At 38.0% G+C, this 72089-nt stretch overlaps 2 protein-coding genes across 4 annotated transcripts; one reads left to right on the forward strand and one right to left on the reverse strand.

The window, feature by feature from the left end:
- Positions 1 to 327: 327 nt before the first annotated feature.
- LOC126720383 (metal tolerance protein 9-like) lies at positions 328 to 18301 on the reverse strand. Of its 3 annotated transcripts, XM_050422801.1 has the most exons (6): positions 17821 to 18299; positions 15039 to 15151; positions 2551 to 2787; positions 1723 to 1791; positions 1151 to 1381; positions 328 to 839 (listed from the first exon to the last, which is right to left on the reverse strand). In XM_050422801.1, exons 1-6 carry the CDS (start codon positions 18140 to 18142, stop codon positions 492 to 494), a joined length of 1320 nt encoding a protein of 439 aa, XP_050278758.1. In that variant the 5' UTR covers positions 18143 to 18299; the 3' UTR covers positions 328 to 491. The 3 variants fall into 3 exon arrangements, with proteins under 3 accessions (XP_050278758.1, XP_050278759.1, XP_050278761.1); XM_050422802.1 differs by lacking the exon at positions 1723 to 1791 and having other exon boundaries at positions 17821 to 18301; XM_050422804.1 differs by lacking the exon at positions 2551 to 2787.
- A 46348-nt stretch (positions 18302 to 64649) lies between these two features.
- Positions 64650 to 66172, forward strand: LOC126720253 (uncharacterized). Its single transcript, XM_050422569.1, has 2 exons — positions 64650 to 65548; positions 65627 to 66172. Exons 1-2 carry the CDS (start codon positions 65147 to 65149, stop codon positions 66170 to 66172), a joined length of 948 nt encoding a protein of 315 aa, XP_050278526.1. The 5' UTR covers positions 64650 to 65146.
- Positions 66173 to 72089: the final 5917 nt, after the last annotated feature.

Raw genomic sequence — 72089 nt, forward strand, 5'->3', positions numbered from 1 at the left:
GGCCCTTGTGCTCTGGCAAGGCTCAGATCTGACATTACAATTGCCATCATCATCATCGTCAAAGGCTGAGCTCTGATCAGTACAATTGTCATCGTCATCGAACTGTGGTCTTGTGTTCAGGCCTAGTAAATAAATAAGAGGGATAGTTCATGATTAGTGGAGTTAAGCCATCAGCAACCCATTTGAATTTTGAAGGCCCTTGTGCTCTGGCAAGGCTGAGCTCCAATCATTACAATTGTCATCATTGTCATCATCATCATCGAAGGCTAAGCTCTGATCAGTACAATTGTCATCTTCATCAAACCGTGGTCTTGTGTTCAGGCCAACTAAATAGATAAGAGGGATACTTCATGATTAGTGGAGTTAAGCCATCAGATGGTAAATTGTATACTTGTCATTACAATAAAATATTGCACCACATATTAATTAAATCAGCAACTCATTTGAAGTTATGCTCTAGCAAGGCTAAGCTCTGATCATTACAATTGTCATCAAACCGTGGTCATGTGTTCAGGCTTGTGAGTATACTCATAATCCGTATGCACAAAAGCTCTCTCAACTTCAGGCAGTTGCTCCAGCTTCACTTGCAATGTCTCACCAATATCATGCGCTTTGCTTAGAACCATGTATTGTGGCAAAACTATGTCAACCTCCACAAAATATTGATCAGAACCAAATGTGTATGCTCTTACTGTGTCAATGTGCTTGATATCTTTATGGTGGTTCCATATCAGATATGTTAGCTTTGCCAAAAATTCAGGTGGTGCTGTCCTTCCAATTAGTGCAGATAAATTCTCAAAGAACGTCTTCTTCCATGTATTCATTGTATATAATAATATCTGCATCACAGGTTCAAGAAATCATTGTAATAAGATAACAGTAAGGTTCAATTCCAAGGAGCCAAGAAAAATTCCATCCTCATGCCACTTATAGATCCATGTCAAGGCACAGCGTAGAAGTGGAATATCACTTGAGAGAGAGTGGAAATACCATTTTTTTTTAATACAAAACACAGTAAGTGGTAATTGTGATGGTTTTGAGAAAGAAAAGATATTGGAAACCAGTAGAGTGGCTGAACCCAATTATCTACAGTACAGTAAAAAGGGGAGAAATATAAAAAGAAAAGAAAGTCAGTTGCATTTGAACTCACTATAATAGCTCCAGTAGGATCAATCCACCAATAATATCGAATAGCCAGGACAGCTGCTGCCAAACTAATTAAATTAGTTTTAACGCTGGAAGAATGATGTTCTGCATAGGCTCTAACAATTTTATTTTCAAATCTTCGACAATAGAATGCGAGCATAAACTGCACCATAATTACAAAGGTCATTACTCCAATCATCCATTTCTCCTTCTGAGGATCCTTTTCAGGCTCGGACTGTAATCAACACATGAAATGAAGATTATATTAATCACTGATATTGTAAACGACTACAATATAGAACTTTAGAACAATCATGCTCAAGTGTATCCACTAACTCAGACTGTGATCTAACTAGGACCTCATACATTTGGGTAGTAACTCTAAACCTATGCCAACCTTTTTGTAAAGTACCAATGACTAAGGAAACATCGGAGCTCTGAGTTCTGACAAGACATCAAGAAGGGTGCTTTAAAACCTTCTCAAATCAACTTAGGTTATGATGTATCCTAGTCCTTTGCTCACCACCATCTATATCCTTAACTTAGGTTGAAGCTAATATGATCCAAGTTGCATACCTTTGTAATGAATTGTTTAGCTGCCAGAAGCAGTAATTGTAATCCAAAAGAACCAAAAACAATCATTCCCTGCGAGTTCAATATAAATTAGTAAAATACTTGATGCATTCTAGCAAGTGTTGTAAAAAAAGTGTTCAAACAGAGTCTGGGCATATATGATGCGATTATTAGCTTGCCTTGGGTCCACATCCCCATAAGTATTTTATTCCAAAGTGTCTAAGCCCAAAACCAATGCGACATATTCCCAAGTGTAGATTGTTTGACCACTTTTCCATTTAATCACAAAAACAAAACAACAATTTTATTCCAAAATGTCAATTCCTAGGTTGATATGCAGAAGCAAAAAGCCAATGGTCCCCTGCATTTTCTCAATTAACAAGATCCGCCAAAAACCATTATTTAATTTTTATTTTTGCAAACTCAAAAGACTCTAAGCTCAATATTTCGATACAAATGAGAGACTAAAGCATAACCTGATGAATTAGGCATGCATTTATATTAATTTCAACCTTCTTGTAATAGAATAAAAGTAAAACTGTACCCTAACACCATTAAGTGTTTCTTTATTGCTTTTCCTCTAGCATTTGTGGAATAAGATACAGTTGAGGCAACAGTAATGGTGGAAATATTTATTTCACTCATTGATCGCATTAAGGATTGCCGAAATGACAAAAAGGAAAGCATGCAGCCTACAGAAAAGAGAACACTACTTTCTACTATGGCAGTAAAACTTATTAAACTGATTGAAGGAAGGGAGAGTCTTAAATTCAAATATACATTAAGGTATTTCCAAATGCACCCTCACAATTGTTGGATTGAATGACTTACCACTGGCTGCATCCGTTTCTTTCCAATGGGATACTTATGCGGGCTTGGGTTTTGCATAGCATGAGACGTAAGCCACAATATAAATCCCCACAAGAGATCGAAGAATGGATCCAAGATTGAGGCAATAATTGACAATGATTTGCTCTCAATAGAAGCAAAAACCTTTAATGCAAAGAGCACGATGTCAGCTATGTTTGTTACAAGGATAGCCATCCTCTCACGCTGCTTCATCTCATCCTGATAAAGTTTAAATAGATTAACAAAAAAAAAAAAAAAATTCAGTTTCTGTTTTCCGGGAAACGAGACAGATTTTACTTGAAAATAGATTTTTTTTTTCTCTTTTTTAGCCTGAAGAGGGAAAAATTGGAGGTGACGGATCCATTTAGATGGACTTGATAGTGCAAGACAAATGGGCTAAAGTAAATGGATCCGATATGAATGCACCTAGGGTGGACAGATCAAAAGGTCACGTGGCACTCAATTGGTCATTATGTGGTCTCCAAGAAACTCTAAATGGAAACGACTTGCGTCTCAAGATTAGCCCTAGTCCATAGAGTCCCAATATGAATAGAATTCTAACATGAAGAGGATTTTGGACTCCATAAGGAAAAGACTTGTGACGCAAGGAAAGAAGTTTGATTCTACACTACTACACTACTATAAAAACTCGAAGACCCTCAGAAAAAATGTACGCATAATTCACCCCAGCTTTGGCACTCTAGAGTTGTGAAAAGTTCTAACTTGACCTTTGGAGGATATTTGGCCAGTACCACACCAGTGCTCTCTATTAGGTCTTCTCTTTTTGTTGTGCAGGTATTGTTTTGAGCGTGCAAAGGCTGTGTGACTCACTTGTGATTTTTCGGCATCATTAGTTGGCATCGTCTGTGGGAACGTTTGCGATTTTGTAAGCCATATTATCGCCTCCCAGACAAAGAGTTGCATGGTACTTACTCACTCGATGGCGACCACCACCAACAATCAAGGCGACGAACCACGACCCACTGCCTTAGAGAGGCAAGTCCAAACCCTTACAGCAATGGTGGAGTGCCTTACCAAATAGAATCATGATCGGGAGGAACAGTTGCACCAGAAAAATGCAGTGATGGACACCCAAACGGAAGACCAAGAAGGCACCAGTGCTGAGAGAAGGAACCAAGAAGGCTCGGAAGGGAGTAATACGTTGAGCAGGCCAGAGCGACTAGACACAAGCCGGCCATCTGTCACCGATATGGTTCCGCCTCACATTGTCACTGAGATGTAGATGATGAAGGAGTAGATGGACTTTATGATGAATGCCCTCAAGAGACGGGTGTCTAGCGACCTCAATGACTTAGTCCATCGAACAGATTCGCCATTCACTGCCTCTATCACCTCATACCCCCTTCCACCAAAGTTTTGTATGTTGCAGGTGGGAAATTACGACGGATCCAAGGATCCCTTGGATCACCTGAAGTCTTTTAAGACCCTAATGCACCTACAAGGGGTACTAGATGAGATCATGTACAGAGCCTTCTCCACCATGCTGAAGGGATCCGCAAGGATCTGGTTCAGCAGGCTAACGCCAAACCCCATTTGTACCTTCAAGGAGTTAAGCGCCCAGTTCGCCTCACACTTCATCGGGGGACACAGGTACAAGAAGTCTATTGCATGCCTGATGAACATTAAGCAGCAGAAAAATGAGACGCTGAGGTACTACATCACCCGCTTTAACAAAGAGGCTCTCTCAATCGATGAAGTTAATGATAAGATACTCGTGGCCACGTTCATGAATGGACTACGAAAGGGTAAGTTCCTATTTTCATTATACAAGAACGACTCAAAAACAATGTTGGATGTGCTGTACAGGGCAACCAAGTACATGAACACAGAAGATGCATTGTTGGCTCGAGAAGAGAAGCCTAAGAAGAGAGAAAGACATGAAGACATATAGTAGGACAGGAGACCAAAGATGACAAGGACAGGAGAACGACGGGAGGACAGGTGCCCAAAACCCCCCCACAGGGAAATTCACGAGTTTCACCCCACTAACTACCCCGATGACCAAGTTTTGATGCAAATTAAGGACAAAGGAGCCCTGACCTTTCCAGGCAAGATGAAGGGAGACCCTAATAAGAGGTCTAGAGACAAGTATTGTTGATTCCACCGTGACCACAGCCATGACACGGTCGACTGTTACGACCTGAAACAACAGATAGAAGCCCTTATTCGACAAGGAAAGCTGCAGAGGTTCTTCAGCAAGGACAGGACGGACCCACCCTAAGAGCAGGCTCCCCGACGGGAGAATGAGCGTCCCAGGCCACTTATAGGGGATATAAGAATGATTGTATGGGACATAACGGCTATTGGGTCGTCCAAAAAGGCTAGGAAAACTTACCTCAGGATGGTTTAGAACGTCCAGCTAACAGGTTCCGTACCAAAGATAGCACAGATAGACAACCCCATCATTGGATTCTCGGAAGAAGATACTCAACGTCTTCACCACCCACATGATGATGCACTCGTCGTCAGCATACGAGTGGAAGATTACAATATGCACCGGGTTCTATTCGACAATGGCAGCTCGGCTGACATCCTTTACTATCCAACATTCCAATAGATGAGGATTGATAGAGAGCGATTGATTCTGACAAATGCTCCGCTTGTTGGATTCGGAGGAATACGGGTGTTCCCTTTTGGGTCAGTCACATTATCAGTGACGGTGGGCAACTATCTCCAGCAGATCACCAAGGACGTAACCTTCCTTGTGGTCGACTGCTCATTTGCTTACAACGCCATCATAGGACGACCTACACTCAATTCATGGAAGGCTATAACATCAACCTACCACTTAATGATCAAGTTCCCTATAGATTATGGAGTAGGGGAACTGCGCGGAAGTCAAGTAGCTGCGTGTGAATGCTATTTAGCTATGATAGAGATGGACGACCACCTCTAGGCCATGAACATAGAAGAGCAACGAACAATAGCAGAATCGGCGCAAGAACTAGAAGAAGTGACCCTTGATGACTCGAGGCTTGAGTGGACGACTAGAATGGGTACGTTGGCTAGTCAACCAGTACATCAAGCGCTCACGACATTTCTAAGAAAAAATCAGGACGTATTCGCTTGGAATCATGAGGACATGCCAGGGATTGACCCCTCAATCACAGTTCACAGGTTGAATATGTCGCCCTTATTCTTTCCCATTCGACAGAAAAAGTGAGTGTTCACTCAAGAACGAGACAAAGCCATAGCTGAGGAGGTTTGGCAGTTACTAGAAGTAGATTTCATTCGAGAAGTGTACTACCCTGACTGGTTGGCAAACGTGGTTATAGTCAAAAAATCCAATGGAAAGTGGAGGATGTACGTAGATTTCATGGACCTCAATAGAGCCTGCCCTAAGGATAGTTATCCGCTACCACAGATAGACATCTTGGTAGACTCAACCGCGAGACACCATCTTCTCAGCTTTATGGATACGTTTTCAGGCTACAACCAAATCAAAATGGAGGAGGCTAATCAAGAGAATACTTCTTTTGTTACCAGCTAGGAACTCTTCTGCTATAAAGTGATACCATTCAGACTAAAAAACACAGGGGCAATGTACCAAAGATTAATGCTGGTGAAAAGCTTACAAGAAGGCGATCACTTGAGCAATCTCCAAGAGACCTTTGACACCCTCCAGGCATACAACATGAAATTAAATTCGAATAAGTGTGTGTTCGGGGTTACAGCGGGAAAGTTCCTAGGATTCATGATATCCCAAAGGGGTATCGAGGTCAATCCAGAGAAAATACGGGCTATAGTGGAGCTAGCCCCACCGAAGACAGCGAAGGAGGTGCAAAGCCTAAATGGCAAAATAGCAGTATTAAACAGGTTCGTCTCAAGGGCGACAGATAAATGCCTACCGTTGTTCTACAAATTGAAGAGATCGTTTGAGTGGATGGACGAGTGCCAGCAAGCATTTGAAAATCTAAAGTTGTATCTTTTGTCTCCTCCATTACTCAGCCCATCCAAGCCAGGAGAAAAGCTCTATCTGTACTTGGCCATCTTGCAGGCAGTTGTTAGTGGAGCTTTGGTAAGAGAAGAGGATGGGTTACAGAGACTCATTTACTTTACAAGCTGAGTGTTTCGAGGAGCAGAAGAAAGGTATCCCCAGATGGAAAAGTTGGCTTTCGCATTGGTGACCATGGCACGAAAACTTAAGCCATATTTTCAAGCACATACTATTGTTGTCTTGACGGATAAGCCTCTGAAAAGAGCTATGAGTAGCCCCGAGGCTGCAGGATGGATGGTGTTATGGGTAGTTGAGTTGAGTGAGTTTGATATACAGTACCGTCCATACACAGCTATAAAGGGACAGGTGGTGGCTGACTTCATTGCTGAGTTCACCCTCATGGAAAGCCAGGGGGCAGAAGAGATCCCACAATGGAGCATCCACACAGACGAATCCTCCAATAAGCAAGCAGGAGGTGCCGGCGTAGTACTCCACACTCAGGAGGGAGATAGGATTAACTGCATGATCCACCTGGACTTTCCAACGACTAATAATGAAGCAAAATACAAAACTTTGATTGCAGGATTGGACCTCGCGAAAGCAGCAGGGGTTGAAAATATGATCATACACTACGATTCCCAAGTTGTAACCGGTCAAGTTAATGGTAGCTATGAGTGCAAGAATAAAAGAATGAAGAAGAGTACCTTGAGGAGGTGAATGGTCGAATTGGTAGCCTCCAAGTTAGATTTGTCCAAATCCTAAGGGAGGAGAACGAATGTGCCGATCAACTAGCTAAGGTTGCCTCAGCCGAATATATGCTCATCCCCAATTAGGTATTATCTTTCATCCAAGTCTCATCACTTATAGATGATGGTGCGACTATGTAGGAGGTAGGTTCTGAAAGCAATTGGACCACACCATTAGTCTCTTACCTAAGGAATGGCATGCTGTCGAACGAGAAAGACGCTGCAAGGAAACTAAAGGTCCAAGCATCTCGATTTGTTCTAATAAAAGACATCTTGTACAAAAGAGGCTTCTCTTGCTTGTACCTAAGGTATTTAGGCATCGAGGAAGCAGAGTACGTCATGAGAGAAGTTCACGAGGGGATCTACGGAAACCACTCAGAAGCACGATCATTAGTCCACAAGCTGATTCGAGCGGGATACTACTGGCCCACCATGTAGAAGGATGCATAAGCTTATATCAAAGCCTGCGATAAGTGTCAAAGGTTCAGTAACGCCATCAGACAGCCATCCGAGGAACTCACCCTTATTACGGCCCCATGGCCATTCGTTCAATGGGGATTAGATATCATGGGTCCCTTCCTAACAGCGATCAGGCAGTTGAAGTTCCTGGTAGTTGGCATCGATTACTTCATGAAATAGGTAGAAGTAGAAGCAATAGCCACCATCATAGAAAAGAATATACGGAGCTTCGTATGGAAGAACATAGTTTGTAGATATGGTATACCTAGAGTGCTTGTTTTAGACAACGGAAAGCAGTTTGATAACGATGCGTTCAAAGACTTCTGCTCACAACATGCATTCAGGAACCACTACTCGTCACCCACCCACCTGTAGGCCAACGGACAGGTTGAAGTCACAAACCAATCATTGCTTAAAATTATCAAGACTCGGCTTGAAAGGGGCAAAGGGTATATGGCCTGAGGAGCTGCCGAGTGTACTATGGACTTATAGAATGACAGTTAGAACACCTACAGGAGAGACGATGTTCTGGCTAGCATATGGAAGCAAGGCGGTCATCCTAGCCGAAGTTAGACTCACAAGCTACAAGGTGGACAATCACGATGAAGGGAGGAATGATGAGGCTATGCTAACAACTAGATTTAGTGGACGAGGTAAAAACAACAGCTAAACAAAGTCTCGCGTGTTATCAGGACCTTATGGCCAAACATTACAACTCCAGGGTCAGACATAGAGACTCCCAGGTTGGAGACCTTGTCTTGAGAAAGGTAATAGACGCCACCCGAGACCTTGCCCAAGGGAAGCTTGGCCCCAACTATGTAGGACCTTACAGAATTATGTTATGGAAAAGGAAAGACACCTACCACCTTAAGACGTTAGTCAGACAGAAGTTGCACCACCTATGGAACACAGAGCATCTAAAGAAGTACTACCAGTAGTAGGTCACTAGCAGCAAACGAGCAACGACACTTCTCATTTCTAGTTTATTTCTTTATAGTTTAGTTTCTATTATCTTTCCTTATTAGCCCAAGGGAAAATTTTCAAGTTTTTTATTTTTCAAGAACAATTTCTACGCATGAATTACCATTATAATGAGAGGAGTAACCCGGAATCGCCCACATGTTATATTCCTACACACTTAATCCACAAAGTGGATGAATTTAAATTATAAAATCCACAAAGTGAACAACGAATTCAAACTTTGAAATCAATAAAGTGGATGGATTCCATTTAGAAATTCAAAATATAAGTCCATATAGTAGACGGATCCAACTTAAGGTTAGATCAATATTGCCAGTCCATAAGTGGACGAGCTCATCCTAAAGGATGATAACTACATAAGTACATATAGTGGATGGAAACAACTTAAGGTTGGATTAATATTGCTAGTCCACAAGTGAACGGATTCACACTAATATTGCTAGTCCATATAGTAGACGGATTCAACTTAAGGTTGGATTAAAGTTGCCAGTCCACAAGTGGACGAACTCATCTTAAAGGGTGATAACTATAGTCCATATAATGGATGGATACAACTTAAGGTTGGATTAATGTTACTAGTCCATGAATGGACGGACTCATCCTAAAGGATGAAAACTAGAAGGTCCATTTAGTGGACAGACCCAACATAAAATTGATTTAACTCACTAATCCACAAGTGAACGGGCTCCTTGAAGAGGATAACTATAAGATCCCTATAGTGGACGGGTTCAACGTAAAGTTGACACTACTTATTCATCAGAGGACGGATCCATCTAAACGATGGTTTTATTTAATCACCAACTACATGTTTAAAGCCATAAAAGTAGAGGGATAAGTAAATATTACTTAAAGCCCTGAAAGGGAAATGTTCAATGACGGTTAAAATAAAACATAAGCTATTATCCAATATCTTTACAAACCTAAAAAAAATAAAAAATAAAAATAAAAAAACTACGCGATCTGGGCAAGAGTTTCATTCTTCTCTTCAATCATTAAATCCTCAGGGTGATGAGCCTGATTAGGATCTGGGTTTGCTTGGCCATCAACAACATCTCCTCTGTCACCATGAGGATCGTTGGCCAGGGTATTATCAGCAAAAAGTTCATCTGTACTCTCGAAGTGGATGGGTTGAACTAAGGTTTGGTCTTGGGTGTTGATATAGACATGAGACACGTCTAAGTCAGGATAAGAAGTCTTGGCTTGACGGAGGGCGTTGTCAAAACCCTTAGTAAATGAGCCTCCAAGCTCTGCCAGAAGGGCGTCGGAGTCACGGTACTCTAGTACAGCTTCTTCCTTCACCTGACGGAGTCGGTCCTTGGCATCACAAGTTTCCTTTTCCTTGTCTTGTAGGACTTGCTTTAGTTGCTCCGTCATCTTCTTAAACTCATCCTTAGCTTGCTTTGCCAAGGCAAGCTTCTTTTCCTGGATTACCTTTCGAGCCTTCAGCTTATTCAACTCATCCTCCATCAACCTCACCTTCTCCCGTATACGGTCCAACGTCATCTCATGGTTGAGGCAACGGCCCATCAACCCCTTCATCATAAGCATTGTCTGAAGACAGATGAGTTAGTAACAGGAAAGTTGATGAAAAGGAAAAAGTTAAAAATAGACGGTTGCGAAATTACTTGAGCAATGCAAAAAAGACCCGTCTCCCTTATAGCCTCGGTTGCGTGGTTGCTCAAGTCCTCATAATCGTGAACTGTTATGATGGACGAGAGTTGCTCTAATGCATACTTTGAGTCCTTTTTAGCAGAAGGATTAGGACCCGTCATTAGTCCTTTACCCTTTCTAGGGCTGGGTTTAGTGACCGTCATCTTACCCTCAGCCTCCAACCCCACGACGGGTTCAGGGACAATTTTAGGCTTCTTAAGGGGGTGACGATCACTCTTCTCTGGTTGTTTCCTCTTGGAGGACGGGTTGGCTGAACCCGGCCCCTTAGAGGTCTTACGCCTTTACTGTTTTTGCATAGCAGCTTGCTACTTGATGTTCTAAAACAAAGCAGACAGACAACTATTTAGTATAAAATTTAAAAAAAAAACAAAAAAAAAAACCAAGGTTTGGATGACAAACTTATGTTGACGGACTTGTGCGTCATATCGACGGGCGGCTATGGTTGGCCCTGGACCGTCATAGTACCAGTGGAAAGTGTCTAGCGTGACCAACTTTGCCCACGTCCTCTCCTCAAGCTTGGTTTTGCTAAAAATCCTTTCTAAAAAACTCCACTCCTCTAGAGAAACTTGTGGACGGTCCTGAATTGTAAAGGAAGACAGTTAGTGGCATATTAGTTAAAAACTATAGACTGAATATGAACGGATTCATACCAGACGGGGCTAGTATGCCCCATGTTTTGTCGACGGGCATGTGATCAGTGTCACCAAGACGACACATCCATTTGTCACCTTCCATGAAAAAATACCGACTCTTCTAGTTCCTGTTGGAGTCGGGGGTCTCACACACAAGCCTCAACAACGGGCTCCTAGGCATAAAGCTATACATACCTTTTGACTGAGCAATCTTATCTAGACGGTAACAATGAAAGAATTCTTTCACCGTCAGCCTCCGTGCTCCATCAGACAGGACCCCGTACAAGACCTCCACACCGAGGCCAAACCTAGATACTGAAGGAGTTGACGGTGAAGTGAACTTAGGGGGAATCTGAGCCCTACCTTCAGCATTTGTTCATAGACCCCAACGCCCTCAACGCCCTTGTAGTAACACTTTTCTGACATGTAGGGTAGATAGAGAGGTATGTTAACAGGGATTTGGTACTTCTCCTTAAGTGTTTTAAAATGAGATTCTTTAATTGTAGAGGTGAAGTCATTGACCATTCATATGGGTAACATGATGAACACCCTAAGTCCATCAGGACCCATGATAGATTGAACCAGGGGCTCAGCATAATCCAGGCCTTCACTATAGTCATCCTCTGGCCTTTCCGTCTCCAAACCCCCATCCCTTAAGGAAGGAAAACTAGTTGACGGACTCCTTAATTTCTTCACTCGGACTGTTAGGGTCTTTGTGACCTGATGGGTACACTTCATCGTAACCCACTCTATCGCACACAAACGACTGGTTACTCAACGCATTTCCATGACCTATACGTGATGGTAAATCCTAAGACTTTGACGGGTCTATAATGGATGACGGTAGTACAAAGTCTAGAGAAATAAAAAGTGCATGACTTTTTTGAGGGAAAAGAGTGCTTACCAGATTGGACAGTAAAGAAGTGTTAATAACGGATGAAACAACTGAATAGTATGTTTGTTTGACAATAATGACAGGTGCGCTCTGATCGAAGATTTCAGTAGAAAGTAAAGGAAAGAGAGGAAGGGAGTTTGGTTTATATGGAGGGAACGGCACGGAAGACGAAGGGGGGCTTCGATCTAAGTGAGCAACCATTCAATAAATGTCATGTGTCCTTTGTCATTAATGATCTTAGGCCAGCCTGTCAAGGCTAGGGGTGTTCCTCAAGGGGTTGGATTGAACCGTCACCCCACGGGTCCTTGCACTTAAAGATCACAAACCGATGGGGTGAGAAGGCAACTGAAGAGGGAGAAAATTGGAGGTGACAGATCCATTTAGATGGACTTAACAGTGCAAGACAAATGAGATAAAGTAAATGGATCTGATGTGAACGCACCTAGAGTGGACAGATCAAAAGGCCACGTGGCACTCAATTGGTCATTATATGGTCTCCAAGAAACCCTAAATGGAAACGACTTGCGTCTCAAGATTAGCCGTAGTCCATAGAGTCCCAATATGAATAGAATTCTAACATGAAGAGGATTCTGGAAGATACGCGCATTGATGGAGATCTTCTCCATAAGGAAAAGACTTGTGACGCAAGTAAAGGAGTTTAATTTTACATTACTATAAAAACCCGAAGACCCTTAGAAAAAAGGTACGCATAATTCACCCCAACTCTAGCAATCTAGAGCTATGAAAAGTTCTAACTTAACTTTCGGAGGGTATTTGACCAGCACCACACCGATACTCTCTATTAGGTCTTCTCTTTTTGTTGTGTAGGTATTGTTTCGAGCGTGCAAAGGCTATGTGGCTCACTGGTGATTTTTCGGCATCATCATCGCCACACTCCAAAAAATTATTAAGAGGGAAAGACATAGAAAGATTAACAGAGAAGGAAATGAACAAAGCAACAATTTGGTTTATTCATATAGAGTCTTATTGTGATCATGTATTTAGAGGAGACTAACTCTGATCTAATTGGCCCATGTGGCTCAAGATGATTGGCTAACTATTTTAGCATGTGTTCTAAGAACTAGTCATGTGTTAGGTGTGCTTAATTCTTAACTAACTAACTAAATAATGGAAAAGATGAAATTACAACAATTATTAGAAGATTACAAGAATCATATCAGTATGCCTATAACATAATTTGGGGTTTCTAACATTTCTCTCCCTTTCAAAACACCTTGCCCACAATGTGGTGTTATTGAGTGGCATCTTCATGAGGGGTGGTCGGCAACCTATGAAACACAAACATGAATATGGGCACAAGTATGGGTACGTATATGACACGTTGACACGACATTTTTTGAAAAATTAAAACATGGGTATGATAGGGATACGTATATTAATTAATTAATTAATATATTATTATCTTTATTTTTAGATATTGTTAAGCATTTATTTTTTCATATAATGTTAAATATATCAATTCAAGAACAGTAAAGGATGATAAAGTGAATTCATGACTAATATATAATGTTTAGAAATTAGAATACAAACCAAAGAATAAGATCTAAAAGAGTAAATAAAAGATAACTAGATAAATGTTCAAGATCAAAACTAAAAAGAAGTAAAACATAAGTTTCACTCTCGCGTCCTGCCATGTCTAGAAAATTTTCCCAAAAAAAAAGAAAAAAAGGACAAAGCCAAGACACGGGTGCAAAAGTGTCCAAGGTGTGTCCCATGTCCAACACGAGTACGACACGGGTACAGCACCTGAAATGAAGTGTTCATGCTTTCTAGCCGGCCACTAAACTAATATTCCATTGACATCTTGACTTGTAGCCTTTTTTTTTTTTTAATAAAATTTTTTGGGTGCTCATATGTTTCTTTTCTCATCAATTTTGGTTGGTTTTTTTTTTTTTTTAAAAATAAAAAATTGGGTTAATTTCTTGTGCTCTTTATTTTATTTATTTATTTAATGAAGTGTCCATCTATACACAATTTTTTTTAAAAGTATAATGTTTTACTTTTTATTTTATTTAATGGGGACATGATGGTAAATTTATACAAACTCCATTTTTAATCTTCTCATTCTTTTTCTCAACCAGACAAAATTTTTTTACATCCCTCCACTTTTCCACCTTCCTAACTAAACTCAAATAAGAGAAACTAAAATATTTCTATTCTCCTACTTTTCTATCCTCCCAACAAAATGAACCCTCAGATTAGGCGGTTATACTTTGTTGTATGTATAAATAGTAGTGTCAATGTATTTATCATGTATGCTCTCATTTTTTGTTAATTAATAAGATCGAGCAATTCTATTTTGTTCTTCTTGAGAGAGTGAGAGAGAGAGAGAGAGAGAGAAATTTGTTAGAAACCAATCTTGTAGGCTACATTAAACTCCATCCAATTTGTGCAGAACCCCGATACCTCTGCTTCTTGAATCCATTTCTACGCCTCTCCTTCCATGTGATAAAAGGACGGCTTGAAATGTGGTAAAGTGTTGTCAAGAGTAAAGAATTCATAGACTTTGAGAAGACATGTAAAAGGATCTAAACCTTTGATTTTGGTAAATCCATGGAACTTTGATGCAATGCAACAAATTTGGTCATCCCAAGATCAATGAATTTGATATCACTTGTTGATCAATGAATTTGATATCACTTGTTAGGAAATCAGTGGTTCTTAATAGGGATGAATGGAAATTGTTAGGAAATCAGTGGTTCTTAATAAGGGGAGCTGGAAACTTTGATCAAATAGGTTCACGAGGAGACAAATGTGTCATAGAGGAAGAAATATGATCACAAATAGTAGTCAGTCAATTTATTTTATACAATCAAACTCAAAAATTTCCTTCTTGTTTTATTCCAAAATTTTCCATTTGACACCACTATAATGAACATGCATTTAAAATCATCAAGCTAGGGGGGAATACAACTAAAACAAAAGAAAGGAGTTGGGCATGATGCCATGACCCCCACCTTGGATGAAACTCTATGAATATGTCCTCTAAACGCAATAATATTTGAATTTAGAAACCAGCATTAAAAGAATTTTCAATTCCTACAAAATATAAAATATCACAAGAAATATATGAAAGTTTTGGGGGCTAGGGGTGCAGAATAACCAACCTCTGCTGGATTTCCAGAAGCACAACCTGTTTCAATCATGGTCTCCACCTCAGTATACCCTTCAAGTAGCCTTTTTTGTTTCTTGTAGTAATCATTGACCTTGCGTCGTTTCCCTACAGCCAAAGAGTACAACTTTCACATTACATTCATCACTATAATAATGGAGAAGGAGGTGAATGAAAGCATCCAAAGTCATCAACTATTCATGTTTCATTTTCCAAAAGAACTAAACATCAGGTATATTAAAGAATAAGAAAACATTGATACATTATGATTATAACTCCGTAACAACTGATAACAAGAGTAAATATGTGAAGTGCGGCAAGTGCATTGCCAAAACTCCAACAGGAACTTCAAAGCTGTCGCGTTATCTAAAGTTATTCCCTAAAGCCTTCTGACTCCATCATTCAGAAATTTTAAGTGCAAGATGTATGGAATGCCCTCGCTGTTAAATGGAATATCCCAATAGACATCTCATAATCTCATATTTGCAGATGTAATTCATGATCACTTTCCAATAAACTATTATCAATTTCTGCAGTGTTGATTTTTCAAAATTTGACATATTGATTTTATGGATTTATCCTAGTATCCTACATAACAATTCAATCAACCTCTTCTCTTGAATTGTAAAGTTATGATACTTTATCTTTTATATATATATATATATAAATTAATATTTCAATTGTCCTTCTGTTATTTATTTCTCTAATTTAAGATGTTTCAAATTTCCATATTCTATAGTCTATTCTGCCAAAAGTTATTTAAAAGAAACAGTGATCATTTACTTTTAATTTTATTGTGTTAAGAAAATTTATCTCCAAAAACAATCTTCCATGTGGTTCATTATTCATTATTCAATAAATCTAAGGAATTATATTAAGTTGTGTCTTAAAGTGCAAAAATCAGATAACATCCATCAAAAAAATCAGTAATTGGGCTTAGTGTGGTGAATGTGGGCCTTGAATTTTGCCCAGAAAGAAGCCGGAAAAAGAATAAATAACACAACTTTCAATCCTGACTATTCTAAAACACTACTGCGTAATTCAATGTATATGCACATATACAATAAAAATACAATTACAATTATATATATTTTTTTAAGAAAAGATTCAAATTATACATAATATTAACTTATTTTATTATTATTTTTTTTTAAGTTATACATTTCTAAAATATGTAATGGTTTCTCATTATATATGTGTGTGTGTAAGATTTAGAATTCAATCGGATTTAGACTCTTTAGTTTTTTCACCAAATAATTCATCCACCGCCACAAAATTTTAAAAAATAAATAGATACATGGCGGAAAATTAGACTTTAATTGAAATATAACTTAGAATTTAATTGCATTTGAACTTTTCAATTTTTATACTTAATAAATCACTTGGCATAAAATTAAAAATTAAATTGAACATGTGACAAAAAGCTGAGAATTCAATAAAAATTTAATTGGAATTTTTTTTTTTTAGAGTTTTGGATTTGGACTTCAATTGAAATCTAATTTAAAATTTAATTGAATTTAGAATCTTCGATTTTTACATTCAATAATTTATTGACACAAAATTAAAAATTAAATGGGACACGTGACACAAAATTGAGAATTCAATTAAAATTTAATTGAATTTTTTTTTGAGCTTTGACTCTATATATATATATATATATATATATATATTCAATTTCTAACTTTGCTTCAAACTCACATCAAAGTGCTTGGAAATTAAGAAGAGAGAAAGTTTGAACTGCGAGTTTAGCAATACGTTATAATTATCTATTAAAAAAAAAAAAAGGCTATATATATATTCGGTGCCTAACTTTGCTCAAAAGTTAAAACTCACAACAAAACAAAAAGGGCAAATACCTCTTTGCACGTTATATCAATATATATTACACATATATATACATGCTTTTTATTATTATTATTTTTTGGACAAAATTTAGGTATGGTACCTTAAGTACTATTTTTCAGATTCTTATCTTAAGATTTAGTCATGTGATTACTTAACTAAAAAGTAATTTTTCATGAAAAAAAATTCACATGACAAAATCTTAAAAGGAACCTAAAAAATGGCATCTATGTACTGTAACTAAATTTTGCTCTAATTTTTTTTTTTTTAATGAAACATAAATACAGACATAAATAAGCTCTTGTTGCCTAACTCAAAAAATGTTGAACCAAGTAGTTTTTCTATTTCACTTGTTGGTAGGAAAGGTAATCAAGTGGTTCAATTGTTAGCAAAACATGCTTATGGGTGTTGAGAAATTTGTTACTTGAATTAAGGAGAGGCCTTATTTCTTATAATATGCTCTCTCAACTGATTTAATTACTTTTTGTTTATGTGAATGGATTTTCAGTTTCCTATAACCAAAAAAAAAAAAAAAAAAAAAAAAGAAACAAAGAAGAAGAAGAAGAAGAAGAAGAAAAAAAAGGAAAATGTTGAACAAATACATCTTTGAAAAAAATTACTTGTGGGTCTTGAATATTGGTAAGAGAGAAGCCCAAACACAAGAGAGTATAAAAATATTTTTAACACAGCTTTCATTCTATATTTCTGCTTTGCGATTCTCAAATGGAAACTCATCACAGGCCGTGTCGCGCCCGTATCAGCGCTGTATCCGATTTAAATAAAATAAAAAAAAAAAGTTTTTGTTCAGGGCGTATCTGACACAATTGTACCCGTATCCGACATGTACACATGACGTGTCGGACACGGTTACGTTGCCAATTTTGTTGCATCCGTGCATCATATTACATATGTAAGGATTTGTGAAGAGGGCTTACTTGGGGTAGGAAGAAGCCGTCGCAGAGTGAAGGAGCCATGTTCAGCATCCCTTCTTTCAGGCAATGGAGGGAACTTTTCCAGATTTATCCCCCATGACTTGGACGGCATGTCGTTTCTCACCACTTCTGGTGGCAATAGAGGCTTAAATTCCAAATTCCGCAAATTCTCCAATTCTGGTCGCAATAGATGATGCTCCAATTCTGGTGGCATGTAGTTTTCCCTCAAATCTAGTAGCCTTAAAGGCTCCAAATTCTCCAATTCTCGTGGCGATAGAAGAAGCTCCAATTCCGAATTCATCTGCTCAGAGGCCGCCATCTCCATGTTCTTTGAGGTGGAAGAAGGGAGGAGTTACGGTTGCTTGTGACTTTGTTAAATGAGAATGTTGGTCTTGCAGCAGTGATACTGGTGTGAAGTATGAACAAATATTGTTGCAAAAGAAAACTTAAGACGAACAGAGGCCAATAATAAGAGAGAGGAAAGTGCAGCGTTACTTCTTTTTTTTTTTGTGTCAACGTCAATGCTTCAAAATTTGATAAAGGTGGCCCTTTTCTTGTTGAAAAATTCTGGTGTCACACGATTCATTCCCGGTTACACAATTCTGTGCACAACTCGCTTACATGACGTGTTATAATTGATTATGTAATTAAGTGTGGCATCAGAATTTCTCTATCTTATTTGCTTTTTTTTCCTTCCGGTCATAAGGTAGACCCTTTTCTTGTTTGCTTTTTTCTTTTCGGTTAACATCAATATTTCAAAATTTCACACAGGTAGGCCCTTTTCTTGTTTGCTTCTTTAAAAATGATGCCCAAATGAAATTCAAAAGCCTATTAAATTCATTTGAAAGGCATAACAATTGTAAAAACTTTATTAGAATTTATTATAAAAATATTGTAAAATTTTTATGAATGTAGTACTTCTCCTATTTATGTAAGTTTTTATTTTTATTTTTTTTTAAATTAAAACATAAAGAGAAAATATTGAAGCTGTAATTTATCCCACTTTTAAATTTTTATCATTCTTTTCTCTAGGTGTTCAATCACACTTGTTTTCATATCTACAACTCAACTATTATCATATCACATTATTTTAAACAAAACTTATCATCTTCTCTAAACGCATTTAATACTTTACACATTCTTTGTACCTACTATCACAGATTTTTTTTTTTTTTTTTGGGGGTGGGGGGGGGGGGGGGGGGGGGTTGTTTAAAAGGGGAAATTGCATTAAAATTAACTATCCATAAAAGGCGAAGTAGTGGTTGAGAGCCTTAAGAACTACATGCCAGAAGCATCAGAGTTTAAAATAATACATAGATCATCAGTAGGAGGAGAATCTAAAACAACAAAATTCCCTAACAGGGTGCTGCCTTCTTTAGCAAGGTGATCAGTGCACCTATTCGCCTCCCAAAACACATGACTAATCTTGATTCGTTGGAATTGGCATAGGAAGTACCTGCAATCATTAAGCAACGAGGAGTATGAATTGTTAGAGGGTTTTGTAGATAGAACTAGGTCAACAATAACTTTTGCATCCAACTCCACAAGGAGTCGGGTTATACCAAGCTAGGAAGCTAACATCAAACCATCCCTTAAAGCCCAAAATTTTGCAATGATACTGTCTGCTACACCAATGTGTCTCTTATAGCCCTTGATCCACTTCCCTTGATGATCACAGATTAGGCCTCCCTCACCTGCTTTCCCTGAACTCCCAACTATCACGGGGTTTGATGTGTTCCCATTCGTGCTGGTCAACTTTTTATATTTTATTTATAATAAGATTTAACCTTTCCATTGCTTTTTTTAAGGTATGTTATTTAATTTGTATATTTTTGAGTAACTAATACTTCTTACTAGGAATGGCAACGGTCGAGTTCGGGTTAGGTTTCTTTATGCCCGAACTCGACCTGTAGGTTTGCTCTGGAAGCTCGAACCCGCCCCGTTTAATAAACGGGTTTTTTTTTTTTTTTTTTTTTTTTTCTGTGCCCCAGACCTATGAGCCCCGCCCAGCCCATGCCACTTCAGGGCCCAATTCATGGCCCAATTAAGGAAAAAAAAATGGTTGCCTGAAGCCCTAAACCTCCACAAACCTAGATTAGAAATCCCCCAAAAAAAAAAACCCAAGATCATGTTCATCAATCTAGATCAAAAACCCAAAAAAAAAAAAAAAAAAACCCCAGGATCATATTCTTCGATCGAACCAGAGTAGCAACTAAACACCCAAACACAAACACAAAAATTTTAGATTTTTTATTTTCCCTTTCAAAATCACAAACACAAACACAAACAAAGAAATCACAAACCCAAACCAGATTCTCCAAAAAAAAAAAAGAAAAAAAAGAGAAGAACATATTGTGATATTGAAGGCACAGGGAGGAGGTAGAGTGTGAGCAATTGAGGGGGGCGACGGTGAGGCTGTGAGGCCGTGAGTGTGGCTATGCGGGTTGGTGAGAGTGACAACTTAAGGAGTTGAAGGCGGCGGCGGTGAGGCTGTGGCCGTGGTTGTGAGAGTGATTGGAGATTTGAGAGCGGGTGGGTGGCGGCTCAAAGATGAGAATGGGAGAATGAGATGAAAAATGAAATGAATTAGGGTTGTTTATAAGGGTAGTTAGGTCATTTTATATGTAACCGAGTTGGGTTTGGGCCAGGTTTTGATGAAACCCGGGCCCGACTTGGACTCGCTTCGGGTTTTTTGTTTTAAACCCATATCTAACCTTATTTTTAATCGCGTTGGGTTGGGCCGGGTACTTGCGCGTTGGGCTTGGATTGCCATCCCTACTTCTTACATCTGCATAAATAAGTTTTTTTTTTTTTTTTAAATAATAATAAAAATCATATTTAAGATAAACTATATTTAAAGAAAGATTAAGTGAGTTAGTTATATTATTAATTAAAAAAAGAAATATTTATGAAAAAACTATGTAGTAGGTTGTTATTTTTTGTTACTAGTAGGCAAGAAAATAATTTCAGTGATAAATTCAAATTAGAAACCAATAACAACCTGCCAATTTTGTTATAAAAATATAGTGAAAATGTTATGAATGTAACACTTCTTCTACTTAAAAGGCCTCACTATATCTCATTGTACCCAGAAGGGCCAAAACGCATAAGTATTTTATTTATTTATTAAAACATGAAGTGAAAAGATTGAAGCTGCAATTTATCCCACTTTTTATCTTTCTTTTCTCTAAGAGTCTTCAATAACACTCGTTTTCACATCTATATCTATTATCATATCACATTTTTTTAAACAAAACTTATCAACTTTTCTACACACGTTTACTACTTCACTTTTTCTTTGTACCTACTGTGACGGGGATTGATGTTTCCCATTTGTGTTGGTTAATTTTTATATATTGATTATAATATGATGGAACCTTTCCTTTTAAAAAAAAAAGATATGTTATTTAATTTGTATATTTTTGGGTAACTAATATTTTTTACATCCGCATAAATAAGTTTTCTTCAAAATTAAAGTTAATAAATATTTTATTTAATATCAACTATATTATAAGAAAGATTAAGTGCATTAGTCATATTATCAATTAAAAAAATAAGGGCCGTTTGGTGTAGAAGTTTGAGTAATGTTGTTTTTATTTTTTGAAATACATGTGAGTGAAAAAATATGTGGAAATGTGTGTAATGTTATTTAAAAACTGAAAATGAGTTCTTTAGCTACTCTACCAAACAGGGCCTAAAATTTTATGAAATTTTTTAAAATTATTTTTAGAGATAATTTCAACTGATAATGTTTACTCTTGATGATTACTTTTTATAATTAGAATAAAACATCAATTGATATTTTAGTGTTTAATAAAAAAATTTAATATATTATTTATTTAATATTTAATTATAAGAAAAAGGTGCTGGCCCTATCCCAAGTATCATTACAAAAGCAAATCTTCTTAAAAAAAAAAAATATATATATATATATATATATATATATATAAAATTGCAAAACGCGGTCAATGAAATTGAGAAAAGACGAAGAAATATACTTCGAAGCTTCGTTGCAAAATGTCTGAAAAAAGTTTTGCATTTTAGCTTTGTATATACACTTTGGACCATCTCCAACACACAAGTTTTTTGATAAAAATGCAAAGAGTTTATTGAAAAGAAAAACAGAACAACTACACAGCATAAAGGAAGACTTCCCTGCACCCCAATAACAAACATTTTCAATACATGATGATCAATTGCCATTCGCTAAGCTCAAAAGAAACCAAAAAGTCTACTATGAAGCGACCACTTGGCCAACGTATGAGCTGCCCAATGTCATCCTATCATTGTCCGATAACAAAATAGAGATTTTGTGGATTAACACTACACAATGTTATTTGAAATGTATTTGAGTCTTTTTTTTTTTTTTTAAATTAAAAAAATAAAATAAGAGTGTGAAACATAATATGTTTTGTAGTTATCTAGAATATATAATTGTACAATTTTGCCTAATACATGCAATGAATTTTGATTATTTCATATGGCCTCACGTATGACAAATGTTTGTTCTCAGGACCATTTAATCCAATAGCAAACCTGACATTTGAAGGCATAACATGCCAAAAGTTTTGTGTAGTTTAGGAACTTAAAATGGAGACGTGCCAAATCGAAAATATAAGGGCCAAAGTTATAAGGGAACACTTTGTAAGCAATAGTATTATTACTTATTAGAGGAGTCCAAATCTTCAGTCACATTACTTAGTTCCATTCAATATTCCATCAATAAAAATATGCCACATGTCTACCCATTTAATTAAATGTTATCATTATCACCTATGTTATTTCAACTATCTAAAATAAATAAATAAAACCTAACACCTCCTTAAATAACTCATATAACATATAGAGACATATTTTAACTCAAAAGACCTAAGCCCAGTGGAAGCTCCTCAAGGTGTTTATTTCCCCAATTGATGGTATTAGAGTTCATGGTGGTGTGGGCTAAAGGTGGCAAGGTTATTGAGATTCCTTTCGCAGTTGGAGCGGGAACGGGGTGTAATTGAAGCCTTTTCTCAAATGGAGCGAGCAGGTCCCTTTTGCAATTGGAGTGGGGACAATATATTGCACCAAAAAGGCCCATAAAGCTCACATAAATGATCTTAGAAAAAAGCCCAACAAATAAATATTATTGCCAATGGTGCTAGACAACAATGAGATGCAACTTGCGAGGTTCCCATGGAGGATAAAAGATGTGTGCAGTTGACACGTGGAGGCCCATGGATGATGCACTAGTGAAGGGAAAGACCCATTAGGCAAAGGGGAGTGAGTAGGACTTGTTCATGACCCATGAAGAGGTCTTGAAACCCACAGAGAGTCAAAGACTCACACATAAGGGGGAGATTTTTAGGTTACACATGTGAGTGAAGTCTCACATTGAATAACGATGAAAGAATGAGTAATCAATGTAACATAGTTGAGCACATACTCATTGGGCTTAGGTCTTTTAGGTTAAAGTGTATCTTTATATGTTATATTAACTATTCAAGGAAGCTCCACAAGATGTTTATCTCCCCAACAACCACCACCAACCTTAATCGGTGCCGGCAGCCAACACCATCAACGTCGTCGGTCACGGCCAATAGCCATCACCAGTCATCTAGTCCACATCACTAGTGGCACAACCTTGCCAATCGCTCAAACCCAAATACACCATAGCTGAATCCAATGTTTCAAACCTAAGCAAAAATCATTGAATCAACCAAAGACAAAACAAAACAAATTAAAAGAGAAACTATGGTGATTGATTAAGTGGAGAGAGATGAATGGTGGGGTGGTAGTGTGATGGTGGGTTTGGAGTTTGGACTCATATCACCTGTTCCTAGGTCCTTTTGTTTAGATATAGTTTAATTTAAAGTTGTGAATTTTTTGGTCAGTTTAATTTCTATTGGAAAAGGAATTCTACGTAAGCTTCAATTGTGAAAGGATAGAGGGTCAAATGAGTAGGTTTTCATTAATACCTAAAAGGGCCATGTTAATGGGTATCTTTAAGGAAATTGTTAATAAACCATTTTAGAAAAGTTTTAACATTACTTTCATAGAAAATATAAAAAAAACTGTCAAAAAATTAATTGATTTCATCATTTTCCCATAAAACATTTTTAAAAATAATTCCTAAACTAATACCTTTAGGGCATCCATTAACTTTTAGAACCATATCATTTAGCGGTGCAAGTAGAACTTATTGTCATCCCTCACATTTTTTAGTTAAAAAATAAATAAAATGTCAATATAAACTCATTAGCTTGCTGGTGATGGATAATATTACCCTTTTTTTTATGAGAAATATAAGATAACTAATTAGATCAACAAAAAGAAATATGGTTATTTTTATTCTATGAAGTTGTTATTGCCAATAAATGGTTCTACGCAATTACATTGCTCAAAATTATAATTTCTAATTTTCATTTCACCATTCTTTCAGCTATCTTCAATTGGTTTTCTAAAAGTTCACAGACAGCTTATACTATTGTGAAAACTGCAAGTAGTTTATGGTGTTATGATGTAAAACTGCCTAAAACTACTTGCATTTTAGTGGTTTGTAATAAGTGGCTTTGGTCCACATGTGTAAAGCATGTGAGCTTGTTAGTGGCTAAATCTGTTATTAGTGGAGTCTGTTATTACTTATTAGTTAGTTAAGTTTGTTATTTTGCAGTTGGTTAGTTCTTATCCCTTATCCCTCTTATTTCCAAATCATCAAAATATATATATATATATATATATATATATATATATATATATATATATAAAAGCAGAAATCTCATGTGGAAAAGCTTGAGTAAAAATTATTTTAATTCTATTTAAGAAATTTTTTGTGAAATTTTCATTTTCATGTCGATTTTTTTAATCTAATAGATTTAATTTTTCACGTTAGTTTAATTGAATAGTATTGTGTTTATACTTTTTTTCTTAACTACAATTGATAATTCACAAAATGAGTAAACAACTTATTGAGTATTGCAAAAGATACAAATATGAACATCAACATGAGCATGAACATGAAGGGAGATTTCTATTCATTTTCTTGAAGAAAAAATTTACTTACAAAAAATTCCAAACTTTATTAGGTAAAGAAGAATCAAAGTTATAGATAGCAAAATCAATAAACCAAAACATTTAGGAGCGTGAGAGGAGCCATTACTCATTTGAAACAATCCAAAATACTCAAGGACCAAAAAATAAAAAATAAAACACCATCCACTCCACACTTCCATCGCAACTACTTTAGCTAAAGGAAAACAATATATATCTCTATATCTTTATTTATTTATTTATTTAGAAATAATTATAATATTTTGCTAACCCTACAACTTGAACAATTTTTCCTTGACTCTTGCAATTTGAACATTTTCTCCCTTAAACCCCAGACACTTTGTGTATGGGGAGGTTCCAATTAATTAGCTACATGGCCCTCGACATATATATATATATATATATCTCATTTAATAAATATAAAACTTCTTTAAAAAAAAATTAATATGTTTATCATAATTAAGGAAATCCTAATGGGTACTTCAGTTGAGCATATGTGAAAAAGGCATATACATACCACAAATGGTAAAGGAGAAAGAAAAAGTTGCTTATCCCTTTTAATATGGTTAATTGCTTTGCCTCAATCAGTCGCCCAAACAACATACCGCTTACTCATACCACAACCACAAACGACAATGCAGCATTAGCCATCTGTACTTGCTAATTTGAAAGTACAAATTTCTTTAATAGCTCTATCTTCGTTTCTTTTGGCTAATATGTCTTTACTGAATCAAAATCAAACCACAAAAATCATATAAAAATCACCAAATTAGAGTTTAAAATTATAATTAAATTTTTAAAAGAAATCTAGGCACATTTGCACAAAAATTCCATGTAACTAAGTCATACTTGGGACTATTGGACCATTTTTCCTTTGTATAAATAGGGGGTCCCAATGGGATGAGGGGGCTAACAATTTTCTCTCCAAAACATTTATTGTAGGAACACAAAAGTTTTCCATTGTAGACTTTTCACGATTAAAGAACTTGACTTGCTAACTAATCAAACTAGAGTTGTTAGTACCTACAGTAATTTCACAACATCAAGAACAAACCCCAGTGTATACAATTTCAAATTCCATAGTCTCATGTTACATCAAATGACTGTTTAATTTTTCTTGTAAAGTATTGAATATAAAGCTTCTGGGCCATAGTCTCAATTACAACTCTCAATCATGTTGGACTTGGATGACACCTATCAATAACGTATCATTATGAGATGCAGAAAAAATTTGGAGTGTACACAACGTTTAGTGTGGAAGAAAAGAAATTTCATTCTATTCCAATTGGTTAGGTTAGTAAGGGACATATTCCAATTTAATGATCCTGGAATTTTGTATACAAGTAATAATCAAGGAAACTTCCCCCTATAATAAGTTGGACTTTTGGCAAGAGAGAAAATTGATGTCTAGACAAATCAAGCTAAGGCCAACCAAAATGAACCATATTCTTAATTTCTTATCTCTATTTGTTCCATGTACAAGACTTATAGTCAATGCTTGGCGCATAAAAGTTGAACATCTTATGTAAAGTCCTCCTCTGAAAGCTTAAGAAAAATTCATTTAAACCAACATAATATATAAATTATAAAGGAATCAAAGAAAAATTGTAAAAAATAATGAAAATTTAATCTATGCTTAAATTCTTATAAGGATAAACACAATAGCAATATCATTTTAAAATACTTATTTTGTACGTATGATAAAGTCCTATCACAAAGTTTTTTGAGACTCATGTTGATTAGTCATTAGAAGTTATAAAAGAATAATCATCAATATTATATAAGCAGAGATCTCATGCGGGAGTGCGTGAGGTCTTGCCAAGTGACGCTCTAATTTTGCATTTAGCATTTTTTTTTACCTCTTTCATTAAGTTTTTTTTACTGTTACCCAAAAGTTTACATTAAATTATTTTACTGTTACCTCATTAGTCTCTCATTAATTGCCTAAGCTTACATCACACATTTCTCTCTTTTTCATGTCTTTTAGCATAACCACTATTTTAATATTTAAAAAAAAAAGCAAAAAAATAATAATTAAGGACTAATAGTAATAACTAACCAAATAAGGCCTTGGAGAGAGATAGAGAGAGATAAAAATGTTGTGGATTGTTAAATAAAATGCATTGTTTCACTACAAAATCAAAATGCATTGTTTCACTATAAAAAACCTGAGACTAACAAAACATTTGAAAGAGAGAGAAAGAGAAATCTGAGGAGATGTCGCCTTCGTCATATTGGCCTCCCACCACCATCAAGACACTAAAACCCCTATGGGTTTTTTTTTTTTTTTCCTTAAAAAAAAAAAAAAATTAGGTTTGGGTAATTTGGTTGGATAGTTTTTGTTTTGGGTATATAAGTAGAGAAAATATTTGGTACGTAATGTAAAGTCATATTCTATCATAGTTTTAAATTATCTATAAGATACGTGCATACACACTTGTCTACACCTTGTTTTAATGTCGCACTATCAATGAGTGGAAGACAGTGAGAGAGTTGGACATACTTTTATTTCATAGTATTAAATATGTGAACACAACACAAATTATTTGATTTTCACAGTCCCTTTACTCTTTTGCATTTATTTTTTGTTTCATGATTTAAAAAAAAAAAAAAAAAACTAATCTTACCTTTTTTTTAGGGTGAAAAATTAATCTTACCTTGAGAAGGCTATAAATATGCAGTGAAACAATAGCTATAAATTGCACACACATAACCATTATAATTATTTAGTTCAAGGAATGAGTAAAAAAAAAAAAAATTTGGAGGAATATTGTAGAATAAAAGTTGTTACAAAATGTCTCTCTCTTAGAGACCTCATGCGAGAGTGCATGAGATACTGCCAAATGACAATCTAATTTTGCATTTAGCCTTTTTTTTTTTACCTCTTTCATTATTATTATTTTTTTTTTTATTGTTACCCAAAAGTTCACATTATCTTATTTTACTATTATCTCATTAATATCTCATTAATTGCCTAAGCTTATATCACACCTTTCACTATTCTTCATGTCTTTTAGCATACCCACTGTTTTAGTATTAAAAAAAAAAAAAAAAAAGGTAAGGGCTAATAGTAATAACTAAAGAGATAAGATTCTAGAAAGAGATAGAGAGACACAAAAATGTTGTGAATTGTTAAATAAAAGGCACTATTTCACTATATATTACTAAAATAAAAGACCTGAGACTAAAAAAACATTTGAAAGAGAGAGAAAGAGGAATCTGAGTGGCCACCTCCTCTGTTATACTGACCTCCCACCACCATCAAGACACCAAAATCCCTACCGGTAATCTTTTTTTCTTTTGAAATTAGGGGCTTAAATATGATTTATGTTAGGTAATTTGTTTAGTTTTTGTTTTGGGTATATAAGTAGAGAGAATATTTGGTGCGCAATATAAAGTCATATTCTACCATGGTTTAATTTTAAATCATCTATAAGATACATGCATACACACTTGCCCACACTATGTCTTAATGTCGCACTATCGATGAGTGGAAGATAGTAAGAGAGTTGGTTATACTTTTATTTCATAGTATGAAATATGTGAACACAACACGAATTAGTTTATTTCATAGTCCCGTTACTCTTTTGCATTTATTTTTGGTTTCATGATTTAAAAAAAAATAATAATAATCTTACCTTAAAAAGGCTACAAATATGCAGTGAAACTACTAAACCAATTTTTAATATCTCAAAATGTATATGTTTCTTTACTCTAATTTAGTTTACTTTTTCTTTATAATTTATGTACAACATTATTCAAAACTGTTTTACAAAACATATTACAAAATTATCCATTCATCACACGGGCAACTTACTAGTTATGTAAATAAATACCATTATTGGTCAATCAATAAAATTACCTGAAGCATTTTTCATCTTTGGATTCCTTTTCTCAATATGTAATCAGAGTCAAGTTTACTCAGTCTTCTTCATTGGTTTCTTAACTCACCATTCCTCCATTGTTGAACTTTGCTTCAACTTTCAATCTCCTTGTTTTCAATCATAGTGTGATTGAATCTTGCACAGAGTTTCTTTTTTTGTGATTCTCAGAGTCTCTTTTTGTGATTCTCTACTTTCTGATTTTGCTTGATTTAGTTTTCCTTGAAAACCTAGTTCAAGTTCTTCATCTCCAATGGCTTCTACCGTTGTAACTTCAAATTCTATAGAAGTTGGGGACGTCCCCAAAAATAGAGATTTTAGGTTTGATTTCACATTGGGTCCTTAGCGATGTGACTCTTTGTATGCTTGTATTTCTAGCATAAGGTGTGTTTGTGAGCAGTGGTAGAGTCAAGAATTTTGAGTTGGGGGGGACCGAACTATTGTGTCAAGATAAACTCAAATCACAAATAGACACTACCCTAAAAAAATCCACATAACATATGTCTGTGTATGAAAATATAAATTTTAATTTTTTTTATTCTAAAGTAAGTTATATACATATACAGAAAATTATCAACTTTAATATGTATATGTACACATCTAGACACGAGATCTTCTCTATAAGAGAATCTTTTTAAACTCTAACAAGTATACAAACATTGTATAATTGGGTATACAACATACAAATACATAGAACCAAAAAAAAAAAAAAAACAAATATAGTATCTTCCATCAACATCCTATTCAATAATAATACTTCATGTAATAAAATTCATCATTTATTTTTTTTATAGCAAAATTATTCATAATTTCCTTTTCAATGTATAACTTGTTTGCAAAACTTAATCCTTGTTTGACAAATCAAAATCATAATGTTATAATTGAAGTCTCATATGAGCATTTTTTTTTTCTCTTGATAAAATCTTGAGAATAGAAAATTTCAACTAAATTGCATATATTATCAATGTTGAATGATTTGAACACATTAATAGGATTTGAAATTGAGCTAAAAATTTGGGGTTTCACTATTTACTCACAAAACTTATTACCTAATTATTTCATTCTATTGCAGTTGTTTATTAGCTCTAAACTCTCTTTTTTGGGTAGGATTACTAGATTAGTTGATCAATGGTTTCTTCTGGGGGGCTAAAAGTTCAAATAGCATATAAAACACCAACGAACATTTAGACCCCCCAAATACAAAATTACCAACACAAGCTTATACACAAACAATACATGTGTGGAATGATGAATATAAGCTAAACCCAAATTGGTAAAACACTCTAAACCATAGTTAATCACAAACACAGCAGCAATTAAAAGGTAAAGAATAAAGGAAGAGAGATGCAAACAAAAGGATAACATGACGATGTGTTATCGAGGAGGAAATCGAAGACCTTGGCGAAAAACCTTTCCGCTGCCCTCCAAGCGGTAAATGATCCACTAGAAAATCAGTTGGAATATATGAATAGTAATAGACCCTCCAAGCCTAATTTACTTGGTGCACCTAAGCCCTCCAAGCTTCTTGCTCTAACAGGGTTACGCCGAACATTGTCTTCTCTAGCTTACCGAATCCCACAATAAGCTTCATATTGCATCCGTCATCCTTGGCATCTTCCAATGCTTCCCAACACTTCAAAAACACTCAACACTCTAAATGGGTGTGGGTAGTATTTGGATACAAATCTCCTCTCAATGGGTATAACAATGGGAGAGGGAATGAGAGGAGACTATAAAGATTTCTCTCTAAGAATGAGTAGCTCTCTCTCTAATGAGGTAGATGTGTTGTAGAAACCTCTCTTAGGGTTTTTCTCTCTAAATAGCCACACTTACATTTCGTGGGAATAAGGGTATTTATAGTAGGGTATGTGAGGAATGTGAAAAGTCAGTTTTCATCCAAACAGGGCATTCTGGCGACTTCGCCTCGCAACTGGAATGAGTCACGAGTTTGAGTCGTGAGATAACTTCTAGGCCAGACTATACTTTTTGTCCTGTAGTGCTCCAGCTGTCGTGACCCTTCAACTCCCTACATCCTTCACATGTGTGCCACTTTGGCAACTTGCCAGTCACAAGATCCAGTTATGAGACTCCTTTGAATGCACACATCTTGAGTTTCTTCACACTCTCTCACACATAACCCTTACATTATTCCCACCTAAATACAGAGTTTCTACATGCTAAATTACAAGCAAATTTGGCACGGAATAAAGTCAACACATGGTTGATTAAATTCAACCTTATAGGGGCCAACACACACACACTTATGTGGCTTTGCCACTATTTATGAGTCCCTTTTTCTTACCTTTATTTTAAGGGTCACCACTGACCATTGATTTTGTATTAGGTGTGATTGGGCACCTATAGATTTAATTCATTTTAAGTTACCTAATTAGACATGGTAAAATAGGTCAAAATTTTCTAACCTAACTCGAAAAATACCTGACACGAACCCGATTTTTTTCACCCAAAGTAAAAACGTGTTGACTCGTGACCTGACCCGTGTTTTTTGCAGGTTAACCTGACCCAACCCGCGACCTGACCCGAAACCGAACCATTTTTTTAAAACTTTTTTTTTTGGGTAAAAAAAATTAATGAAATTAAGACAATATTGGTTTAATTGTTTGTAATGAGCTTTAAGTAAACAATTAAGACATTTACATAACTGCATGCAAATTAATTGAAATATGAATGATTAAGCATTTCTCTAATGAGTAAAGATTTTTAGATATCAAATAGCAAAATAAATGTTAAGATAATCTGGTTACAATAAAGTTAAAAACATAGATTTAAAATTGTAGACATGTGTGAGAAACATTTACAAGGGTGAAAATAGTGAAGCCAAAGTATCAAATTAACATAAATTATAAATGCTTAGACCTATTTTTTAACAATTTATGTCCAAAATAAACGGCTTTTGAAAGTAAATTATGATATTTCCTAAAGTGTGTATTGTTCAACAATGATATGATATTCATGAACGAGATCATGTATAAATAAGTAAACAATCAAACTTTAATGTATATCTCAAATTGAAATACAGTTCCAACCACAATTGACAATAGATTATAAAATTAATTTTCAAAATTGTAAATTTCTTATATGTTTTTATTGTTTGTCAAATGAATTATCCAATAAGTCATTTGTGATTTTGTTTTATATTTGGGGATGTTGATATTGTGTAGAAATAAAACATGTATATTTATTTTACGTATCTTTATGTTATTTTGTTTTAAATAGCAATGTTAGGATTTGTATAATTTTAAAATTATTGAATAAGTATTAATAAGTATAGTTCATTCTTGATATAAGTGGTGAATTCAAAGTAATGTATTTTACATCAAGTAATTTGTTGCATGACTTTCCAAATGGCAAATACATGTTGTTTTCTTTATTAAAAAAAAAAAAATCATGTGAAAAATATAGGTCAACTTGATCCAACTCGACTCGACCCGCAACCCGATTGACCCAAACCCATTTTTAACCTGTTTAAAATTACCCATTTTTGACCCACAACCCATTTGACCCGCAACCCGATTGACCTGACTCAAACCTGACCCGACCTGCCCATTTTGCCATGTCTATACCTAATTAACTAAACCAATTTTAAGGGGTTTATTAATTAAGGTAAATCAAAAGTCTCGAACCAAAGATCTTGGACTCCGAAGTTTGGTTACGTGTGCATAAGATGTTAGGTACCCCACAATGTCTATTTAAAAGATAGTACCTCATTTTAATTTATATCAAACATTACCTTTGAGTGAAGAAATTTGATACTTGGCATTTTAGTTTTTGAAATAAGTTTTGCACAACCAATACGTATATATTGGACCTTTAAGTGTTTGACTATTTTGTAACACATGCACAAAATATTGGATTGAAACAACTAGGAAGTTTGATACCTTAAACCCTAATAAGCCAAGAATGTATTGACTCATTGTGATATATTAATTGATTAATTGGCCAAGTTTATCAATTAATTAAATTAACATGCAATGTACATGGCAGCACAAACAAATCACCAATTAAACTAAGTATGCAGTGGAAATTAAATTGATACAGTGATTTGTTTACGAATAGAGAAAACCTACACAGAAAAAATTTCACCAGGTGATTTTAAGGTTACCACTCCTAAGAATCCATTATTATCAAAACAAGTGGTTACAAATAAAGGAATCTCAGTATCTTATACCAACCTACAGTTAAACCCTTACCCCAATACCTAATTGAACTTGTTCTATAATGACAATCTCTCATTTTCAATGCACGGCTCCCAATACGTGACTAACCAATTTCGTGGATCTCAGTACACAACTTAATCACCAACTTGAGAAGAATGTTGGCCACAAAGTTTTTCAGTTCATCACTCAATGAAGATTAAGAAGCTCCTTGTTCATAAAACCCTACGGTGTACAAACACAACGGCTTCTTCAAGAGAAATATGAATTAGGGCAAATTCTGTCTTTGGTTACAATTTGCATGAACAAGACTTTACTTCACACTTGTGCAACTATGCCACCTTTGACGACCCTTAAAATAATCCTTATATATGTTTAGAGTTGTGAGAAAAGAAGACCTAAACACATACTCACGATTGGATGAAAAACAGCTCTGAAAAACTGAGTTTCATAAACCTCAAAAGATAGCCATCTATCGAGCTAGCTATCGAGCCACAGGCTTCATCAGCTTTTAAACCTCGATAGATGCTAGTTTAGTCGAGCTAGCTGTTGAGCTTTAAAATTCAGCACTTCATCACTTGATTCTTGGACAGACTTACATGGCTTTAACACTTGAACTTGAAACATTGTTTCTTGAAGCATTAAACACATCCTAGATCTACTCAATTATAAGTAAAGTGTGTTTTGTCAAAGAATTAGCCAATTACATAAAATGTTGTCATATGTTCCTAACATTGAATCACATATGTTCTAACAAACCCCAAGGTGGGTAGCACAATAGGTTGGAGATCATGAGTTATGAAGACTAGGTCTCTAGTTTAAATCTCTTCTTTGACATCGTGCTGGGACCGAAATTCACTCATCCAAAATATGAAAGTTTGATGCCTTACCACTGGTTGCATCCGTCTTTTTCCAATTGGATAGTGATACTGGTTTGGGTTTCTCGTGGAATATGTGGTGAACCAGAAAATAAACCCTGACAAGAGATCCAAGAAGGAATCCAAGGTTGATGCAATAATGATCTGCTCTCAATATAAGCAAAAACATTTGCTCCAAAAAGCACCAAATTAGCTATATTTGATGCATGAATTGCCATCCTCTCACTCCGAGCAAGCTGCTTCATTTCATCCTGATAAAGCAGTGTTTAATGCCACACAAGTCTTCAGTTAAGAAAGGTATGCAGTAGTCAGAAGTATCATGCTTTTGGTAACCATTTAAGTTCTTGAACTTTTTTATTGATCATCTTAATACTTGGTTCTAAGTCATTACTGATACAAAACACTCTGACTAAATAGTTGTAATTAAAAAAAAATTGCCTTTATTTTGCATAATTGAATTAAAAAAAATGCATTCCTTTGTTTTCCTACAATTTAAAATCAGAGCAGGAACTACTTGTAAATATGCCCTCTTAAACTTGAGCTAGTTCAGCACTAACTTTTTGCCCAATTAGGAAGCCAAACATGTTTATATTAAGATTGTCCAAAACACATCGAACATTGAAACTTAATAAAAAGTTACGGAGAATAAACAAAACAACCATGTCAACCAACCTCTGTGACACTTCCAGGACAACCACCTGTTTCAGTCATGGCCTCCATTTCACTGAACCCTTCAAGGAGCTCTTTTTGTTTCCTATAGTACTCTGTAACCTTGGTTCGTTTCCCTGAGATCAAGAATCAATGAAAAAAAATAAGTGAATCAATGAACGTCTTTAATTGGGAGATTCTTCAGCAAGGCTCACAGACAGATGGAAATGGCCCAAATTATCATCTATGAAACCATTTTTACAAATAAATTGAACATCATGCAAGAGAAGCAGTAGGAAAAATTAAGAGCATTAACAAATTAATTTCAAACTGCTGTCTTAAGAAGAAAATATTCTCTTAAGGGCAGTAGAACAATGCAAGCATATAGAGATTCAACTGATATATGCAATACAAAACAAGTTGGAAATGATCCAGTCAGTTATTCATTCAAGGCTCTGCTACCTCAGTACCAGGCTAGCCATTCAAGGCTGAAAGCATTGGATACAATGGAAATCATACTTCTTTTTACTGCAACCTTAATGGCAATAATGTCACCGAGAGTTTCTTCATTAAATTAAATAAACTAGCAATTTTATATGCTTCTGTGGTAGATGAGACACAATCCCATTCTTAGACCATTTCGGATCAAATGAAAATAGATTAATTAGCATACTAGATCTAAACAACCTTGAAGATTGTTCACTGAGTTGAACTTTGTGACAAAAAATTCAAGACAACAAATTTTAACATTTTCTGAGATAATCTAAAATCTTAACTAGAAAAACCTTGTCATAACTCATTACAGGCCTTGCATTACTTATTTTTCATTTCCCAAAAAAACTTTATTTAAATGGATTATTAACCGGTGCCCTAAGGACACTCGTTAGCATTTCCCTATATGTTTATTTTGTAATCAACTTTTACGCAGCTGAGTCAACCCCAACTCAAATTCCAAGAGAATCTTGTTAATGACCTCATCTATGCATATTTAAAACTCACCTTAGATATTTTAACTTTCACTTATTTTTTTTATAAATAAAAACAAAAGATATGTGAAGAAAAGCCTGGACCCAATGGATAGTTTTAGCCACTATGGACCAGGAGTTCAAATCCAATTGTTTTAAAGAAAAAAAATTACAAAAAATGGAAAGCATTTCTGGGAAGTGGGAACATTCTTGTTGATGTCAGCTAAGTCAACTGAGCTAAAATCAAAATCACATTGAATGATACGGTACCAGCCACGGAAAGGACAAAAAAAGAAGAATCATGTCTATACAAATATCATTGACAAATGAATTAAAAAGTGAAAAAAGATGAAATTATTCTAGCAATAATATGTGCAAAATCTATCTAGCCTTCCCTTATTTGAAATTTCCATGAAAGAGAAGCATTTAAAAGACCTAAAAATAATAAATAACATATAATGGCATCATTTAGCAAACTCTAATATTTGGGACCAGAGGTTATTGTTGATGGTACAACTTTTCTTTGGGACTAGGAGGCAGGGGTGGGAGTTTTTCAGGGGAAACAACAATGCCATGGCAATGTTAGTAGTTATTGATACAAGTCTTTTTGAGAGAGATACAATTTACATGAGCACAGTCACTACCTTTAATTGTGAAGATTTTTTGTGTGTCCCTTGCCTGTTTGGTAAGACGGTTTCAAACCACACGTTTAAGTAAAAATTTTTAAATTTGACTTTTTTCAAGGTACAAATTTTCAAACTAAAGCTGAAAGATAAACTGTATTAAACAGGCTATAAGTCTTTCAAATATATCATCTGCATCATAGAAAGTTTATCTCTTTGTTGTTTTTCTTACTTCAATTCTTTTATGCCTTACCCCATAATTAATTTTCAGTGATTCTGTATATAGTGGAAAGCCCCTCTAAATTAATCCTAGTTAATTTCATATAATTGGTCACTTTTTCTGAGTTTTGACAATCATGGTGATAGTCCTCTATAGAGTGCATGTATAATATGAGTTTCATTTTATCCTCCACATTCTTTGGCCTTCAATTTGCTATATCCGATTACCAAAAGTTTGTTTCATTTAGTGATAAACATATTAATAGCTCTACAGCCAATGATAACAAGGAACTAAGTTAGAAAGAGTTTGTTTGAGAGAGAAACAAAAAGACAAGGCAATGAGAATGAAGAAGAGAAGGCTTACTAGTACGAAAAAGCTGTGGGAAAGTACTATGATGATGGTCATCATCATCTACGTTTTGCTGTGGCAGACAAAACTCCTTAATATTGAGTCTCCATGAAGATGTTGTCTGGCTTGACACTTTGGCACTTGTGTCAACTTCTGATGGCCAAAAAGGCTCAATTCTGCCATTTTCGCCTATCACAGTTCCACTCTCACCCATTATATCTCTCTCAAAAACTCTCTTTTTTGTATTTGATCATTTCCTGAACCAATAATGCCTTGCAAAGTTTCCTTATATATACAGCACAAGCAACTACTACAACTACTACTGCAAAGTTTGTAACTTTGTAACTGCCCTTGCTTAATGTGTGGAGGGACAGAGACAGATGAATAGTATCTATACTTATACCATTTTGCATGGCATTATGTGGTTATCTAGAAAGCACGGACGCGGCTGGGAGGGTGGCGCACCCGAGTCCGACGCGGCGCGACGCGGGACGCGGCGTCCGACGCGGTTGATCGCGAGTCCGGCCGCGTCTGATTTTTTTTTTTTTTTTTTTTTTTTTTCTCCGATTCGAGCCGAATCGGCTGGATTCGCGCCGACGCGGCTCGATTAGCGCCGAATCGGCTTCGATTCGCGCCGAATCGGGCTGATTCGGCCAGAATCGGGCCGTATCGGCCATATCGGGTCGTATCGGCCGGCGACCGATACGGCCGAAACAGGCCGGAAACGGCCGAAATCGGCCGAAAACGTCCGAAATTGGCCTTAAAACTCGCCGGAGCAGCCGAAATTCTGACTCCGGATGTGTTTTTTGCCTTCTTCTTTCTTTGTTTTATGAATAAAATATATTAATGTGTTTTTTAAGAATATTTTTATAGTAAAAATATATAGAAAATATAAATAAAAATATTTTTAATAATTTTTTAATCGCCGAGTCCCGCCGCACCCGCACCCTACTTTTTCAAAAATTGCCGAGTCCCGCACCCGCACCCTAGTCCCGAAACGCACCCGTGCTTCATAGGTGGTTATGGACAGAATCTAGGACCACAATTAACCTTTTTGGCCACAACTTCACCTCAAATCACATTGTGGGTGGTAAAGAAAAAGTGGTGGGCCTATGAGAAAGTATTAGATAGCTAACTAATACACACTAAGGGTCCGTTTGGTTGGAGGAGTGGAAAAGTGGAAGGATGGAAAATTGTGGAATGATGGAAAAGTGGGAGGATGGAAAATATTTAGTTTTCCCTCTTATGTGTTTGGTTGGAAGGGTGGAAAAATGGGAGAGTGGAAAAATCTTTTGTTTGGTTGGAGAGAAAAAGAGAATGATGAAAAATATAATTTATATAAATTGACTATTATACCCTTATTACATAATAGGTAAGAAATAAATTTATTTGTACTTATTAAATAATATAAAATTTACCACATTATATATATATATATATATATATTTATGTTATTATTTTTATTATTATAATGTAAAACTTACTTTTTCTATTTTACATCATAATTTTTACAAAACACCCACATCAATTTGTCTATTATACACACTTTCTTTATTAAAATAATATTTCTTTTCTCTTTTTTTATTTCCCACCTACCGCCACCTAACCCCTCCTCCTTTTTTCTGATTCATAACACTCTCTTATCTCTATCAATTCTCGGCCTCTCTTTCTTCTCCTTCTTTCTTTGTTTTTTTTTTTTTGTTTTTGAGAATCTTTTTCTTTCCTCTTCTTCTTTTACAATTTGAGTTCTATGCTTTTATTATAGATGATGATTTTGGGTTGGGTTTGATTAAGGGCAGTGATTTTGGGCGGAGATAGCAAAAATTTTGGGTGGAGAAAATGGTGATTTTGGCATTTTCTTCAGCATCTTCTTCTTTCTTTCTTCTTCTTTTTCAATTTCGGATTGATTATTTATATGAATTTGTATATGGGTTTGATGAATTTTTATATGGGTTTGATGAATATGGGTGTGCTGTTGATTTTCTGGGTTTGATATAGGTGTGTTGTTGATGAATATGGGTGTGCTGTTGATGAATTTGTAGACGTTGGGAGAGGGCAGTCCAGTAATTGCACAGTGAGAACGTTTTCTCTCCACAGTTTTCCTCCCGATTTGGGAGGAAAATAATTGTGGGTCCGGGTGAAAAATAATCCATCCCATTTTCCATCCGTCCCAGTTTTCCTTTGCTTCCCAAACAGTGGAAAACACTGTTTTCCATCCCATTTTCCATCCAAAGTTTTCCATCCTCCCTATAATCCTCCCAACCAAATACAGCCTAAATTTCACAATAGGTTGATGTAGTCAACTTTGAGTGGGTGACACTTTTCATCCACTCCTGTTTATATAAACTCATCACTTTTTATCAACCACTTACAATCAACTACATCAACGTCGTGAGATTTGGTGTGTTCGTACCATTGTTGTTTAACTTTCAACAAATGTTAGCCACATTACATTAATTGTAATCGATAAAAACTAGCCAAGTCTTTGTTTCATTTCGGATTGGAACAAGTATATATTGTGTCCTCATTCAACAAGGTTACAAGGTCGTAGAACCAGCCAGCAAATTATATTAAGATTTATGATAAGTACTATAAGTTATAACTATTACCTATTAATTTTTTTAGCGATGTTTTTCTAACTAATAGTCAATTTATTTTTATTTTTATTTTTATTTTTGGGGTTGTTTTCTTTATGCATGGTTGTCTTACCATCAGGGCTCTTTTTTTTTTATTCTTTAAAATTTGTCCTTTGCTTTTAATCATACGGCAATAATACTACCTTTTCAGGGATAGTAACTAGAAAATATATTACACATATTGAACCATTTTTTGATTCATAAATTTAAAAAAATAAAAATTGTGGGGCCCAATGATCCGTGGGCCAAGCCCATTTACTTGTTGGGATCCAAAGGCCCAAGCCGAGGAAGGTGATGGCCCAGGCTCGGCAATACAAATACGAAGTAGCCTTGGGACACAGCCGAGGACAATTCAGTCCTCGGCATAATCGAGATCTCACGAGAAGAAAGGGCAAAAATGGTATAGAAACAACTTTGGAAAAAATCTAAAATATCGGTGCCAATAGAAAGGGGTATGCTGGAAAGTGTAATGACCAGGGAAAGTTGCCCTTATTGCCATTCAATATTCTGCACCTGACAGAGCCATACTCTCCAGCTTTTACAAACCACCCCCAACCACTCTGAGTATGGGCTGATGGGACAAGTATCAGTCTTGGAATGTCGATCCTACACGTGGATGAATGATAAAAGATACAGGCTAGTATAAAAGGGAAAGTAAGCAATTCATAGAGGGGGCTGGGAAAAATGGCCAAAAAACCAGAGCCTCCCAGCCCGCCTCCAAGAGAAAGACTCCAGGGGTGAAGACGACTTAACCATGTATGGATACCACGAGAAACCCATCGCTCGGTGACCAAGGCCTAGCCTTTCAAACCCACGCTCTACAAATGATATTGTTTGGGCCTTTTTACGTGCGAACCCAATACTGTAACGGGGCGTTACCAAATTGTGTCCTTACAAAAATAAAAAAGTGTACAGTTATCTATTTTTTAGCAAAAAGTTAACAAACTATATAACATTTCTTTTTCTTGATTTTTATTCCATAATTGCTTTATAATCACCTTTTTTTTTTCTTTTTCTTTTTTTGTGGGGTGGCTGATTCCATAGTTTGCAACAATGTATTTTGAGCATCTTTGGATTTATATTCTGAATGTGGCCCTCCTTGCCTCCTTTCTTTTAAATAAAATTGCTTTTGATCATGCGGTTATGGTACTACCTTTCCCAAATAGTTTATTCATATAATTCAATTCATATAGAAAAATGTCTAGTTCATCCCCTAAAAATAAAAAATAAAAATCTCCGTGTTGAATAATTTTACATAATAGATATAAGAACAAGATAGTAAAGAGCCAAGAACCCAAAGAAAGCATCAAAAGCCAATGTTATTGTTTATTGCAAATCAAAAAGAATTTCGTGGGGTAAAGTTTTCCCACGTCAGAAGACAGGGTAACAGACCTGCCCATCTACAAGCAAGACACGCGTTGGGCATTGTTGATTATGTTACTTGAATAGAGGAGAATCCTTGCTTTCTTAAGCAAGCTCTTGACCATGATGTAATAAGTTTTTCAAAATTTTAATAAAGTTTCAATATTTCGCATCCAAAAAAAAGAAAAAGAAAATTATTTAAATCCTAATTGACTCCTATCCTTTAATGACTTAATCATGCTAATATGGAAAGTGAACACAATTTTTTTTTTTTTTTTATTGAGATTTTTATTAAAAAAAGTTTTATGATCATTGGTTTTTTATTTTATTTTTTGGGTTGTTTAAGTGACATATTAACCCACATGCCCCATATGTTGTTGATTGTAGAGCTTTTATTCTTTTCTAGAATAATAAGTAGGTAGATTCCACAGCTTGCAGCAATGCATTTTTAGCACCTTTGAATTTTTATGTTTAATGGAATGGAATTAATGGAACCGCCCTCCTACCTCTTTTCTTCTATGTAATATATTCCTTTTGATCATACAGCAATAGTATTATCTTTCTTAAATAACTTCATTAGGGAAAAATGTATTTTTCACTCTCTTGCCCCTTCATAATTTAAAGTATAACCATTTAGTCATGTCTATTTTTCTTTTTCTATGTGACTAATAGAATATAGATGCATCCTCTCTCTTTTTTTAAATGAAAACGTAAGATAGAGAATTTATTTTATTCAATTTCACGATTTACAAAGAGAAAGAGACAGGATGGACCACTCTTCAAACCAAACATTGGTTTAATTACTCATTCTACTTAGAAGCTAAATTAGCTCTAATACATTTACTAGCTAGGAACACTAACAAAATAAATAAGTCTAAAACCTGTCACGCTTTTTCTCTCGCTAGTGCTGTCTCTGGACGGCGCTCTCGATGGTGAAATCCTAGTACCTATCATTGGATAGGCTCTATTTCCCCTCTCTGGTGGAAAACCGGTCCCACCCCATCCTGTACTGCCTCACCATTTTCCTTATGCTCTCTGCTCTCATACCATACCATTGACCCGTCCTTTCCTTCTTATCCTTTCTCCTCGCAATCTCTGCACACTCTCTGCACTCACACCGTTCCTTTGACCCATCCTTTTCCTTCTTATCTTTTCTCCTCACAGTCTGCACTCCCACCGTGGATGACCTGGCTGGCAAGTGCGCCCGTTTGATGCTCAACACACAAGAGAGTCAAACGGTCCCACTAACACCAACCACAGAAGACAACACCAGAGTTCTAATCGCAAAACTCTTCACCAAGCGCCGAGTCAACATCGAGGCGCTATCAAGAACACTCCGAAGCATGTGGCGTTCTATCCAAGAGTTCGAGATCCGTGACCTTGTCTCCAACACGGTCTTACTCCTCTTCTCTAATGAGGCAAATGCTCTCAAGATCCTGGAGCAGCAACCATGGTCTTTTGACCAAGGTTTTCAGACCCGGACCGTTCATTGAACCGTAAAAGAGAGAGGTTCAAGGTTTTTAAGGTCGAACCGAGATCGAACCGTGATGACGTCATAATTAATTTAATAATTATTTTAAATATATATAACATTAAATTAATAAAAAAAATATAAAAATTAACTAAAATAGTCCAAAACAAATATAGATAGTATTTTTTATAACATAACTTTCATAATACAAATGAAAATTATTAAATTCTAAAAAAACATAAATAGCTATTGAGTTTCTAAATTATTTTTAAGTCATGACAAACATACTTTAGTACCCAATAATTTTTATTTTATGAAACTCAATAAAATAGTTAAGAGACAAATTAGTTATTTGCTCATGGCCAAGCCCATTTGACTGTGGATCATTTTTTTTTTTTCCCAAACCCATCTGAATAGTCATTGTTCACCATTTATCATGAATTAAAAAAAAAATCAAAAGCTAGATCTGACTCCATGCATTTAAAAATGGTCAAAGTTAAATAAATAACAAACTCCAAGAAGAAGGAAGTGCTTGACAGCAAGCAAGCAGTATATTGTGACAGCAAGCAAGCACGCAGAGCAAAGAAGAAGTCTCCCGAAGCAGTAAGTCTACATCATTTTTAGCAATATTTTTACAACAAAATTTATGTAAAAAATTGTTACTAGTTTTAATTTAAACCCACCATTGAAATTATTTTTTTACTCACCAATATTAATTAATAACAATCTATTATTTAAAATTTATTGTGAAATATTGTGAAAATATTATAGCAACATTTAATTGTGATTTTTTATTTTTTTTATTCTTTATACTTCCTCCCCTTCCGTCCATACGTTTCTTTTCCTTTTCTTTTCTTTTTTTTTTCTCTTGTTTTTTTACCTCCACACACATATCCCCATCCCCACTGACCCACTCCTCTCAAGTCTCATCATGTTTTTATTTTTCAAGAACTCTTCCTCCATTGACCAGACCGTGTCCTCTCTACTTTTATTTTTCTTTCTTCATCTCTAGCTCTATCTTTCTCATTCTCTTTCTCTCATACTCTCACCCTGTCACACACACATTATCGGCGGAGAACAAAGCCGAAATTTAAAGCTTGATTCGCCCAAGAGAAGAGTTTTTGAATAGAGGGAGTTGCGTGATGTACTCTGAAGAGAGAAGTAGAAGAAGAAACATAAAGACATGTTGTGTTTCTCTGGAGATGGCAGTGGCAATGTTTCTGAAGACATGATGTACTCCCAGCAGAGTTGTGTTTCTTTTTCTTTTGTTTTTCTGTGTTTGTTTGTTTGTTTTTTTTTTTTTTTTTTTTTTTTTGAGGTTCAGATTCACGGAAGCAAGGAACCGTGAGAAGCGGTTTGATCACGGTTCTCAGAACCGTGAGATCCGACCGTGGTTCTCACGGGTTCTTGCTATTTTCCCATGGAGCGGTTCTTGAGGCTAAACGAACCGTAAACATGAACGGTTCGAGGTTTTTCCGGTCGGACCGTACGGTCCGGTCCGGGTTTCAAAACCTTGCTTTTGACAAGTACCATATTGGTCTCTATAAACCTACGGAGCATGAATCAGTGGAAGCCGCCACCTTTGACTACGCTACATTCTGGATCCAACTACACAACCTACCCATCACACGCATGAACAAAGCCAACGCAGAGGCCATTGGACGAACCTTGGGTAGAGTTAAACAGGTTGATACCTCTCTGAGTGGCGAATGCCGAGGAAAATATATCAGAGTTCGGGTCACTCTCGATATACGCCAGCCCCTCTCACGTGGCTGTTTTGTGGACATGGGAAACTCTGAACCTTTGTGGATCTCAGTCCAATATGAAAAGATGCCAATTTTTTGCTACTGGTGTGGCTTATTAAACCACGACGAGAAGGACTGTAAAGCCTGGCTTGATAGTAACGGCACTCTGAATAAGGATAATCAGCAATACGGTCCTTGGTTGAGGGCCAACACCACCAACATACAACAACCTCAGGTAGTGAACAGTAGAACCACCCACACCTCACCGCCTCCTCCAAACCACCGCCCCACACCCTCACCACAAACAAAACCGTTACCTTCGTCAACCATAACGGCTGTCCCATCACAGCAAACACCATCATCAATATCACCTGAAAATCACACTACACCATCATCAATACCACCCGTGAATCATGCTACACCCCAAAAACCGTTGCCTACAAATATGGAAATATTATCTGACCCTGATCTTTTCCATGCACACATCACGGACATTGACCATGCATTAAACTCCTCTCCAAATCAAAAATCCATGACCCCAACAACACAGCTGGCACATGACCCTAAACCACAACACGACACCAACACCTCCACTCACCTCAGCACCATACCAACTGTGGGCCCAAAACTTGCAACTTGGCGTAGGATTGGCCCTCCCACCCCACATGCAATGGAATCCTCAAATGAACCCATACTGGACCCAAAACATAAAAGTCAAGTTCTGGATACTCAGAACGCCATTTTCACTCAGAAAAAACACAGGACCTTGGAGGATGAAACAAAAGCTTTGGGAAAACTCATGGCTGACAACTTGGGATCGGCGGTGGATGCTAGGCAGCACCGCCGGGAACAATGAGTGTTTTAAGCTGGAACTGTTGGGGGCTTGGGAACCTCTGAACAGTTAAAGCTCTTAAGAGAGCCATGCAGCAAAAAGATCCCATTTGTGTCTTCCTGATGGAGACAAAGCTCACCACAGAGCAACTATACGACATGAAGCAAGAATGGGTTTACAACCAAGGTCTCATAGTCTCAAGTACTGGTCTCAGTGGAGGTCTTGCTCTTTTATGGAAACCTGGAACTCAGGTACACGTCCAAAATTTCTCCCGATGGTTTATTGATGCCCATATAATTTGTGACAACACAGGTACAAAGTGGAGACTTACCGGTTTTTACGGGCACCCCGAAACATGCAAACGTGAGGAAACGTGGACTTTGCTGGAATCTTTGCGGCACTCCACCGACCTTCCCTGGCTTTGCATTGGCGACTATAATGAAATTGTCAGTTGCACGGAAAAGAGTGGTGGCTCCTTACGCCCTACCAGACAGATGGATCGTTTTTGCTCTGTCATTCATACATGCGGCTTCATTGACTTAGGATTTGTTGGCCCTCCATATACCTGGTCTCGAAATCACCATGTTGAAGGCAGAATCCACATTCGCCTTGATCGAGCATTAGCCACAACTTCATGGAAAACTCTCTTCCCGAATGCCACCGTCCACCATATCTCCCTGTCCACCAGTGACCACTCCATGTTGGCAGTACACTTGCAACCCCACAGACACATCCCACAGCATCGAACCCAACGTCCATTCCGCTTTGAGGCAATGTGGCTAAGGGATCCTCGGTGCACCGAAGTCGTCCAAGAAGCTTGGAGTGAGGGTCTATACAAGCCTGTTGGTGTACCTATCACCAATTGCCTTGACAGTTGCAAAGCCCGTTTAGCTCATTGGAACAAAACAGAATTTGGCCACGTGGGAAGGCAGATCACTCGGTTGGAAAAGGAACTACAAGCCATTGAACACAACCCGCAACACAACTTTGAACAGATACAGAGTGTCCGTAAATCACTTAACTCTTGGCTGGATGCTGAGAACACTATGTGGCACCAGAGGGCAAAACACATGTGGATCACTGATGGAGACCGCAACACATCTTTTTTCCACTAGAAAGCCTCGAACCGCAAGCAGAGAAATACCATCCATGGCCTCACTGATGATTCTAGAGTGTGGCAAGAAGATGGCCAAATTGTGGAGAATATAATATTAGATTATTTTTCTAATATTTTCAAAACAAACGGGCCCACTGACACATCTATAGTTATTGATGCCATTCAACCAGTAGTCACTGCCTCCATGAATAGTTTTTTATGCCAACCTTTCCAAGCTGATGAGGTCCACAAAGCGCTCAAACAGATGCACCCAAAAAAATCACCAAGTCCTGATGGTATGCCACCCCTCTTCTACCAGCACTTTTGGTCTCTATCTAGTGAGTGTGTCACAAAAGCTGTACTTGACTTTCTCAATCTGGGCATCATTCCCCTAAAGTTTAATGAAACTCATATTATTTTGATTCCAAAAATAAAAAATCCCACCAAGATAACACAGTACAGGCCTATTAGCTTGAGTAGTGTCATCTCCAGGCTAGCCTCTAAAGTCATTGCTAATAGACTAAAACGTTTCCTCCCAAAAATTATCAGTGAACATCAAAGTGCTTTTATGTCTGAACGCCTTATTACTGATAATATTCTTGTTGCTTTTGAGACCATGCATTATCTAAATCAAAAGAGGACTGGTAAAAATGGGGAGATGGCCTTGAAACTTGATATGAGTAAAGCTTTTGACAGGGTAGAATGGGGCTTTCTTAGAGATGTAATGATAAAAATGGGTTTTGATGGTAGATGGGTAAAACTTATGATGCAATGTGTTACTTCTGTTACTTACTCAATCGGGTTGAATGGCAGCCCCCGTGGACACATTGTCCCATCTAGGGGCCTAAGACAAGGAGACCCTATCTCCCCTTTCCTTTTCTTATTTTGTGCAGAAGGACTCTCATCTCTTCTCCAACAAGCCACTTCAAATGGCACACTTCATGGAGTCGCAGCTTGCCCACAAGGCCCACGGATCTCACATCTCTTTTTTGCAGATGACAGCATCATTTTTTGCCAAGCCACAGGGGAAGAATGCACCCATCTTGAGCAAGTATTGGACACGTATGAACAAGCTTCTGGCCAAGAAATAAATCGGGACAAAACTGCCTTATTCTTCAGTCACAACACCGCACTGGACATTCAGGAAGACATCAAGCAACATTTTGGAGCCGAGGTCATAAAACAACATGAGACATACCTGGGACTACCTTCCTTGGTGGGTAGATCGAAAAGGAACACCTTCTGGGCACTAAAAGAGAGACTTGATAACAAGCTGTCTGGCTGGAAAGAAAAAATGCTCTCACAAGCAGGGAAGGAAATACTCATTAAAGTGGTGGCTCAAGCAATCCTAACCTATACTATGAGTGTCTTCAAGCTTTCGGATACACTTTGTGATGAAATGACTAGCATGATCCGTGCTTTTTGGTGGGGACAATCCAACGGTAAAAATAAAATGGCTTGGCTATCTTGGGACAAAGTCTGTACTCCTAAGGAAATGGGTGGTTTAGGATTTCGTCATCTCAAATCTTTCAACTTGGCACTCCTCGCCAAACAAGGATGGAGACTGCTGTGAGGGGGTCTTTTTCGGGATACTCAGGCCCGAGGATCCCGAGCCTGAATGAAAAGGAAAAAGGGGATTTAGTGGACTGGGCCTTGACTCACCGCAGTTAAATGGCTGTTTAAGAATCAAGTGAATGCAGAGAATGTTCCTGACATCATACAAAAAAAAAAATGACAAACAAGGATATCGAGGAGTGCCAAAATTAACAACGCAAGTTCAGAAGGAAAGATTAAGCAGGATTAGCAAGACAATAAAAAAAAGTACTGTGGGGATCCTGGGAACAATATTTCATTAAAGCATTATCTATTTGATTACAGCAAGCTTACTAGGACGTGATACAAGGTCCAATCAAGCTCAAAAATTGCAGCCTTGAATGACTATTTCAGCCTTCAAAACTTGCGAAGTTTGATTCTCGTTGGATCCAAGTATGTGCCATAGTTGCTTTTACAGGATATCGGGAAGCAGTATTTGTTTTTCCCTTGGTATTTTCTTTCTGCCTAAACTTTCTGATAATTGTTCTAGAGAATCTCTTCCTTCTATTGTGTTTCTTTCTTTTTTTTCTCGCTGCCTTCTTCACAGCCCATCCTCTCCTTTTATAGTGGAGTTTTCTGGGCGCCTTGGGGGACCGTTGGTTCCCCTGTTTTGGTCTTTTGCAAACAGAGTATGTTCTGTCCTCATCATTTCGGTAAGTCCCCTTTTCCGTTTTCTCTCATTCTTTCCTTCTCTTGGTTCTGATTCCTTCGAAAGCTTCTGGTTGGCCATCCTCTTTGGGATGTGCTGAGGTATGCCCTTCTCGGCATCCTTACTTCTGATGTCTTTTACTTTTCCGTTTCTTTCCTATTTGGGCGGAATCCTGTTCTGCTCTTTTGAAATCGTTTTTGTTAACATTCTTCTTCCTTGTTTTTGGTTCCCCGACGCCTTTTCTGTCTGTGCCATGAAAGGTCGCTTGCGTCCTTTTGCTTTTTTCTTGTTTTCTTTCTATCGATCTGTCCTGGTCTTCTTTTTTCTTCGCGCTTTATTGATGGTGCCCGAGGATCCTTGCGTCTTATACTTTGCTGTGATGTTCTCTCTTTTTCTTCTTTGGTTGCTTTTCCTTTTCTGGGCTTCGGGATCCTCAGGGCCTTTTGTATAATCCCTTTGGACTTGGTCTTTTTTTTTTTTTCTTCTGGGCTTAACTCACTCTTTCTTGGGCTTAGCTTATTCTTTCTTGGGCTTATTTTTACTGTGATTTTTTAGACCTCAACAACTGCAAACCAACACCCAATCTCTGGTGTCCCGTGTTCTAAAAGCCCGATACTTTCCACACACTGATTTTCTTCAAGCTGAGTTAGGCCCCAAGCCATCCTTTGCATGGCGAAGCCTCATCGCAGCACAGTGTGTGGTTAGAAAAGGATGCAGATGGCAGATAGGTAACGGTGACTCTGCCCGGATTTGGCATGACAGGTGGCTCCCACGACCATCCTCTTTTCGTCCCACAACACCACCAAATACCTTGCCTGGAGATGCAAGGGTCAGTGCATTGCTGGATGAACTTACAGGCGAATGGCGGAGTGACTTGGTCAAGCAGATTTTCATGGCCGATGACTCCGATGTGATCCTAAGCATGCCACGCAGCCATAGCCGAGCCACTGACCGATTGGTATGGGCATACACTCCAAGGGGCACCTTCACAATTCGTAGTGCTTATAAGTTAGCCCTTTCTTTATCAAATCATACCCATGCAGCAAGAGCTTCCAATGAGGTGTCCCAACACTTGTTCTGGCACACACTATGGAGTCTCAACATCCCACCAAAACTTAAAATTTTTGCATGGAGAGCCTGTCGCAATATACTCCCTACCAAAGTCAATCTCTGTTATCGTGGGGTTTTAGATGATGCCACGTGCGAAGCTTGCCGCCTGAGGGAGGAAACTAGTGGACACATGTTCTGGGAGTGCATCAAAGCTCAAGACACATGGACAGCTACGGGTCTACCACTGGACACTAGAGGTGTGCGCTTCAGGGAGTACGTAGACTTTCTATGGCACCTTATCTTCATTCAACATGCAAGTAAGGACATGCTTGAGTTGATAGTAACGATCTCATGGTGCATGTGGTATAATAGAAACAAAACTCGACTTGGCTCTCCTCGGCAGTCCAGCCATGACATCATCATGAAAGCCAGATCCATGCTACATGACTTCCACCTTGCCCACTTTCGGTACTGCAATCCCAGTCCTGCAGAAGAAGTTAGGTGGACCCCTCCTGAGTTCCCATTCTATAAAGTCAACATGGATGCAGCGATCTTCAAAAGCACAAAGTCTGTCGGCATTGGAGTCATTGTTCGGGACCATGTGGGTGACGTGCTTGCTGCTTTGAGCACGCAACTTCTGTTGCCACTGGGTCCACTTGAAGCTGAAGCCAAAGCAATGGATATAGCCATCTCTTTTGCAAAGGACATTGGCCTACAAGAAGTCACTTTTGAGTCAGACAATTCAATCCTTATTGGAGCTCTCTTGGACAAGTCAAAGACACCCCTCAGTATTGAAAATATCATCACGGGTATCCACGCCAAGCTACAGCACTTTAGACAACACCAAATGCTACACGTCAAGCGACACGGAAACACACTAGGTCACTGCTTGGCACGCCACGCCAACGGCCTTGATAACTTTGTAACTTGGATAAAAGAAACTCTATCTTTTATTGAATCTGTTGTGATTCAAGATGCTTTGTTATGCTCTTATTATTAATAAAATCCACGTATTTCTCATCAAAAAAAAAAAAAGTCTAAAACCTAAAGTTTCGCATTTATTTTTTGCTGATGACATTCTTGTTTTCTGTTGAGCCACAACAGAAGAGTGTTCTATTTTAATAACAGTTTTGGAGAAGTATGAACAAGCCTCTGGGCAACAACTAAATCGTGAGAAAACTTCCCTCTTCTTCAGTCGAAATACTCCTCAAGCTATTCAAGATGATGTCAAAATCAGGTTTGGAGCAGAAATTATAAAGCAACATGAGAAGTATCTTGGACTACCATCTTTGGTTGGAAAAAATAAACACAATACTTTCCACAAATTAATCGAACCATTGAACAATAAATTGTCTAGATGGAAGGGAAGGAAAAGTTGTTATCCAATGCTAGAAAGGAGATTCTTCTAAAGACTGTTGCACAGGCAGTTCCAACATACACTATGAGTGTTTTTAAATTACCTAATACTCTTTGTAATGAAATGACGAGCATGGTGCATCGCTTTTGGTGGGGTCAAGCTAATGAAAAAAATAAGATGGCATGGCTAAGTTGGGATAAGATGCGTATGACTAAAGAGGAAGGGCTTGGGGTTTCGTGATTTAAAGGCTTTCAACTTAGCATTATTAGCAAAGCAAGGGTGGTAACTTTAGAATGGATCAGACTCGTTAGTGCATAGGGTCTTCAAAGCTCGTTATTTTCAAGATGGGGATTTCTTATCAGCTGAAATGGACAGTCGCCCTTCCTATGCATGGTGAAGCATCATGGCCGCACAATATATTGTTCAACAAGGCTACCAGTGGCAAGTGGGGAACGGCCAAGCCATCACCATAGTAAAGGATAAATGGATCCCCAAGCCCTCCACTTTCAAACTTACTTCCAGACATCCCGAAATACCCACAGATGCAAAGGTCTCTCTTCTCATTGATCCATGTACTCGGGCTTGGCAATTTGATATGATCCATTGATTTTTTTCCCCAGATGACGCTAAAGCTATATTGAGCATCCCTTTAAGTACTAATCTGCCTGGTGATTGATTGGTGTGGGCCTATATAGGGGTAATTTTACAGTTTGTAGAGCATATAGATTGGTAGCGGCTTCGAGAATAGGTAATACCTTTGGGGGAGCATCGAATGAAGATAATAGAAAAATATTTTGGAAGACTATATGGAGGCTAAATGTCCCAAACAAAGTTAAGTCCTTTGCATGGAAAGCAAGCAAGAATATATTGCCTACAAAGGCAAATCTATGTCGAAGGAGAGTTCTGGTTGATCCAATTTGTGCGGCCTGTGACGCTAGAATTGAAAATAGTGCACATCTCTTTTGGGAATGTGATTAGGCTTGTGAGGTCTGGCAACTTTTTGGACTCACATTTGATACCCATGGTCTGGTCTTCCATGAATTTGTGGACTTATTGTGGCACCTGAAATTTTCACAATGTGTGGGGGATTATACTCTGGAATCAGTACTCATGATAGCATGGAATATTTGGCACAACCGTAACCAGTTATGACATGGCAAAGCTCGACAACTTAGCAAGTTAATATTACACAAAGCACGAGTTTTGTTAGAAGAATTTCAAACAACCAACTTCAGCATGCCTCACTTTGTGTCCGATGAGGAGACCCAGTGGGTGGCTCTGCTCAGTCCTGGGTATAAGGTTAATGTCGATAGTGCAACTTTTACTAATTCTCAGTCATTCAGAGTGGGGGTTATTATTTGGGACATCGTAGGTCGAGTGGAAGCAACTATGTCTAAAAGGCTCCCTATTCCTTTGGGAATTCTGGAATCCGAAGCCAAAGCATTAGAGGAGGGAGTCCTCTTTGCTTGGGATGTGGGGGTAAGGAAGGTAGTTTTTGAAAGTGACTCAAAGATAATCATTGATGCTTTATGGGAAGTCAGTGAAGCACTTACTACAATTTGCAATATCATTGAGGGGATTCGGCAAAAGCTACAAGACTTCAGAAGCGTGCAAGTGAATCACGACAAGCAGGAAGGCAATCGTCCAGTACATAACTTGACACAACATGCCAATGATATTTTTGACCATGTAACCTTGGATAAAGGAAAATCCTAATATGATTGAGTCTTCTTTGACTCAAGATGTATTGTTTTTATCGTCTTCTTAATAAAAGTTATGACTTTCTTATAAAAAAAAGTCTAAAACTTTCACAAATTATTGAAACATTCTCTAGAATCCAAGCGAGTTCCAGAGGATATATCTTGTTCGAAGTCAGTATATTGCCACAAGCTCACTGCAAGTACGTACATTGATTCAACAACTATATATCTAAAAATCCACACTCTAAACATAACAATAAAGCTTCAAACATATTAAATTATTATATTTTAAAATTTGAAATATCAAAATTGAACGATTTACAATTGAGGGACAAAAATCAAATAAACCCTATATTCGAAGGACTAAAAATCACAAATTACCCTTTTATTTATATAGAAAAACAATTTCTACTCGCCCATTAAAAGAAAAACCTTTTTTTGGATAATTAATATAGAAAAAACCTAATGAATTGATTTTATTGAAAAATTTATTTATGGTCATGGTTTATTTTTTAATTACTTATATTTAACCTATAAGTAGGGACAAAGTTTAGCTAAATTTTGTCGTTATTTATATTTGTTTTGGGTAAGTGGTTGATTCCAGAACTTGTTGCAACATATTTTAAGCATCTTTGAATTTGTATGCTATTAATGTAAAGCTTCCTGCCTCCTTTTTCTTGCAACTTACATACCTTTTACAATTGTTTATTTTATGCTTCCTCCGATTGTGTTGATTTTTCATTAGATTTAGTAATGGGTGAAAGTGAAACCTTTGTCTAGGGACCAACATAAGATATTAAAGATTAAAGAAAAGCATCTTTGTATATCATACTCAATTTTGTAGAAGTTTGATTGTGTCATAAAATAATAGCTATAGTTCTTGTATTGTTGGCATCTCACGATCATTTTTATGCAAAATGACCAGGACGTCAGTCATTAATTATCTTACATGCTTTGTACACACAGCATCGAATGGTGATGAAACCAACGACTACCTAAATAATAACTTCAGTCAAATATTCAAAAACAGGAAAGGTTGATTATATTTGTTCGTAATTTCCAATGGGAACAAAGTTCTCACGACTCCAACAATGGCTTTATTAGGTTGTTTCTCACAAGTTTCCAATGGCAACAAAATTGCCTTGACCCAAGGATGATGGCACTATTAGCTTGGCTCCTAATCCAGAGCCTGCGTTAATGTAATATTTTAGTGTCGTGACTCGTGAACCTTAACTCTAATACCATTAATCATGATTGGAGGATGTGGTACTTACATATGCTCTTTATTCTAGAAAGATAAAACGCATATAATTAGATCTCCTCGTAGTCATCTATATAGCTAAGATTGAGCTCAATTTAGACTCAATTCATGTAGATGCAACATCTTCACAATTCCAAACCTATCACAAAATCTAGGCACAATCCGGAGAATTAGAGAAGTATTGAATAAGAAAAAAACTTCAACAATAGCTAATTATTAGGCATGGCATATGGCTGTAGTTTTAGGGAAAATCTTGGCAATACTACACAAGAAAGTATGGTGGAACACTTTGTGGTTCAGATGAAGCATAGAATTTACTGTATAAGTTGGAGGCGTTTAGATGTGTGATACAATATAAGCATGCATCAAAATATACCAATTTTAAGACATAATAGTGAATGGAGCTTTAATTTTGCTGAGGCATTCTACTTTGAATGGTGACTCCATTGGAGACGCATGGATATTGATCTGAGTCTGAGTGTACAATTTCCTTTTACCAATTCCGCAGCTCTGAGGCATGTTTTTTTTTATATAATTTAAGAGCCCAATAGTCTTTTATTTATTGTTTAAAAGTGAAGCGATTTAGGTATTTAATGACTTAATGGTCCTAAACCTAAATGAAAGAAACATAGAAGAGATTTCAAGTTTTCGATAGTAAAAACTGGGTCATATGAGAGAGCCAAGTCCTGGAAAATTTTGTGATTATACAATAGTAATTCAAACTTATGGTGTCTACAACATAATAATTGTATTTTATCAAAAGACTTTACCAATTGAACTACTGAAACCACGTGACATGAATGAAACTTTGATAATGATAAAGACAGATGTCTAAGCAAAAATGGAAATATCGTGCAACAGATATTCATAAACAAAGAAATCTTCCACCTTACGGAAAAGTAGGGATTTAGTAAGCTAATATACTATACCTTGATCCTTATCTCACCTACATCACTAGACAGGAAAAGCCACTTTTAATCGTTCAAACAAGATTAAATTATAGAAATATCAGTTTGTTCACTTATACTTGCTCAAACATGGTCAACCCACTAGTCACCTTGGAGGATATATTAATGTAAATAAGATTTGATGGGGTATGTATTGTGGCATGCAAGGCATCTCTAACCAAATCAAATGCTTTAGTACTCTTTCAGATACATCCTACAATTAGCTAAACTTTTAGGAACTTTCCACAATATAAAGTCTTTAAGTCTTATTCATGAAGAAAAGTGAGGACGACAAAAGTCCTATCCAGTCAAGGATGATAGCTTAAGGCAGTCAATTAGGTATCCAAGTAATAAGAAATAAGAAAATAAGTGTTTTGGTGCAAAGGGAAATAAAATATATCAGAAAAGTTACATAATTAAGTAGCTTTTACAAAGGCAACTACTATTTGAATTTAAGCCACTATCTCTAACAAGATATTTGCAAGTGCTTGGGATTAATAAGCTAGATCAAGATATAAGTTCCTAATCACTGCATATGAGCCACTATTTCTAATACAATATATGCAAGTGTTTGGGATTACTAAGCTCAAGATATAAGTTCCTAATCACTACATTAGTAGAAAAGAGTATGGAACCCCGGGTTGTAGGGGTTGGAGGGATGCATCTATATATATAAGAAGGAAAAAAAAGAAAGAGATTAAAAATATGTCCAGAAATTACCTGATTAGAAATAGTCTTTCAAGTGATACAACAAACATTCACAATAATTCTAAATTAGCCTATTTTCTCACACATGGACTATTAAAAAAATTTAAATTACAAATTATAGTGACTCCATTACGTGTGAAGTGATAGGCTAATTTAAAAATATTGTGAAATTATTGTAATGTCTAGAATTTTATAGTTAATATAATAATCAGTCGTGCAGATATTAATTGCCACACTTAATACACCACCATACCATTTGAATCAGTTGGTACCTCTCAAAGGCTTAAGGCAAGTTTGGTACACGGTAATAATTATTACATTGTAATAGGAATATGTATTATAAGTAATACAAGAAATTGGAATGACATAACTATTCCTATTCATTTGTTTGGTGATAATATTGTAAGTCTGTAATGTAATCCTGAATCTATGTTAAGATAATTGAATGTCATTGTATTTTTATCAAATTTTCTAAAACACCATTTAAAAATATATATATATTACAATATGGCTTAATATCTATCCTTTTATAAATTGAAAATATATGTATGTTTAATTGATTAGTATTATTTTTATTAATTAATCTTAATAAATATAAAAAATTGATAACATCATATCATAGTAATATAGTTATTTTTATCACAACATATAGATACCAATTTATAAATACAAACATTACAAAACTAAATACAATTTATAATTTTCAAAATTTAATACCAAATCATAACAAAGAACATGCTAGCATAGTGGTTTTTTTGGACTCTTTTCACATCATTGAGCTTTGAATGTAGAACTAATAGTGAGAATAATAGTAGAAAAAAAATTAACATGGAGAATAATGAAGCCAAAAAATAGTAAAAAAAAATGAATTGATTCTTGAGAGAGAGAGAGAGAGAGAGAGAGAGAGACAAAGAGAGAGAGAGAGTTATTAGTGTTGGGGGTCTTTTAGTAAATTTATTTTTGTATTTATATTGGTAAAATGTCATTTAATTAAACGGGTCAAATAGGTTAAACGGGTTTCATGTGTTTAACACCAACCTAACCCGTTTATTGAATAGGTCAGCTGTGTCAACCCGAATATGACATGAACCCATTAAATCTCAACCCGTAACCTACTAATTTCGTGTCGTGTCGTATTGGGTTCGCGGGTTGTGTCAAATTTTGCCACCTCTAAGGTTAAAGAATAGTTATTACAACTATTTTTGTAAAAAATAGTTATTCTTCATTTTAAATAATAGTTATTTTTAAGGAATGACTATTACTTGTAATAAAAACACAACCAAACAATTGAATGATTATTCTTAAGGAATAGTTATTGCATTATATAGTCTATTACAACGTATTAAACATACTTTTAGCATTCTGGGGAGCTGGGAAGTGTGTGTGTGTGTGTTTTTTTTTTAGGCATTGAAGTTGGAATCCGACTAATTGTGTAAAAATTGATAACAAATTCATTATTGTACGAAGGAACAACAAATATTTCCACTAAAAAAAAAAAAAAAAAAAAAAAAAAAAAGCAGAAGCAAAAAACAAATATTGAGGTGTCAATAACATCCCATAACACCTCAATGATTGTTGAATTATATATCACATAAGTACCTTTATCATCATGCCTTTTGCATGTTCCTCAAAAATAGAAAATCATGCCTTTTGCTTTGCTGACGAATTTTATTAGGGAAGACACACAAAGTCTGCAACTTATTCCGTATCTGAGTCACTATTGATAGAGAAAGCATGCAGCACCGCACCACTGCACCAGCTCGTTTAGATCATTTGAGGCTTAAGACAACAGCTTTAAAGCAAGTTATTCTTTGTATTAAAGCTAGTTTGGCTTACATCTTCCTTTCAATACATAACATTATTAATTCGCTTAATATATAACAAACTTCATTTTAATTAGGATTTTATCAATTTTAATTAGATCTTTGTCTCTTTTTTTTTTTTTTTTTTTTTTTTTGACAGAAACAATTGATTGATTGATTTTTTTTTCGTAAAACTTCTTTTAAACTTTTTGATTTTCAAATAAAATTATCAATATTAAAATATTAAAAAAAAAAAAAAAAAACCCTTTATGTCTACGGGTTAATTCAGAAAATATCAATCATTTAGCAAAAATCATATGTATATCATGTGATTATATCCATTAAACCCTTTGTTTTTAATCTAATAGAATGGTTAATTACTTAATTTATCACAAACCTTATATCTGAAGGTTAACTTTTTTTAAATGAATTAAAGTCACGTCCAAGTTAACTTAGTTAAATACTTATATATTTAATTATTGATGGTTCTTCCTGAAGAAATCCAGATTCCAGAGCCAGCAAGTAGTGAGGAGCTTAATTAATGATCACAATGGACGATGGTGGTAGGTTCTCCAGATCCAATTACTCGGGCAATCAGTGTTTTAGTTGCATTATGGACTTATGAGCAGGTATAGATGATCTTCAATTAGCTTTCTCACCCATTTGTTAGTTGAACCTATGCTAAACTTGTTATACACTTTTTGATTAATAGTACCAGTCTATTAGGATCCTCTTAATTTGAAATGGATCTATTTCACGGTTCAGATTAACTATTATAAATAAGGTGTATCCAGGGTTATCTTATTTAAGATTAACATCATTTAAAATTTTAAATGACGTGACATTTGGTACAGTTTTTAACTGTAAAAAAAAGGACTATTTCCATTCCAAGTGAAATGGAAAAGGCATCTTGTCTGCTCATGATTTCTATGCTTCTATTGTTATAGATTGCAAATCTCTCATGAGCTTGATATATTATCTAGAGCTACTTCATTCCAACCATGAAGGAAATCAAACAACTGATTTCCTAGCAAAACTTGGTTACTCATAAGGCTTGTCTTTATAGCTAAGAACTTTTTAAAGATTTTGATATGTCAGAATTCGTATTCTGAGTGTAACTACAACAAGTCTTTTGTTTAGTTTTTGGTTAAAATTTGATTCACTCCCTTGACTATTACTTTAATTCTCAAATTGGTTTCAAAATTTTAATTTTTATCAATTTAGCCTCACTCGGTCAAAATGAAGTCAATCTAGTTCTTTTGTGGAAATCTTGTTGTTTGATGAATATTATTTCTATTAAAAAAAAAGTTGAAACAATTGTATTTGCTAAATGATTTGGATAGAAGAACCATATCTGCTTAATTTTACAAAGTGAAGGACTAAATTAACAAAAAATCAAACATTAAGGATTAATTTGACTATTGACGTGAAAGTTAAGGGACTAAAGAATAATTCTAAGACGAAATAACTCTAGATATAAAGGTTCAACCACCAGTACTCATCATACACAGCACCTACATATGTAAAAACAAAGAAATGTAGGTAGTAAAGGAACATAATTTGACTTGTGCAATCGTGAGTTCTAATCAACTCAATTATTAGAGGTTTTGAAACCCGGACCGGACCGTACGGTCCGACCGGGAAAACCTCGAACCGTTCATCTTTGCGGTTCTTTTAGCTTCAAGAACTTCTCTATGTGAAAAAAACAGGGACCCGTGTGAACCGCGGTCGGACCTCACGGTTCTAAGAACCGTGATCAGACCGCTTCTCACGGTTCCCTCCTTCCCTTTCAATCTGAACCTCAAAAAAAAAAAAAAAAAAAAAAAAAAAAAAAAAAAAAAACACACAGAAAAACAAGCTTTAAATTCTACTCCCTTCAGAGTAAGAGTTGATGGTGGAGAGGGCCGATTGTTGGAGCGAACGGTCTTTGTAGAGGAGATCGAAGGAACGAGGGATTTTGACAGAGGAGGAAGGACGGCTGCTGCTGAAGCTTGCGTCTGAGTCTCGTGATTGGTTGAATTTGACGGAATTGCCATTTTTTTCCCCTAAAAAATGGTGGTCCAAAAGAACCAGATCTGAGGTCACAGCTCACTATGGACTTTGTTCTTCACAGCGTAGCTCCACAGTGGACTAGATGACATCTTTACTTTGTGATTTTGGTCTAAGAGGAAAGAGGAACAAGGGATTTCATGGAGAGAGAGAGAGAGAATGGGTTCTCTGCAAAATGGTGTTTGGGCGAGAGAGAAGCATTTTTTGTCTTGCAAAGGTAGTGTTGAATCTGTTGATACTTCATTTTTCAAAGCCACGGTCAGATCAAATGCCCAAATGCCTAACAGCTAGCCACCTTGAAACTTTAAACATTGAGATTTGGAATTATCATTTATAACCAGAGGACATGATTTAGTCTAACGTAGCTTTTTTCAATTTTTTATTCTTTGCTTTAGTCATTTTTCTGGTCTGCCGCAGCATCTTTTAATTTTTTATTCGTTTCTTTAGTCATGTCTTCTGTACGTGGTAGTGTTTAGTCTGTTTCTTGTTTTGTAGCCTAGGCGGATAGGCTGTTGTGGATGATAAATAGTTAAATATTTTAATGGTATAAATCATGACTTTTAAAGATGTTGTTAGGTTGATTAATGTGCAGATTTATTAAAATATTATAAATGATAAGAAAATATCTATTTAAAACTTATATTAAACCGTAAAAAATACATTTTATTTTTAGTAGTCTCTGAATACTTGATTTTCTTAAAAATGTTTAGTCAAGATTATTAATTTTTATGCATTAATTTTTATTTATTTCATATTAATTAATTATTAAATTAATTATTAAATTAACTATTACGTCATCACGGTTCGACCTCGGTTCAACCTCGGTTCGACCTCAAAAATCTTGAACCTCTTCCTTTTACGGTTCAATGAACGGTCCAGATCTGAAAACCATGATTATTACCTTAACATTTGTTAGAGATATATTAGCCCATTAGCATAGGCCCAAGCCTAATTCTACTTTGTGTGCAAGCCAAGTCTCCTACTTGTACTAGAAGTCTATTAGTCTAGGGTTTAGTCTACTATATATACACATGTTATGATTCATTGTAACACAGGATTTGTACTACACTCTAATATATTATTGATGTAGCCCTTTAGGGTTTCCTCCGTGGATGTAAGCCGTTAGGCTGAACCACGTAACTCTCGTGTGTTACTATGTTCTATACTTTATGCTTTCGCTTCCGCATCCATACTAGCATATTCAACATGGTGTATCAATGCTAATATTTAACATGGTATCAGAGCCACCTTCTTGTGGTCATGGTTTTCTGTCCTTACGGTATATTTAAGAGCAATCTTTGTCTTCCTTGGTGTTTTTTTTCGCTGCGTTCATCTTCTTTGGCTTTCTACTGTTGCCGTCAAAACTCTCCGGTATAGTCAAGCCACCGTTAGAAGTCGCATCAACACTGCAAGACCATTGCCTTCCTCAAACTACCGTCACAGAGCCAAACTTCATTTAAGGGATCTTCTCAACCTTATCAAATCTCAAGATTTCATCAAGCTTCCATCTTGAGTTTGAGAGGGGGTGTTAGAGATATATTAGCCCATTAGCATAGGCCCAAGCCTAATTCTACTTTGTGTGCAAGCCAAGTCTCCTACTTGTACTAGAAGTCTATTAGTCTAGGGTTTAGTCTACTATATATACACATGTTATGATTCATTGTAACACAAGATTTGTACTACACTCTAATATATTATTGATGTAGCCCTTTAGGGTTTCCTCCGTGGATGTAGGCCGTTAGGCTGAACCACGTAACTCTCGTGTGTTACTATGTTCTATACTTTATGCTTTCGCTTCCGCATCCATACTAGCATATTCAACATGGTGTATCAATGCTAATATTTAACAACATTAAAAGAAAAAAGAAAAGAAAAAAAGAATAGCGCTTACTTGAATATTTATAGAACAATAGGATTTGATTTGTTACATCCCTCATCTGTACGGTTTCAAATGTAATTCTTCCTTATTATAATTGTGAACAATTTCCTGGTTATTTTATCAATTTAGATAAGTAGTGGAATTCAAAATGCAATTAAATTATCCACAAGTACGTAGAGCCACAGAGAAAGAGAGTTGGGCAAGGACGCACCTGCTTCCAAACAGACTCTAAATAAACTTAGTTTTATTTATTCATTCATATTTTGTGAGTGAATTTAATAGTAATAAACTCTCACTTCAACTTTATGGATAAACTCTAGCACACTTTCTAGACAATCAATTGATAATGATACCACCAGAAAAGATGATATTTGTAGAAAAGATATTTAAACCAAAAAAATTAAAAACCAAAGCTTTTGTCCTAATCTCATAATCTGTTTGTTTTTGTTGCACGACTTCTGTTTCACTGTTAACATGGACATACCTGCTACCAAATCATACAATGGTTCATATACTTCATGCCAAAAAAGACTATATTTCCAGGTGTAACATCTACTTCTGCCAATGTCTAATGACATTTTTTGGTGTTTTTAACAAAGACATCGAAGGTTCCCTCTTTCCCACTTAAAATGTGTGATTTTTCATGTATTTGCTCAGTCCTCAATGTACCCTTTTGGTATGTGCATGTGAGAATACCATAAGCTAGACATGCTCCGTCACTGCATTTCATCAAACTCATTGTATGTGAAGTTATCTGCATTGTAGTTTCACTAAATTTTTTGTATGAAATAGAACAACAGATTAACAATTGCAAAAAAGATAAGTGTTAATATCTTGAACTTATGAATCTGGCAGCCTAAATGGATGTTGTTAGACTAACAAATTGGAAGAAGATTGGAGGGAACTGAAAGATAGGTAGTCTAGACTATTCATTTTAAGTAGTCATGGCAGAACAAACACTGTTGGCAGCCACAAGTGGAGAATCAATAGTGACACCATAGTAAAGAAAATGCCTCAAGTAAAGCTAGAGGTTATTGCTTCCATAACTTTCATAATTAAATTGACAAGAAAAATAAATGAAGGCTTTCTGCATTAGCATGACTAGTTCGTCCTGAAGAGTGAAATCATAGAATCCAAAATTTTATCATCTTGCACTGAAAGAAAAATGGTTGCATATTAAGGAAAAAATCAACTGTTTAATGAATCTCCATCTACTAAATAAATAAGAGGGATACTTCATGATTAGTGGAGTAAAGCCATCAGATGGTAAATTGTATACTTTGTCATTACAATAATATTGCATCACATCTTATCTAAAAGGGAGTTGCACAGAAGCTCTCTCAACTACAGGGAGTCGCTCCAGCTTCTCTTTCAGTGTCTTACCAATATCATGCGCTTTGCTTAGAACCATGTCTTGTGGCAAAACTATGTCAACCTCCACAAAATATTGATCAGAACTAAAAGTGTATGCTCTTACTGTGTCAATGTGCTTGATATCTTCATGGTGGTTCCATATCAGATATGTTAGCTTTGCCAAAAATTCAGGTGGTGCTGTCCTTCCAATTAGTGCAGATAAATTCTCAAAGAACGTCTTCTTCCATGTATTCATTGTGTATAATAGTACCTGCATCACAGGTTCAAGAAATTGTTGTTGTAAGATAACAGCAAGGTTCAATTCCAAGGAGCCAAGAAAAATTCCACCCTCATGCCACTTATAGATCCATGCCAAGGCACAGAGTGGAAGTGGAATATCACTTGAGAGAGAGTGGAAATACCAATTTTTTTTATACAAAACACAGTAAGTGGTAATTGTGATGGTTTTAAGAAAATATATTAAAAACCAGCAGAGTGGCTGAACCCAGTTATCTACAGTACAGTAAAAAGAGGAGACAGGTATTTAAATTAAAAAAAAAAAAAAAAAAAAAAAAAAAAAAAAAAAAAAAAAAAAAAAAGAAGTCAGTTGCATTTGAACTCACTATAATAGCTCCAGTAGGACCAATCCACCAATAATATCGAATTGCCAGGACAGCTGCTGCCAAACTAATTAAATTAGTTTTAACGTTGGAAGAATGATGTTCTGCATAGGCTCTAACAATTTTATTTTCAAGTTCTCCACAATAGGTTGCGAGCATAAACTGCACCATAGTTACTGATGATACCGAAAACAATACCACCAATGAGTCACACGCTCCTCGTACGATCACTAATGGCACCTGCACAACGAAAACGAATAACCTAGCGGGGAGTACCGGTGTGGTACCGGCCAAATACCCTCCGAAGGTCAAATTAGAATTATTCTCGCTGCTCTAGAGTGCTAGAGAGGGTAAATTACGCGTACCTTGGCTTGTGAGGGTACTTGGGTTTTTATAGTAGAGAGGGCTGACCCTCTTTTCCTTGGAGTAGAAGTCTTTTCCTTGTAGGAGTCTCCTTGGGCGTATTTTACGGGATTCTTTCCATATAGGAGTCTTTAGGTTCCATGAAACGTGGGGAGCAAGTTATTTACTTATACGTGCAAAATGGAAACTTCATAGACTGACGCCGTCAGTTTATGTTATCCCGTCAGTCTATGCTTACTCCGTAAGCTTCAGGAAGTTCGGCCCTATGTGGAGTTCTTTTGCCTTACATCACCGTCAACCTAGAAGGTAAACTGACGGCAAGACCATCTCGTCATCCTTGTTAAGTCTGCATCTTCACCCTTACCAGGTCTGCACCGTCGCCTTTGTCAGGTACCTGCCGTCACCCTTGTCAGGCACGTGCCGTCACCCTTGCCAGTGTTTTTATCCTCATCATTTGCCCCCTACTCCATACCTCCGTCACCCTCTGCACTGACGGGTTATGGAGTTTGTTTTCAAAAGAGGCAGAAACATTGCGTAGATCTGAGCATTTAATGCCCTGGACAGGTGGCTCGTTCCCATTGGCCTCACTCCTGACGAGATGTCGCTTCGTCTTCCGCGCCATTTTTTCCATATATATAAACAGCGTTTTCAGTTATTTTTCACTATTTCAACCCTGCTGAATTTGTGGAGAGACAGACCGTCGCTCACCTTTCGTCAGCTTCACCACCGTCACTTTACCGTTGCTGTCTCTAGAGCCGTCCAGAAGGCTTCCATACCGGTGAGTTTTCATCCTCTCTCCTTACTTCTTTTTCTTTTTATTTTTTGGCTCACAAGTGAGGCCGTCAGCCTAGGTACTTAGTTTGAACCCGTCACTTGTAGGTAGTCAGATGTCGAGTGACGCGTCTTGTGACGAGTCGTCAGTCCGCGAGGGAGCGGGCTACGACGAGGCCTTTGGTTCTGGAAATGAGTCAGAGTTCTCCCTCCCGTCAGAGAGAGAGTCGTCAGCCCAATCTCCTGACAGTGAAGAGAGTTTTGCTGAGGGAGATGGGGATGAGGGAAGAGGGGATGAAAATGATGGGGTTGGAATGGATGTTGACGGGGATGGCATAAATGTTGACGGGGATGATAGTGACGGGGTTGAGAGATCCAGTGAAGGGACCTCGGAGGGTTCCGGAGATAACCGTCCCTTCATTCTTCCTGAGGATTGGGCCGTCAACAAATTTTTGCCCGGGATGAGTGGTAAGGTCTTTAGGGAGTTACGGGTTCGCTATCAGATCCCAGACCACATTCCCATCCGTCTCCCTAGAGAGGGTGAGAGGTGTTACTCCGGGCGGACAGCTGACGTTGGTATGTATGACGCCATGTTTGCTGCGGGCCTGAGGTTACCGTTGACGGCTCTGCACCGTCAGCTAGCTGATTTCCTAGGAATATCCGTCACCCAGATTGCCCCAAACGCCTGGAGGACCTTTATAGGAGCTGAAATCCTATGGGGCAGTCTTAGCGGAGGACACCGTCAGCTTACACTGGGAGAGTTCTTTTATTGCTACAGGCCTCACCATATTGCCTCGTCTAAGGGGACGTATCATTTTAATGCCCGAGAGAAAGGGCTACGGTTAGTGTCAGATATGCCTGACTCAAATAGGAACTGGAAGAGTAGGTATTTCTTTGTTGAGGGGACGGACTGGGTATGCCGTCAGGAGGAGTGGGCGACGATGCCCAGTGGTTACTTTGACAATACCTGGGCCTTTGTCAAGGATTCAGGTCAATCCCGTCACCCATGAGGCTCGTGTGTTTTTTGAAGTGACGGTACTAACACTTGTTATTCTTTTCTTTTCAGCTTATACCCGCCCGCATATAACTGACGAGCAGGAGGAGTTCATCCAGCGGATTCTAGAAATCCCTTTGGAAGACCGCAAGTGCAGGAACTTGATCACCCTTGACACCCTCCATTTGTATTGCGGGGGCCCAAATCCGTCAGAGGAAGCTCGTAGGTTGGAAGGGTTTGCGCACCGACGTGAGTAGAGTTAGTTCCCGTCAGTTGAATTATTTCCGTCACTTTCCCTAATCAGTCTTTGTTTGTGTTGTAGAGATGGAATCCGCGAAGCAAAGGATACGGGCAGCCGCAGCTCGTCAGAAGGAGGAGAGGAAGGCCAAGGAAGCAGGGGGGGAAGCCTCGTCAACCCCCACGGCCGTCGCCAAAGTGGCGAAGAGGAAACCTGACGGTAGTGACGGCCGTCCCTCAAAAAAGCCTGCCGTCACTCCGTCAGTCGAGCCATTGAAGGAAAAGTCCCCTCCGACGTCTGGCCATGGTGTGGGAAAGGGGGTGATGACTTCCGCTGGTCCCGTCACTGAGGGTCCGTGCCGTCTCCTAACCCACAAAGAATATGCCGTCGGGGAGGTTGAGTCCCTGATAAAACCAACGGACATGGAGCCCTGTGATCAAGTAGGGACGGAGGATTTAGGGGCGTCGGCCCTCTTTGATCTCTCCAGGGTAAGTTTCACATTTTTGGGTTGAACATGCCGTATCTTGTTTTGGCGTACTTTTTATCTGACGGACATGCTCTTTCAGGCCTTGGTTCGTGTCAAAGCCCTCCGTGACCGTTGCGTGGCGAAGGAGGGGGTCGTCAGTCGAGTTCGCAGCCATAACAAGAACTTGCTGAATCAGCAGGCTCAGTATAAGGAAGCCGTCCGTCTTCTTAACCAGGAGCTGCAGGAAGTCAAGGAGAAACTGACGACGGCTAGTGGCGAGAACGTCAAGCTCCAAGGAGAGGTGACGGCTCTGGAGGAGAAGTTACGGACGGCGGGGGCTGACGCGATTGGACACTTCAAAACGTCGCAGTCATTTATCGACTCATGTGGTCAATATTACGGCACTGGGTTCGATGACTGCCTTCGACAGGTCGCGTCGGCCTTCCCGGAGCTGGACTTATCTGGGATTTCAATGGATGATGGAGACGACGTCTCTCTTCAGCCAGAACCCACTCCGGAGCGTGACAGCTCGGTAGTCCTGGCTCAGCCTGCTGCTAATCCTACAGCTTCAGATTCTCCAACCGTTATCGTGGATGTTGAAGATCATCAGGCTGACGGAAATCCTGCTGACGCTCCTCCTGTTTAACCATGGCTATGTAAAAAAAAATTTTGAAAACAGTTGTAATCTTTAGACGGTTTTTTGGAGAACAGTTGTAATTTTTTAAATAGTTGTAGTTTTAAACAGTCGTAATTTTAAACAATTGTAGTTTTAAACAAGTGTAATGTTTAAGTGCCCTTGACGTTTATGCATAGTTGCACGTATTTCATTTCCGTCGCTTTTATCTCTATCTCAGACAAATGTTGGAAATTCCCGTCTGCTTTTACGACCGTCGGTTTACAAGTGTTGTCTTTTGACATCTTTGTTGGTCCGTCAGTTTTGAGGACCTTGCTTCTAAGATGGTTATTCCACCTTATCGGACCGTCAGCCATTAGGCTGTTAGTCTTTTTGGGCCGTCACCTTCTTGGCTTTGGCCTTGATGTCATTTGACATCGTTTTAGCCCGTCAGCTTTGAGGACTTTGTCCCTACGATGGTTAGACCGTCAGTCTTTTGGCTTTTAGCCTTTTTGGGCCGTCACCTTCTTGGCCTTGGCCTTGATGTCATTTGACATCGCTTTAGCCCGTCAGCTTTTTAGGTGTTGATGTCTTTCGACATCTTTGTCGATCCGTCGGCTTTTTAGCCTTTTCGGACCACTGTTTTCTTGGCTTTTTTAGCCTTGATGCGTTGACATCTTTCATTAGTCCGTCAACTATTAAGGCCTGGGCCCTGTGATGGTTACTCCATCTTATTGGGCCGTCGGCTTTTTCTTTAGTCCGTGTGTTATGGACTTGGTCGTTTTTTGGGCTTCAAACTTAGTGGACCGTCGGAAGGAAAATACACTTCAGCAATTTTCTGAATAAAACTCCTCTTATTGCCATGCATTTAAATAAAAGTAATTAAAACCAAATCCTGCCCCTTGGGCTAAAAAAGTTGTTGCGAAAAAACTAAAATAAACGATAAATCTGAGGAGTTAAACTATAATTTGCTGAAAAAAATATAAAAGGAGTTGGTCTTCATGCTGCTGCTCTTATTGGTAGTACTTCCGTAGGTGCTCGGTGTTCCATGGATGTGGTAGTTTCTGTCCCTCCAATGTTTCAAGGTGGTAAGTACCTTTTCTCTGCCACGACGAAACTCGGTAAGGACCTTCCCAATTGGGGCCGAGTTTCCCTTGGGTAGGGTCCCTAGCGGCACCCATGACTTTTCTAAGAACAAGGTCTCCGACTTGGAAGTCTCTGTGTCGGACCCGAGAGTTGTAGCATTTGGCCATGCGATCCTGGTACCTAGCGAGCCTTTGTTCTGCTGCTGCCCTGATCTCGTCCACTAGGTCGAGCTGTAGTCGCATAGCCTCGTCGTTTCTGCTCTCATCATGGTTGTGTACCTTGTAGCTTGCGAGTCCAACTTCGGCCGGGATGACAGCTTCGCTTCCGTACGTCAGGCGGAACGGAGTCTCTCCTGTGGGTGTTCTTGCCGTCGTCCTGTATGCCCATAGTACACTTGGCAATTCTTCGGGCCATATACCTTTTGCCCCCTCGAGCCGAGTCTTGATGATTTTTAGCAAGGATCGGTTCGTGACTTCGACCTGTCCATTAGCTTGAGGGTGGGCGGGGGAGGAGTAGTGGTTCTTTATTCCCAACTGTGAGCAAAAGTCCCGGAAGTGATCGTTGTCGAACTGTCTCCCGTTATCCGAGACAAAGACTCTAGGAATGCCAAACCTGCATACGATGCATCTCCAGACGAAACTCCGAACGTTTTTCTCCGTAATCGTGGCTAAAGCTTCAGCTTCCACCCATTTCGTGAAATAGTCGATGCCTACTACCAGGAATTTCAGCTGCCGTATAGCTGTAGGGAATGGTCCCATAATGTCTAATCCCCATTGTGCGAACGGCCATGGGGCTGTCATTGGGGTCAGCTCTTCGGTCGGTTGTCTGATGATATTGCTGAACCGTTGGCATTTGTCGCAGGTCCTGACGTAGGCTTCGGCGTCCTTCTGCATGGTGGGCCAATAATACCCTGCTCGTACAAGCTTGTGTACCAATGATCTGGACCCTGAGTGGTTTCCGCAGATTCCTTCATGTACTTCTCTCATGATGTAGTCTGCTTCTTCCGCACCCAAGCACCTCAGATACGGTCGGGAGAAACCTCTCTTGTATAGGACGTCTTTTATCAGGACGAACCTTGCCGCCTGGACTTTAAGTTTCCTTGCGGCGTCCTTCTCGTCTGGTAAGACCCCGTCTTTTAAGTACGAAACTAACGGTGCTGCCCAGCTGCTGTCGGAACATATTTCCTGCATGTTGCTGAGATCTATTAGCGGGGAAAGCTGTACAAAAGAGAGTACATTACCAGGGATGACCATTTGTTCAGCTGAAGCGGCCTTCGCGAGACGGTCGGCTCTCTGGTTTTCTTCTCTGGGAATCTGGACGACTTTGGCTTCTAGGTCTCCCACCCTTGTCTTTACTTCGCCAAGGTACCTTTTCATCTTTTCGCCCCTGCAATCGTAGTCTCCGTTTATTTGGTTAGTGATGACCTGTGAGTCGCAGTAGATGACCACCCTGGCGGCTCCTGCTGCTTTGGCAAGGTCAAGTCCTGCTATCAGAGCCTCATACTCTGATTCATTGTTGGTGGCAGGGAAGTCGAAACGGACCATACATTCGATGGTGTCTCCCTCGGGCGATAGCAGCACGATGCCGGCCCCTGCGGCTTGTCTGTTGGACGATCCGTCCGTATATATGCTCCATTGAGGGGACTCTGCTGCCCCCTCATCTTCCCCATGGGTGAACTCAGCTATAAAGTCGGCGACGATCTGTCCCTTGATGGCGGTCCGCGGGCGATATTGAATGTCAAATTCGCTTAGTTCTATGGCCCAGAGTGCTAATCGTCCCGCCGTCTCAGGGCTGCTCATCGCCCGTCGTAAGGGCTTGTCCGTTAGGACGTTTATAGTATGAGCTTGGAAGTATGGCTTGAGCTTACGGGCTGCCGTAATCAATGCGAAGGCAAGTTTCTCCATGGGCGGGTATCTCTCTTCGGCACCGTGAAGCGCTCGGCTTGCGTAGTACACGGGTTTCTGCACCTTCTCTTCCTCTCTGACCAAGGCCGCGCTAACGGCTGCGGGGGAGACGGCTAGATAGAGGAAAAGTTCCTCTCCTGGCTGCGACGGGCTTAGCAGTGGTGGGGAGGAGAGGTAAGCCTTCAATCTTTCGAACGCTTGTTGGCACTCGTCAGTCCACTCGAAGGATTTCTTTAATGTTCGGAAGAAGGGCAAGCACTTGTCCGTCGCCCTTGACACGAACCTATTCAGTGCCGCTATCTTTCCATTGAGGCTTTGCACCTCCTTCACATTTCTTGGTGGTGCCATATCCATAATGGCCCGGATCTTGTCCGGGTTTGCCTCGATCCCTCTTTGAGACACCATGAATCCCAAGAATTTTCCTGCCGTCACTCCAAAGGCACATTTCCCCGGATTGAGTTTCATGTTGTAAGAGCGAAGGGTGTCGAATGTTTCTTTGAGATCTCCTAGATGATCTTCCTCCCTTCGGCTTTTGACTAGCATGTCGTCTACGTAGACCTGGACATTCCTCCCAATTTGTTGCGCGAACATTTTGTTCATGAGCCTTTGGTATGTTGCGCCCGCGTTCTTCAGGCCGAAGGGCATGACCTTGTAGCAGAATAGGCCTTGGCTGGTCACGAACGACGTTTTCTCCTGGTCGGCTTCGTGCATCCGGATTTGGTTGTATCCTGAGAAAGCGTCCATGAAACTCAGCAACTGATGTCGGGCCGTAGAGTCTACTAGGACATCGACCCTGGGAAGGGGGTAGCTGTCCTTGGGGCAAGCCTTGTTAAGGTCGGTGAAGTCCACACACATTCGCCATTTTCCGCTCGCTTTCTTCACCATCACTACATTTGCTAACCAGTCGGGATAGTACACTTCCCTGATGAAGTTTGCATCCCGTAGCTTTCTGACTTCCCCTGCTATGGCTCGGTCCCGCTCCGGGGCAAACACCCTCTTCTTTTGTCTAACGGGTGAAAAGGCGGGCGACACATTCAGCTTATGCACCATGATTGAAGGATCTATTCCTGGCATATCTTCATGACCCCATGCGAATACGTCTTGATTTTGCCTAAGGAATGTTATGAGCTCTTGACGGGTCGTGGTGTTAGCGAGTGTTCCAATTCTGGTCGTTCGGCCAGGATCGGAACTGTCAAGGGGTATTTCTTCTAGCTTCTCAACCGGCTCCGTTACCGTCCGGTGCTCTTCTATACTTAAAGTCTGAACCTGATCCTCCATTTCCACCATGGCTATGTAACATTCGCGCGCGGCCATCTGATTCCCGCGCAACTCCCCTACTCCGTAGTCAGTTGGGAACTTAATCATCAGGTGGTAGGTGGAGGTTACTGCCTTCCATGAGTTGAGCGTGGGTCGCCCGAGGATAGCGTTGTAGGCTGATGAGCAATCAACAACCAAGAATGTCACGTCTCTGGCTATCTGTTGGGGGTAATCACCCACAACTACGGATAAGGTGACTGCGCCCAGTGGGAATACTCGGCTCCCGCCGAAGCCGACAAGCGGGGCATTTGTTGGGATCAGTCGCCCCCTGTCGATCCTCATCTGCTGGAACGCGGTGTAGTATAAGATATCTGCTGAACTGCCGTTGTCGATGAGCACCCGGTGCATATTGTAATCTCCTACACGCAAGCTGACGACGAGCGCGTCGTCATGTGGATGGTGAAGGCGTCGTGCGTCTTCTTCTGAGAATCCGATCACGGGACCTTCTCTTCTTGCTATCTTCGGCACGGCTCCCGTCAGTTGAACATTCTGTATCAGCCGGAGATAGGTCTTATGGGCCTTCTTGGATGACCCGGCAGCGGTTATCCCTCCTACGATCATCCTTATATCCCCAATTGGGGGCCTTGGTCGCTCATTGTCTCGTCGGGGGTGCTGGTCTTGCGCGGGGGGATCCGCCCTCTCCTTGCTAACGAATCTCTGCAGCTTTCCTTGTCTGATAAGGGCTTCAATCTGCTGCTTGAGGTCATAGCAATCTGCTGTGTCGTGGCCGTGGTCGCGGTGGAATCGGCAGTACTTATCTCGTGAACGTTTGTTGGGGTCACTCTTCAGCTTCCCTGGGAACGTCAGCGATTCCTCGTCCTTGATCTGCATAAGGACTTGATCTATCGGGGCTGTTAGCGGAGTGAAGCTTGTGAATCTTCCCCCCAGGGGCTTAGGGCGTTTTTCGTCCCTTCGGTCCGCGGTTCTGGCCTTCTTTCGATTTTGGTCCTGCCGACCGTCTTCCTGTCGTTCTCTTTTTCTAGGCCTCTCTTCCCGAGCTAAGAGTGCGTCTTCAGCGTTCATATACTTTGTGGCACGATAAAGTACTTCTGACATGGTTTTTGGGTCGTTTTTGTATATGGAAAACAAAAACTTGCCCTTCTTCAAACCATTTGTAAATGCCGCGACAAGTATCTTGTCGTCCGCTTCGTCGATTGAGAGCGCCTCTTTATTGAAACGGGAGATGTAGGCTCTTAGAGTTTCGTCTTCTCGCTGCTTCATACTCATCAAGCAAGCCGTAGACTTCTTGTACCGATGGCCTCCAATAAAGTGTGCGGTAAACTGAGCGCTGAGTTCCTTGAAGGTGCTGATGGAGTTTGGGGTCAGTCGACTAAACCAAATTCTTGCCGCGCCCTTCAGCGTTGTAGGGAAGGCCCTACACATGATGGCGTCCGCTACTCCTTGAAGGTGCATTAGGGTTTTGAAGGTCTCCAGGTGGTCCAGTGGGTCCTTGACCCCGTCATAACTGTCTATCTGCGGCATGCGGAACTTGCTCGGCAACGGGTAGGAGTTGACGGTAGTGGTGAACGGTGAGTCCGTTCGGTTGACAAGGTCGTCAAGGTCGCTCGATACTCGTCCCTTGAGAGCATTCATCATAACCTCCATTTGTTCCTTCATGGCTTGCATCTCCGCGAGAACGAGGG

Source organism: Quercus robur, chromosome 4, assembly GCF_932294415.1.
Source record: "Quercus robur chromosome 4, dhQueRobu3.1, whole genome shotgun sequence".
Lineage (NCBI taxonomy): Eukaryota > Viridiplantae > Streptophyta > Magnoliopsida > Fagales > Fagaceae > Quercus > Quercus robur.

Excerpts from the sequence above, each read along its gene's own strand:
- LOC126720383 (XM_050422801.1), bottom strand. The coding sequence starts at position 18,142 with ATGGAGATGGCGGCCTCTGAGCAGATGAATTCGGAATTGGAGCTTCTT. Across the intron at positions 2,788-15,038 it reads CTTCTGGAAATCCAGCAGAG|GATGAGATGAAGCAGCGTGA; the intron begins GTTGGTTATTCT and ends AAACTTTATCAG. Across the intron at positions 840-1,150 it reads ATCCTACTGGAGCTATTATA|ATATTATTATATACAATGAA; the intron begins GTGAGTTCAAAT and ends CCTGTGATGCAG.
- LOC126720253 (XM_050422569.1), top strand. The coding sequence starts at position 65,147 with ATGGAATCCGCGAAGCAAAGGATACGGGCAGCCGCAGCTCGTCAGAAG. Across the intron at positions 65,549-65,626 it reads CCCTCTTTGATCTCTCCAGG|GCCTTGGTTCGTGTCAAAGC; the intron begins GTAAGTTTCACA and ends ATGCTCTTTCAG.